Source organism: Canis lupus, chromosome 17 (genome assembly GCF_003254725.2).
Source record: "Canis lupus dingo isolate Sandy chromosome 17, ASM325472v2, whole genome shotgun sequence".
NCBI classification, from domain to species: Eukaryota; Metazoa; Chordata; class Mammalia; order Carnivora; family Canidae; genus Canis; species Canis lupus.
In genome coordinates this window covers 15,415,262-15,485,991 of record NC_064259.1, presented here as the reverse complement: position 1 = coordinate 15,485,991, position 70,730 = coordinate 15,415,262, and the positions used below count along the sequence as shown (strand labels likewise).

Here is a 70,730-nt window from a genome sequence, read left to right as displayed (position 1 = left end):
GCTGGGATCTAGACAGAGCATTTGCTACCAAGAAGGGTCCCCAGATTGTGGGAGGATCCTCACTCTGTCTAAGGCAGAGGCGGAGTTCAGAAGGGCTTTTCTTCCTCACACAGACCCAGGGCTGCACAGAGCTGGGCTCTACGACTTTCCCTGAGAGCAACTCCATAGATCAACATCTACAGAGTGAATCTCCCTCCCTACTTGAGGAAAACCCCCAGCCATCTCCCTGAGCAGACACAAAGTGGTCTGCTGCAGTTTCTTCTCCAGTTAGGTCATTTGGGAGAAACCACAATCCTTGGCAGTTTGCTCTGCAGCCTGAATTATTTAGTATAGTTCCAGCCCAATACATTGTTGGCCTGACGGGATCGTGTGAGTCGGGCTGTTCATCAGCAGAGTAACCATGTGGCACGTGGGCTCTGGGGCACAACATTTGGGTCTTTTCTAGGTCTCCCCACCAGTGTAAGGGGCAGACAGCCTCCTCATTCTCTCAGTTCACCAGATAGGTAATGATGAGCACGTTCTCTCTCTCTCTCTCTCTCTCTCTATCTCTCTCCCTCACACCCCAAGCACATCCCCCCAAGCACAAACATTAATTCTCAGTCATTGTAGAATTGTGTGTAGAAGGGAAGTGTAAACAGCGTTTTCCTAAGTGTACTCGGCCTGCCCGGGCCTCCCCAGCCGATCAGGGAGGGGGCGGGGGGAGAAGGGGATCCCTCTTGTTCTTCCTGCTTTAAGACATTAAGACAAGGCCTCTATCAGTGCATAAGAAACAGGACCCATTACAGACTCTTCCACGCACCCCTAATGCTCACCACTTAATCCCCAAGGACCTTGAAGATGCTTTCCTTTATTTTCCCCTGAGCTCACTAGGTCAGGTCACATTCCTGAGATCCTTTATACGCTTGTCCAAATAACCCCCAGGGGGGTTTGCTGGTCCAGTTATGCAGGCAGTGAAAGAATGGTTCTCGCCAGGATTACTCTGCTGAATATAAATGTTCCCGAAGAGCCGAAAGGGAAGGCCAAGTGCCTGGGAGAGCTCATTAAGGAACCCGCCGCAGGGTCACCCTGGAGCGTCAGGGTCACACTCGGCCCCAAAGCTCCCCCAGCTGCCCTGCAGCCCAGCCCAGCTCGGCCTGGGCATCTTATCCAGACATAAGCCAGGGAGGCCCCCCATGGTTAACGGTGGAGCCTGACAGCACAGACCCGGGGAGGCTACCCCGCCCACGGATCTGGGCCTACTCCTGCCACTCCCGCCTGCAGGCCTGGTGTGTGCGGACACGTGGGCCCAGGCCCCGCGCAGAGCGAGCCCCGCGGCTGGAGCTGGTGTGTGCTTGGCGATCTCCAAAATGCTGAGAAAATTCTGTGCCTCCGGCTGGAATTTCGGACTCCAAGAGGAACACAGCCCAGCTTTTGGGCTGCTAACTAAACCCTGGAGGAAGAAGCCATAGAATCCGCCCTCCCCCCCTCCGTGCAGAGAGGAGGGAGGGCTTTGCAGCCAGGTCTGGAAGGAAGGGCCGAGAGCTGCCCTGCGGAGGACTGGCCTGGAGCACAGTCACTCAACAGGGACCTCCAACCTCAGACACCACACTCAAACCTCCACGGGGCAGCAGATGCTCCGGGAGGTCGGCTTGTAGGGAATACAAGAGGGCTGCCCTGGGATCCCTGGGTGGCGCAGCGGTTTGGCGCCTGCCTTTGGCCCAGGGCGCGATCCTGGAGATCCGGGATCGAATCCCACGTCGGGCTCCTGGTGCATGGAGCCTGCTTCTCCCTCTGCCTGTGTCTCTGCCTCTCTCTCTCTCTCTCTCTCTCTCTCTCTCTCTGTGACTATCATAAATAAATAAAAAAATTAAAAAAAAAAAAAAAAAAAGAGGGCTGCCCTGTCCGAGGCTGGAAATGTGCTTTTGTAAAGGAGCACATGTCCTGTGTCTGGAGGAGGGCAAACGGGGGCAGAGTATTCTGGAAAAAGAAAAAAAAACATCCATGGGAAGTTGGGACTGTCACCTTGAGGTCTCTCCCACTCCAGAAGCCCTTGGTTCCGAGGCTGTGGATGGGCCGAGCTACTTATAGAGGGAGGGAGGGTCCTGGCCTTCCTGCAGCATCAAAGCCTCCTGCCCCTGCAGGGCATTCCTGAGCAGCTTTTATCACTGGGCTTTGAAGGGAGAACAATAATCCCATGCTTAAACCAAAAACATTTTGTGGTAGAGCCACAGGCTTTGAACCCATCCTTGATCCTGCCCACCACCCCGCAAGCTCCCAGGGACATCTTGGGCTAGAAGGTGTGGGGAGGCGGGGTGGCTCCCCCAACACCTGCCCCAGCTCCAGCTGGGCTGTCTCAAGCCTTTGTCAGAGGGAGCAATTGGCATCTGGAACAGTCTGATTTGACTTCTAGTCACTTCAAATCCCCCATAATATCCGTGACTTCCTGGGATTCTATTGAAGGAACAATAGGAGACCACACCACCTTGATGCCCCTCCACGATGTCATCTTAGAAGCAGTGACGTTTCAGATGAAGCTATTTTAAAGGAAACCCCTTCCCATGTTTCGGCTCCTGGATAAACTAAATATTTAAGGAATTCGCTAACTCTCTGGATGAATTGATTAGCTAGTTAGCCAAGTGGTTAATCTACTCTGAGTCTCCATTTTCTCATCTGATACTGCAAGGGGTGTGTGTGTATGTGTGTGTGTGTGTGTGTGTGTGTCCGATTTTATATATGTTCATGCCTAGTCATTTGCATAGATGCCTCCATCAGCCAATTGGACAGCATGCTCTGGCCCAGGAATCCACCTCCTACTTTGGCTTAAAATAAAGCTGAGAAAGACACCTCCACCTGATAGGTCTCTGGGACTGTCATCTCTGACTTCCAAAGTCTCTAAACCAGATCTCTTAAAGCAGGTTTCCTAACTGGAAGTGTTGATATTAAGGCAAAGTGATCTCTTATAAAGGATACTACAGAGGAAGCATCTCGCTAGAGGCGCCTGCACACAGACTCCTAGTACAAGTTGCTTCCGAGGACACGAACCATGTTTGGTCCTATTTGGTATTCCTAGTCCTGAGCACAGGGCCTGACACAAGGCAGTTGCTCAGTGAAGAGCTGGTGATGAACAGATCATGGAATGAAAGAACAAACAGCCATAAAACCTACTGAAGCTAGTGCCAATGTTCTGGAAACATATGCCCTTCCAGTTACTTCTCAGATCTTTAACTGTGAATGTTTAGTTAAGAACTAAAGTATTTTAAGAACTTTATGTTAGAGAGAGAGAGAGCAGTGCCGGGAGCAGCCTGGGTTCCTACTTCTGCTCCAAATGAGCTGCATGACCTTGGACAGCCCTCCAACCTCCACGGACTCCAGTTTTCCATCTTTAAAATGATAGGGTTATGTCGAATGACCTCTGGTCTCCCTCCCACATCCAGTAGTATATGGAAATTAAAAACAATACTATTTGACAGAAAACAATAGTAATTCTAATGATATCAACTTTGTGGTTGTAAATATCTACCTTCACAATCTTCTTTTTTCTATGCTTTCACTTGAATTCCCATTTTTTTGGTTTCCAAGAAGTGGTAGAAAAGGCCAAGAACTACTCTGGGCCACCTTGAAAAGCCTGATATGCATTTCTCCTGTTTGTGAGACCTACCTGAGCCAGAAGAGTTCCAGGGAGAACAATGCCTAGGACTCGCTAAGGCCTGCTCACTGGACACCCTGAAGTAAGCCTGGAAACTCGGAGAAAGCACCTTTCAAGGAGATCATGAGCCCTGCTGGGTCCATCCTGGGCTCCATCCCAGAATAGCAAGAAACAGTGAGCAACAGAAACTAGGCAGTATGGATATGGCTTTTGCAAAGCCCTGCCATTACCTATCTTGTGTTCCAGGGGAGGGAGGTGGCTTTTCTCAGGATCAAATGTCACTCTACCAGTGACTGATCCATGCTGCCAGGCACAGCGTGGGTTCCGATCCCTGGGATGGAGAAGTGCTCTCCCTGTGAGACTTTGACACTCACTAGCTTATAGACATGAAACTTGGTGGTCTCCCTAAGAGAAATGAACTGGCTTTGGGCTCCAGGAGGAGCAAGAGGGCCCCAGCTGGCCAAGGTCAAAGTCCTTGAACCTCTGAGGGAGAGAAAAATCACCCCACCCTGAGATGGTGCTCCAGTTTTCTTAAACTCATTCTTAGCTAGAAGATTCCTTGAATTCAGCCCTAAAGAACTAAAAAGTCATTGGCATCAGCAAAGGGTACTCTCAGGGTACCACTTAACGTCCTCCAGCCAAGCGAGCAAAATGCCCTAAATTCTTTGAAAGAGTTGGGGTGGGGGGTGCTGGTTTCCATGTAAGAACCATACTGATGAAGCCACTATTTATAAAATATGCCACACACATGTCTAGCTGGTAGGGAGAGAGCCCTTCCCAAGCCAGTGACAGCATGCTGGCAGCAACAAGAAGTGTGAGGTCACTGACTATGGCTGCCCTGCCACTTCTTGAAGTCACTTCAGGGCAGATTGAACTAAGGAGGAGAAAAAAAAAAAAAAGGGAACTAAGCAGGAGAAACAGCTACAGATTCAGATCAAGCAGGAAACGGGAGACAGCACCTGAATGGCTGCCCAGGAGCCTCCATGACCAGCCCAGAGGCCACAAGGCGGGTCAGTTTGCCAGGTGGGTTTCCAGAGCCACCCCCAACTTCTACTGGTCCCTGCTGTGGATTAACGTCTACTTCTGTGGGCACAATCAGCTACATATCTTGTGGATCCAGCATAAAAAAAGCATGGGCTCCCTCTTCAAAAATTGGCAATTTCAAGATTGCAGTGGTGATGCGTGCCCATGAAGCTGGCTCTGGCTCTGGGGATCTTCTGATTCTGTGCAAATTCTTCCCACTGAAGTTCATCTTCACAGTTTGAGGACAAGTTAATCAACACCATTTCTATCTGCTTTAAGAAAACGAACTTGAGCAACTGAAATGCTTCCATTCTGCAGATATTTACCAAGCCCTGAGCTAGGGCCCAGCAGTGATCAAAGGCTGAGCCTTCGTGGCGCTTCCATTCAGGCAGGGGAAGAAGCACATGGCTTCAGTTCTTCCTAAACCCGTCAGAGATGGCTTGCCAGCCAGCAAACTGCCCAGTGGTTCCTTCATCAAACAGCTGTCTCTGAAAGTCTTACAGGTCAATACAAAATTGTTCCTTGGAGTTTTTTCACCTATGCTGATTGTTAATTCCGCGAGCTCTTGGTCTCACATGGAAGGTCTTCACTTGGTCCATGGCTCGATGAAAGTTTATTCGGTGCTTGAGCCAGGCCCGGGTCTAGATGCCTGGGGTACAAATAATTATAAGACATGTTCTTGGACTCCAAGAGATCACATTTTAGATGGGAACCATATCATTAAAGACTCCACCAAAGAGGGATGAGGATGGTAAGAAAGGCAGCAACAATGTGTCTTGAACAGAAGAGGGAGACTGAAGATGTCCAGGAACGCAGATGACATTTGAGCTCTGCTTTGAAGGCTTGTGCCTTCAGAGGGACCTCTCCAAGGAGCAGCCCCAGCTCACTCCAGATCCCCTTCCTTCCTCCTCTTCCTCCCTAGCGCCAGGGACCACTTTCAGCAGATCTCACTTCTTGAAAGCTCTACCCATCTGGTACTTAAAACCCCCCACGAAAAATCAGAGAGGGTGACAAAACATGAGAGACTCCTACTTCTGGAAAAACAAACAAGGGGTAGTAGAAGGGGAGGTGGGCAGGGGGATGGGGTGACTGGGTGACGGGCACTGAGGTGGGCATTGACGGGATGAACGCGGGTGTTATACTATATGTTGGCAAATCAAACTCCAATAAAAATATACATATAAAATATAAATAAATAAAATTTGAAAATAAAATAAAATCGCCCACAACATTCTAGATTAGATGCATCCAGCTGTGGCATGAACATGTGCAATGACAGGGAGCTCATGATCTTTTGACTCATGACACTTTAGGCTGCTCTGACCCCTATAGCATTCCTTCTTCTTTTGAGCCATAATCTGCCCATTGAACTTCTGTTGGTTCTGCCCTCGAGGCACCACACAGACCTGACCAATAACTATTCACTCACCAGAGGCACACTGCATCCCAGCCAGCATGCTGGCATAGTCTCAGTCCCCAGGAATTCACAGGCTGTCAGTGGTTTGGGGAATAGGATAGATAAGTGTTGAGATCAACATAAGGCAAGGTGCTGGAGAACACATAGAAGGGCTATCTCATCCAGTCTTGAAAGGTCAAGAGGAAGCTTCCCATAGGAAGTGATATTTTCTCCAAGGCCTGCAGAACAACACCCAGGTAGGCCCCAAAGGCCCAGAGAAGCAGCCACTACTCACAAGGAATGGGAAGACTATTGCCTTTCAAATACTTCGTTTATTCTCAAAAAACAAACACTGGAGGATGCCAATGGTGGCAGCCCTGCCTCCTTGTCTGTTTAGTGAAATACCCAGATGTTGAAAGGAGCGTTACCACAGAGAGTTCCCCAGGGATGGGGAGTGTAGCTGGGTGCTCTCTCGCCCCTGCCAACACCTGCTCACACTGACCTGACACACAGTAGGTGTACAACCCACATGTGTGGAATGGACCCAGCAGCCTTTGGGTGATTTCCCAAGCATGGTCCTGATGCTTTCCAGCCAGCTTCGCTGTGAATGGTGGGTGAAGCCAGGGTAAGGTGAGAGACAAGGGGGAGATGGAGGGGGCATAAGAACTTCATTTTAGGAAGCAACTGAAAGACGGGTATGCCTTCACACCTTCCTCCTCCCATCAGATCTGGGCTCCTGAGCAGCACAGGCTTAGGAGGATAAGCTGAATCGAGGTGGGCTTTATCTCTTAAAGTCACATCACTGTGTGTATGAAAAGGCAGGAGGTCTCCCCAGAAGAGGAAGCCCTGGCCATTCCTTGAGGAAGAGCTCTCAGACCCACTTGTCTCTGAGCCCTGAGCCCATCCTCTTGTGCTCACCCCAAACCTGCCACCTCATCCAACCTAGCACCCTCCACAAGACACTTACAGGGGCAGGTTGCAGGGCTGCCAAGGATGGGGAACCAGACTAATTTCCAGGCCCAGGGGCCCAGCTGGGAGCTGGATCAAATCCCACGCATAGATCTTAACCTGTCTGTCTTTGAGAAGGAACCCAGAAAGTTTTCCCTTGGGGCCTGAACCCCATTCCTGGTTGCCCTGCCCAGTTGATCCTCTAGCTCTCCAGTTCCTGGACCACCAGGACCTGATAACCTGGTCCACTCCCTCCAAGAGGCAAATTCAGATCTCTTGGGCAGACCCGGTGGCTCAGCTGTTTAGCGCCGCCTTCAGCCCAAGGCTGATCCAGGGCGTGATCCTGGAGTCCCGGGATCGAGTCCCATGTTGGGCTCCCTTCATGGAGCCTGCTTCTCCCTCTGCCTGGGTCTCTGTCTCTGTCTCTCTCTCTGTCTCTGTGTGTGTGTATGTGTGTGTGTGTGTCTCATGAATAAATAAATAAAATCTTTAAAAAAAAATTCAGATCTCTTGGAACTCAAATGACATTTTAACTCATGGCCTAGTCACTAAGGAGGGGCCTGACAAATCTTTGTGTGATTTGAAGAGGATACATCCCCAACCTCCTCAGGGATCCATCGCAGATGCCTGTTTCCAGCCCAAACTCTGAAATCAGACTTTCTGTTTCCAGATAAGGTAAGCCAGGTGACTGTACCTGACCTCGCCTTCCACAATGGACCACCACAGCACAGTCTCCCCAAGCCTGGAAGCCACCAGGCCACAGACCTCCGAGTGTGGCCTGGACTCTTCAGAACTTTGTATTTGGCACAACCGAGTCAATACAGAAATCTATTTCCAAGTCCCTTGGAGAAAACCTGCCAAAGCAAGCCGGCCAAGTCTCCATTCAGCAGCCAACCCTCCCCAGGATCCTGCCCCAGGTCCCATCAAAGTCAAGCATCATCAGAAACTCAAGTTTGGGGTCAGCTTTCTGAAAAATCTGAAATGTGGAGAGTTTACCTCTCAATGAGAATTTCCATACCACACCCCTGCCCTGTGCTTCCACCTAGACAATGCAATTTTTGTTCTTATTTAACAAGGAAGTAAAAACAAAATAAAACAAAAACAAAAACAAAAACTGGAGCCAACCCCAAACAAAGGCCTCTCCCCCGGTCAAATCCTGCAGTCTAATTAAGCTCGGCTCCCACCTCTTGCCAGGAGAACCAGTTTGCCCAGACTTAAAGCGATTACCAGCTCACTTGCGGTGCATTTGGTACATTCCTGCAGAAACAGAGCTCTGGGCTCTTGCTCTCAGAGGCACTGTGGTCAGATGATCGAGGCTCATTTCTTTGTTTTCCCTTCCCATGGTGGGGTCTGTTGGTTTTGCTGAGCTCATAAAAGGCAAGGACTCACTTTCTCAGGTTACAAACACAGCAGCCCTGTCCTGGTCTTGTACTCACGGTGCTAATGGCTGGACCTTTCCAGCATACATTTCTTGATCACATAGGAGTTGTCAGCATTTTTCCCGGCATTTGCTTCACCTGTAGAAGTTACCAATTCTCTTTCCATCTCTTTCCATCCATGTCGACAAGGCGAGGCTGGGCAGGCTCTCCCTAGCTCTGTGCCCTGGACCCCTCTGCTCCCCATTCTGTGTCAATGGGTCAACAGACTGATATAGTGCCAATCCAGCCCCTGCTGAGGACTCATGAACACTGTGCTCCTAGGAAGAAAGCCTGCTGCTTCCCAGACCTCCTCAGCACTCAGGGATCTCAGTTCCCAGTCCCCTGGGCCCCACGTGGTGGGTACTTCCTTCGTGAGTGCCAATCCATCCTGTGCAATCCTGAGAATCCCCAGTTTATCAACGACCCTCTGAGCTCAAGCTATTATTTAGTAACCTCTCCAAGCATCTACTATGTACCAGATCCTACACCAGGTGCTGGGGTTGCAAAAATGGGTACAATGTGATACCTCGAGGAGCTTACAGTTGAAAGAGTCCCTGACAAACAAAAGAGTTATTATTATACATCCATTTATGCAGCAACATTTATTCCAATTCTGCTTGGCGCTTACAGTGCTAAGATGAACCCACAAGAGGGAACGTAACCAAGATTTATTGAGGACTTAGGATGAGCTGGGCTCTGTGCCGAGTACTTGGGTTGATCTTATTTAATCTTCAAAATTATTTCCATCCTACAAATAGAAAACCTGAGGTGGGAGAGAATAAAAGTAATTGGCCCAAAAATGCACAGATGGTATAGACAGAGCTGGAGTTTCTGCCTGCAATCCTTGATTTTCCCACTAAACACACTCCTTGTCCTGCTGCTGGGGTGGTGGGGAGATGAGCAATAGAGCGGGGCAGGTGCTCTGACACACCTTGAACCACTTCCCCCCACCCCGTCCCCTCTTTGTTGAGGTTCTCGGCCAGCTCCATGAGCCCCAAGCTCCTCCAACACCCAGCTGAGGACGAGAAGGTGACACATGCCCAGGAGGGTCCATGGCCCTCACTGAGGCTACTTCTGAGGCCTCCTCTGCATTCCGCTTATGACGGTGCTGAGCCTTCTGACTTTTCCTGGCTCACTGGGAGGCTCCTTGCTAGTTGGCCACCGCGTCCTGGGAGGAGGCTGGACCACACTAGCCTGCTAGAAAACTCAGGGCTTTCTAAGTCTGATTAGCAACCCTTTTCCCTTTGAGTTGTTTCTGCCTTCCTTGCAGTTCATCTTGATTTGTTCTTTCCAACTTGGCAGGCCACCAACTATACAGTCTGTGCTTCCTACCATTACCCATGAAGTAAAAACTTTGAACAATTCTCCCTTGGCACAGCGAAACGCACCTTCCGAGAAACCAGGCTGGCTAATTTATGTTGGTGTTATCTTGTGCTTGGAGTCTGGCTCTCCATGTGGCCTACAATTCTAGACTTCCTCAGAGGAAGTTTGTAGCCACAAGATGGCTCAGCCTAGAGACGGGGGATGGATGGTTAGATGGACCCTACCGTGGACAGAGTCAGCTCGGTTATGTGACCAGATATTACCCTTTCCCTTATTTGGCCATTGCTGAAGAATGTGTATTTTACAAGTGACTTTTTGTTAGCACTCATATAAATAATACTTTTTATTCTGTCAGAGTCTCATTTATAATCTTTCTACCATTAAATAGCAAATGCATTCCTGCATTCCTTTTAGGTGCCTCCAGAAGGTTCCAATTGTTTATCCAAAGGTCAAACAAGTTCTGGAATGAAATGACATCAATCATTAACAAAGTGATGAGAAACTTGCTTCTGGTAACATTTGTTTCTTCCCTTTTCAGCATTCAAGAGAGAAGGAAAATAGCTCTAAATGACGACCAGGGGACAGAAGTCAGAGAGTTCTAGAAGCCCAAGGTTTGGTTCTATAACCTTTAGAATGGTACTTTCAGGTCACGATTTCTAAATTGAAAAACCTGGGCCAGTCGTGCCAAGCTCCCAACCCAGAGTCCAAAATGACCCAGCTTCCTCCAACGCTCCAAGCTCAGCCTACAGTGACTGTGGTTGAGCACATCCAGCCACCCAGGCGGTCCTGGAGAGGGTGGCCCACAGCCTTGGAAATGTGCTCCAGCTACTGCCAGCTCATCCCAGGATCCCTGGGAGTACTTCCCCAAGAGCTTGTTGGGCCAAGCACCCTGTGGGATCCAGAGAAGGCCTTCTCTCAGTTGGTATTGTCAGCACCCAAAGCCCTGCCTTATGGGAGCACTTTCTTAACCTCCCTGGACTCAGCCCCTGTGAAAAAATAGTAGGTCACTCATCACTGCTGCGTCACATGAATTCATGTCAAAACAGCAATTTCCCTGCTTCCTTCTTTTCCTGGCACCTGAGGACCGCTGGAACCTCCATGCACCCCAGCCACTCTTTAACAATCCTTCCCCTAGATCCCCACAGCAGCTGTTTCCAATCTCTGTCACTTCCTTGGCTCTCTTAAAAGTTGGTGCTCCCTAGGGAGCAAGGCCTGACTAGCACACACTGAGGTGGTTCAGTCAGTTAAGCATTCAACTCTTGATTTCGGCTCAAATCATGATCTCATGGCCATGGGATGGAGCTCCACTCTGGGCTCTGTGCTCAAAGGGAAGCCTGCTTGAGATTCTCTGCCCTGCCTCTAAAATCAATCAATCAATCAATCAATCAATCTTAAAAAAAAAAGTTAGTAATCCCTAAATTTCTGTCATTTCCTTCCTTCCTTCCTTCCTTCCTTCCTTCCTTCCTTCCGCTGCTTATTGGGGTACCAGTATGTGCTAAACATCATACTGGGTGTTAGGGACACAGCAGGGACACAGCAGACATGGGCTCTAGTCTCACTATGGAGATTCTGATCTCGTTTACAGAATCTTCCTCTACATACTCTTCCCAGGGCATCTTATCCCTTCTCCAAGACTTCTGCTGCCACTTGTGCTCTGGTGGCTCTCTCTTTGCTCAGCTGACCCATAAACCCATTCAACTATGTGCCAGACAGTGCCACCTAGGCATCCTGACTTGTGGCTGGCCATGAGGAAACCACTCTCCATGTAGAGAAGGACAGTTGACCATCACGACCACAAATCTTATCCCAGAATTCTTTTATCCTGAGGAGACCTGTTCTGATTCCAGATGAAAGCACCATGATGGGAGCCCCCAGATGTGCTGCCTCTCTTTTCCACCTGCCCAGACATGAATGACGTTCTTCACAGCAGAGCTAAAGCCAGGCTAGAACATTTGGCCAGACTTTGTTGAAGGTTCTAAAAGAATAGAAGGGAATTTGAGGCACTAGTGGTTGAGCGCCTAACTCTTGGTTTTAGCTCAGGCCATGATCTCAGGGTCATGAAATCAAGCCCCATGTCAGGCTCATCACTCAGAGTCGAATCTTCTTGAGATACTTTCTCCCTTTCTCTCTGCCCCTCCCCCCACTCACGCACACTCTCTCTCCCTCTCAAATAAATAAGTAAATAAAATCTTTTTAAAACAATAAAAGAACAGGGACGCCTGGGTGGCTCAGTGGTTGAGCGTTTGCCTTTGGCTCAGGGCGTGATCCCAGGATCTGGGATGGAGTCCCACATCGGGCTCCTTGCATGGAGCCTGCTTCTCCCTCTGCCTATGTCTCTGCCTCTCTCTCCCTTTCTCTCTCTCTCTGTCATGAATAAATAAGTAAAGTCTTCAAAAAAAAAAAAAAAGATAAAAGAACAGAGGGAACTTTATAATCTACCAGTTTTAAGTTGCAGTTGGCTGTTGGCTAAAATTTCTCCTGAAGCCTACTGACCTGGATGGCCCATAGGATCTCTGTCTATCTTGGCCACCCGCTTAGAGCAGAAGCCTCCTTCTCTCCCCACATCCCATCGTCACACAGCAAGACCTTAAAATTACCTAAAGCAACTCCTCAGGGAGACAAAGGAGCTCCCTTTCCTCATGACCTAAATTCCACTTTCTAAAACCTATCTTCCTTCCACAGAAGTTTGATCTGATGAATGTCTCTTCCCTTCGGGGGAGACTTTTCTCATCCATGTCGATGGCAGCCTTTCCTCATGGCCTGAACAGCACACACTAGTCTAACTGTACAGAAAGTACATGGATTGTGGTCTGAGAAGGAAGGTGAGAATGAGAAGGATAGTGTTCATCCAAAGGTACCCCATACTCTGTGCATATAAGACCATACTCAACACAGCCATCTGGTGCCCTGCCTCCAAATCTGCCCATTCTCTGTTTATTTTTGCCTTAACTAATAGCATCAGCATCCTCAATGGCACCCAAGCCAGAACGCTGGTGGTCAGCATAGCACCTCCCACTCCTATTCCCATACCTTCTACCTCCTGGATGCTTTTCCGATCTACCCTCTCCTCCTGTTGGTGCCTTGGTTCAGGCCTTCTCATCTCTATCTGAAACAGGAAAAAGTCTTCCTCATTGACCTACTTGCCTCCGGCTTTCCCTGCTCTAATCCATCCTCCACACGGCAGTCAGGGCGATTTTTCTCGAATCGTTATTCCACCATATATGTGAGGTTGTCGTCCTGGACCCAGACAGCCTGGATTCAAATATGTATGAGTTCTATGACCATGAGCAAGTTGTCTAACCTCTTATGGCTCAGTTATCCCACCAGGAAGTGAGGAAAACAGTACCTACCTGAGCACGGTCATAGAGATTGTGGTATACTGCTTCTAAAATGGCTCCCAAGGATCCCACCTTCTTGTGTGCATGCCCTTGGGTGATGTCTTCCCACCGAGTGTGCTTTAGACCCAGTTACTTGCTTCTAATAAATAGAATACAGCAAAAGTAATGGGATGTCACTTCCAAGATTAGATTATAGAAGATTTGGATGCCTGTCTTGCCCCTACTCTCCCTTCCTCTGGCTCTTCTCTCTCACTTGCTCTGATAGAGCGAACCTCCATGTTGTGATTGCCCTACGGAGAGGCCTACATGACAAGGAGCCGAGTGTGGCCTCAGTCAGTGAGAAACTGAATCCTGCCAGCAACCAAGTGAGTGTGCTGGAGAGCAGATGCTTCCCCAGGGGAGTCTTGAGATAAATCTAGCCCCAGCCAATACCTTGGTTACAGTTTTAGGAGGAACCCTGAGCCAGAGCACCCAGCTAAGTAAGCCGTGTCAGGATTCCTGACTCATAAAAACCGTGAGTAGTAAATGTTCTGAGCCACTAAGTTTTGAGATGATCCGTGATGCAACAACAGATAACTAATACTGAGATTACATAAACCGATACAAATTAAGGGCTTGGAATAGGACCTGATGCAGAGCTAAGAAATATTAGCTCTCACCATCATCATTATTATTGCTTGTTCAGACCTCTTGCTAGACAGAAAGCTCTAGAAGGGGATGGAGGATGCCTGCCTATTTGTCTACTGAGTCCTAAGCTCCTGGCATAATGCTAAGCACAGAGAGAGACTTTTCGTCAACAGGAAATATTTATTTTTTTTAAAGATTTATTTATTTACGAGAGAGAGAGAGAGTGAGAGAGGCAGAGACACAGGCAGAGGGAGAAGCAGGCTCCACGCCGGAAGCCTGACCCAGGACTCGATCCGGGGACTCCAGGATCGTACCCAGGCCAAAGGCAGGCACTAAACCGCTGAGCCACCCAGGGATCCCCTCAACAGGAAATAGTTATAAGTAAAGAATAGGCAGGAAGGAAATGAACTGGGTGCTCCAGATGCTTGCTTACCTCTCAGGCCAGGAAAGGGGATTCTGAGAGTTGGGGGCGGGGGGACGGGCAGCCTGAGTGCCCAGGTGCTCCCTCCGAAAACGGACCAAGGAAAGTAGGGAGGAACTGTCCCCCTACAGGCTGGAATACAAGGTCCCTTTGTGGCTGGAGCCCAGGCTGCATGTTTCCCGGGAGCAGTTACCACAAAGCTCGCCCTTGTTTCAGCCCCACATCCCTGGAAGGCACAGAGAAAACAATGAAACGATCATCACCAAACTTCTCTCCTGGCCTGTGTGTGGACAGCGAGGGCAGGGGAGTGGCTCTGTGTGACTTGGCTGGGTCACATCATTTTTCTTCGCTGAAGAAATATACGCCAGAGGGCCTAAAAGTAAAAGGTAGTTCTCACCCAAAAGAGCTTTATCCCCCAGAGGTTAGGCCCCTTAGTAATACAAAGAAGCTGCATCTCCTACCTGGTACACATTACTGGGTCCTGCTTTAAGACTCAGATCCAATGCTCCCTCCTCCATGAAGTCCTCCCTAACTTCCCAGGCTTCTGTTGGATCCTGGGCCTAATGCCATTTGAGCAGGCTGTGTTCAAGGTACTAGCAAATGCATTCCCTGGAACTGCCAAGCCCACCAGGCCCAGGGCCTTACCCTATTTGCCTTTGTGCTCTCATCTCGGCAACACTGACGAAGTAGGTGCCAACGTTGAATGAATTATAGAGAGCAGTTGCATTTTGAATTCAGGAGTGGCAGAAATAAATCTCTAGGAGGGTGTGAAAGCCCCTTTGCACAAGAATGTAAAGAAGATAAGGGGTGTGTGTGTGTGTGTGTGTGTGTGTGTTCGGTTTGTCCTAGAAAGAAATCACTGGGAAAGTGCTGCACTCTCTGGGGTAAGGAAGTCTGGACTGCAGGGAGAGCACCCCAAATCTGAGGAATTCCAGCTACTTTCCTACTAGATGACTTCCCTCCTCTGCGGGTGGACAAGGACTCTCCCTTATGTCATGCCAGTAGTTCTCAAAGTGTGGCCCCCAGACCAGCAGTGTCAGCATCACTTAGGACCTTGCTAGAAATTCAAATTTTTTGACCCCACCTTAGACCTACTGGATCAGAAACTCTGGGGGCTAGGCCTAGCCATCTGGGTTTTCACCAGCCCTCCTCCACGTCATTCTGGTGCATGCTGAAGTTTGAAAACTGCTATTCTAAGTACACTATTAAAGAAGTACTCACGTGTGAAAAAAAAATTTAGAAATACAATCCAGATTTATTTAGAATTAAGATTAAACGAAAACCTGCACCAGTGCCCCTTGCTATGAAATGCCCAGGATCAATGAAACACCCTACTATTCTCTATGAAACAGCTCAACAGGCAATTAGATGAACTCAGCACATTTATTTTAAATGTGCAAAATGAATTTTCATATCCTAAGAGTAACACCAGATGTTTTACCTCTTTTTCCTAATTGATTTTCCAGCCTACAGCAATTCGTCTTTATATTTTCCAGTTGGATCCTAATGCAGCAAGAAGAGTGTGTTCCGGCAGGATTATTAAATCCCATGCATTTTAAAACAAGCATAACTCAGGCCGCCATGCGTCATCTGGGTGGTTGTCTCCCCAAAATATTCAAAAAATAAAAAAACCAGATTATAGGTACCAGGCAGATTTGAGCAGCCAGAAAACCCAGAAAAGGCCCTTTCAGAGGGCTGGGTCTCCAGGCTCTTGGCTGGATACAAAGCTGAGTCCTGGGCATTGAGCCCAAGCCTGAGCTCTTCACAGAGTCCTGCACTCCCTGGTACAGAGGATTTGCTAGCTGTAAAACCCGCAAATCAACATTTTGTTTTTCAGTGGGAAGTTCTGTCTTTAAAATGAAGAAGGAAAAGAAGGCTCTGGGGATGGAGGTTGAGTGGGGCTAAGGGGCCAAGGAAGGGGGCAAGCCGTAGCCCAGGGAAGAAGCCAGCCTGGGGACCATCTCCCACTCTGCACTTGGGAGAAGCCCAGACAATTCCTGTCTGTTGGCTGATGGGCCTGGCTGCGCAGGAGGCCCTGTTCTGGCCAGGTTTAAGTGGGTGAAAGGCCACCGGCAACCAGGTTTGCCTCACACAACAAAAGCCCTTGGGAGTCTGGGGAGAAACAGGGAATAGAAGCCCCAAGCTTTAAAGCAAATGACTTCAGGGACGCTTGGGTGGCTCAGTGATGAGCACCTGCCTTCGGCTCAGGGCATGATCCCAGGGTCCTGGGATCAAGCCCCACCCACATCAGGCTCCCTGCAGAGAGCCTGTGTCTCTGCTTTTCTCTGTGTCTCTCATGAATTAAAAAAAGAAAGAAGAAAAGAAGAAAAAAGAAGAAGAAGGAGGAGGAGGAGGAGGAGGAGGAGGAGGAGGAGGAGGAGGAGGAAGGAGAAAATGACTTCAAAAAGAAACTTCTGGGTCTCTGCCCTGAGTGGAGAGGGAAATAGGGAGAAGTAGCAGCTAAGTGCAAGAAAGCCAGAAAGTGCTGATTTCAAAAACAAAACCACACCTCTTAGGTAGGTGGGGAGGGGAGCCACTTTCCCTGGCAGCTGCTGAGAGTTGGCAGGTTTGAGCCATCACACCCAGAGCAGGATTCTCATGTGGCCTCCAAATATAACTGCCCTGCCCCACTGGTTCTGAGACCCCCTGCAGCTGGCTAGGTGTCTGAAATTGGAGCTCATCTTGATCAAATCTCTAAATGTGGCTGCCCTAACCTTAAATAACAGCCACCCCAAACATCCAGTGTTCCGTCCATGATATGGCCATTCTCTGAACTTAGAGTACAGCATTCTAGGTTCTGTATAGACATACACGCGGATCAAAGTTCAACGATTGAAGAATCCGGTCACGATTGCGGCTCTCCCCCAACTTCCACCCCAGAGCTCCAGTCCCAAAAGCAACCACCTATAATCTTGTATGAGGTGCTGTGGAACCCTCCCTTTGAGGATGTGAAGGGAACCCCATAACCAGCCTCCTAGACAGGCCCCACACCTGTGATTAAGAAAAAAATGTGAATTAAATTTAAAGTGCAAAATTTTAAAAATTTTCAAGTTTCAAGAAGTAGGAGGCAAAGGCCCCACAGATTTAGACGCGGTGTTTTAAAGACATACAGACAGTGCACATTAAGTCAAAGGCTTGGGCACTGGGTGGCTGGGCGCCCCAGTCAGTCACCTACCCCTGGGATGGGGACGGGAGTAACTAGTCTCCCCTGGCCACCCAACCCTCACTCATCCCCCAAAGGGATTTTGGCCTCATTTACCACAAATGCTATCAGGGAAATGGGAGTGGTAGCCAGAGAGTATCTTGTCTGGCAATAGTCACCCCTTGCCCCAAATTCAAGAGGATAAATTCTTACACACTATTAAATCACAGGAGCCATTTTATAAATGTCATCATCATAGTCTTTTAATATTTTACATAAAAAACTGTATACACAGCTTATAGAACTTTTATGTAAACATCATAAGCTCACCACTTTGTCATTTGTCAGTTTATTTAAAAAATAAAAAAACAAGACAACAATTTAGTAGAAGTACCACTGGGTGGGGAAGGGAGGGTAAGAAAGGAGAGGCTAGGGGCAGGTTCATTCTCTGTACAGAGATGCAGAGAAAATTTCACATAGCTTTTGAGACTGCCTTGTGAAGAAAAAAAAAAAAAAAAAAAGGAAGGGGGAGTTAAATAGGTCCCAATACTTGTTACTGCCCTTTATCAAAATAGTGCGCATACCTGCACAAATAAAATCGCAAAACAGTGTTGCCACTTTTTCTAGAAAACAAAAATTAGTGGTTTCTTTTTTCTCTTTGTTTTTTTAAAAGTCATCATCTTTAAAAAAAAACAAAACAAACAAAACACCAGAAGTAGATGAGGTTACAGCGTACAGGGGTGGTCAGAATGCTACTTTCTTATGCAAATGACAAGTGCATTAAGTGTCAAACAATAAAACAATTGTGCAAAGAATTCTTTCCAAAAAAAAAAAAAAAAACCCGAACAAGTTTTAGCTTTTAAATAAATCAAATAACATCAGTTTCTTGGACTGAACGATTTCCACTTGTATGACAGGCACAAAGTTCGCTTATGGCAAAAGAAAGACCCAAAGCACTCTCTCCCTCCTCCGGCCCAGGGCTGGTGAGGGGTGCGCCCGGGGCTGGCCCGCAGGAGACCGGAGTCTGGAAGCTGTGTCCTCGCAGCCCCACGGCAGTCGCAAAGGTTTTCCCAGGGGTTGGAAAGCTGGCCAAGTCCTGTTCACGCTTGGATGGGCGCCCGCCCCAGGGTGGGCCGGAGCTGTTCTAGCGCCCTGTCACTCCACCCACCGCCACCATTAAATAACACCATCCTACCTTCGAAAATAAAATTATATCTATATTTATAGAACACCCCGTCCTCCCCAGCCCCCCGCCCCCCCGCAGTTCCCGCGGTCTATGTTACACACAAGGGACAGCGGCCGCTCGCCGCTTCTGGGCGAGCATCTGCTGGGGCGCGGCCGCACCCCGGCGCCAAGCTCTCCTCCGGGGACCAGAGGCGGGGGCGGGGGGACGTGGGGCGGGGAAATCGCACACACACACGGCCGCACGCTCCGAAGCGGCTTGGCTCTTCGGGAAAGGGCGCTCAGGGGCCCTCGGCACTCAGCAGGCGCCCGGGCCGGTGCAGCACAGCCGGGCGCGCAGAGACGCTGGAGAGGGGGCGCCCGCGGCCGGGGCCCGAGCCGCCGTCGGGCGGTCCGCTGGGGGCCTCGGGGAGGGCGCGGGTCTCCCCGTCTTCGGGCTCGAGGCTGGAGGGCGGGCGGCGGGGGGGGGCGGCGGGGGCGGGCCCGGGAGGGGGCGCCGCGCCGGCGGGGGCAGGGGCAGGCGGGGCGGGCGCGGCCCTCATAGCACCTTGCAGCAGTTGATGCAGCCGTTCTGGGAGCCGTAGCGCTTCTGCAGCGCGGCGCGCGTGGCCGTCTCGAAGACCTCGCGCACGCCCTCCTTGGTCTTGGCCGAGCACTCGAGGTAGTCGTAGGCTTGGATGCGCACGGCCATGGCGCGGCCGTCATCCGTGCGCACCGGTTCCTGCTTCATGCGCGCCAGCTCCGTGCGGACGTGCTCGTCGCTGCGCAGGTCTTTCTTGTTGGCCACCAGGATGATGGGCACGTTGGGGCAGAAGTGCTTCACCTCGGGCACCCACTTCTCGGGGATGTTCTCCAGCGAGTCGGGGCTGTCCACGGAGAAGCACATGAGGATCACGTCGGTGTCCGGGTAGGAGAGTGGCCGCAGGCGGTCGTAGTCCTCCTGGCCCGCCGTGTCCCAGAGCGCCAGCTCCACCTGCTTGCCGTCCACCTCGATGTCGGCCACATAGTTCTCGAAGACGGTGGGCACGTACACCTCGGGGAACTCGTCCTTACTGAACACGATCAGCAGGCACGTCTTGCCGCACGCGCCGTCGCCCACCACCACCAGCTTCTTGCGGATGGCCGCCATGAGCGGGCCGGGCCGGGCAGCAGGAGGGGGCCCGCGGACGCCGCGCCGCCGTCCCGCTCGCCGCTCGCCGCTCGCCGCTCGCCGCTCGCCGCTCGCCGCTCACCTCGGGCTGCGCGCTGCGGGCGGGCGTCGGCGGCTGCACCCGGGCCCCGCGGCGGCGCGACCTCTCGCTGCGCTCGGGCTGCCGCGGCGGGGGCGCGGGGGCATAGGGCGCGCCGTGCGTCTCCGAGCCGCGCCGCGCCGCGCCGCGCCGGGCGGTGGCCGCTCTCCCCGCCCCGGGCCCGGGGTCCGCGCCTTTGTGCGCCAACGGCGGCGGAGCGGCGGAGCGGCGGAGCCGGCCGAGTCCCTCCCCGGCCTCCTCTGGGTCTCGGCCCGGGCCCCGGCAGCGGCACCCGAGAGCCTCGCCTACGGCCGGACTGCGGTGGCAGATGCGGGCTGCGGCCCTAGCGCCCGCTATTTAAAGAGTTCGGCCACTTTCTTAATATAGCCGGCCAATGGGAAGCGAGCCGGCTGAGCTCATCGCTGCGGAGCTCGGCTCTGATTGGCCGCCCGCTGCAGCCCAGGGGCGGGGCCTCCGAGCTTGATTGACGGCCCAGGCCGCGGGGCTGGGAGAGGCGGCGACTGGGGAGTCTGCGCCTGGGCGGGCGCTGCGGGGCTGTGGCCGCAGCGGCCGCGTTCGCCCCTTTTTGCCGCGTTTTCTGCGCGCGCGGCCGGGGCCCCGGGCTGGGGGGCGGGGTGCTGGAGCCCGCGGGGCCTGGGCGAGCGGTTCCGAGACAGGCAGCACTCTGGGGGGCGTTGGCGACTCCCTCCCACGCGGAATTGTCCCGCTTCCGTGCAAACTCCCAGCGGCGGCCGGACCCGTGGGGGAGGGAGCGGCCCCTTTAAGCGGGTTTGTTTTTAAATAAACACACACACACACGCATACACACTACACGCTTGTTTCCAAGGAAGGTTTTGTTCTCTGCTTTCAGAAGCGGCCCCTTCCCTCGTCTAGGCCACCTCTCCCAACTCCTCCCCCCACTCCCCCCACTCCTCCCCGCCCCCCCCACCCCCACTGCCGCGGTACCCTTCCAGGTTTGGACCCCGGAGGCCAGAGTGGGCCTGGGCCCGGCCTCCAGCTCTTCCCAAGTCCTATCAGTCCCCCTTCCTCCTCCACCTCCCACCCCCCCATCTCCAGGTGAACATCTGGGAAGGGGGGGACCATGAAAAAGGGAGGTTGGGGCTGCTTGCAGGACTTGATGTCCACTTGGAGGAAGTTACCAGGCAGAGAAAGGCAGCTTCGGCCCTGGTTTGCATGATGAATTCGGATCCTGGTAGTCAGGCTGAGAACTGTGCTGAAGTAAATAGCACAATAAAATCAACGGCCTCCCAGCCCACTGGGCAAGAAGAGGATGAGGCCAGAGGCCGGGGAGAGAGGGGCAGACAGGGAACTTGCAGGCGAGGACACAGCAAATCAGTGTCCGGTGGGGTGCTAGTTCTTCTGCTAGTTCTTCTTCTGGGCTTGACTCATCTAGCCCAGAGTCTAGTATAGAAGGACCTAAGGCAAAGGATTTCACAGGACAGAAGAAGGAGGCAGGGGGACAGGGAGAGGGCTTGGTGCCAAGAAGGAAGAGCTTGAAAAAAAAACAGAACTGTGGGAAACAATAAGACAAACTCTAAAAACAGAGACTAGGTTGATGTGACTGCACTTGATGGAAAGAGAGAGAGAATTGAAATTCAGGTTGAGGCCAATCATGGAGGGCTAAAATGCCAACTGCACAGATTGGGCCATGTCCATCAAGACACAGTGGGATGTTTTATTGGTTTTTTAGCAAAGGAGAACCCCACACATCATGTTGAAATTAAGGCTTCGTATTTCTGCCTCTGTCTCTTAAGACTGGAAGCTGGTAGAGAGCCAAGATTTTGTCTTAACCTCAGCATCCTGAAGACCTACATGGCTGCGCCTATGAAAGAATCCAGTAAATGACTGTAGAGAAGAATTCCACTTAAATGCTCAGGAACTCAGAACTTTCTGGCATCTCCTACCTCAGGTTCCAGGCTCTCTGTTAATAACCATCCAACCAAGCCCATGGAGCCAGCTGTAACTAAGCTGTGGTGTGTTTTCCCGTATGATTTACATGTTGAGTTCTGGGTCTCTACGTGAACACCAAAGATATATCAAATTAAGTAAGACAGTAGTGCCCTAATCCCTAGAGCCTGTCCTGTGGGGAACAAATTGAAATGCCCAAAAGGGCTTCCCTCACACTAGATATAAGCTCCACTGTTTTCCTTTTTCAGATCTAAGGAACTAAATTATCAGCAAGTAAATGATTTTTCGACAATGGGTTTCCATGGAAGAAAAGAAGGGGTTTTTGATCATTGGTTTAGGGTTCCTGTCCGGAAACTTTTTTTTTTTTTTAGCCTATTAAAAAAATCTTATCTAAATTTTTCTTCTTTTAGTCAAAACCTTTTATAGGTGTATTGTTAACACGGCTTTCCTTTATCTTAATATAGCTTGGGAATCTTGGTGGTGTCCTTAAGCTTCAAATATTAAACTATCAAACAAAACTTTGTACCATGTCTTTTTTGAAAAACCAAAATACAAAGAATCAGGAAGAGGGATTCGATTCACTCATTTCCTGATTCTCAGACATAATATATGAGTGTTCCAAGCCTGAACTTGAGTATGGCAATAATTTCTAAAAATACTCAGTTGGTAAATATGCCAAAGTAAACAAATAGAAAAATCCGTGTTCTGCAGCAAGTTCTCTTCATGGTGTTCATTTTTATGTCCGGGATACGTTGACAGGCTCTTTGGCAACGGACTACTCCGAAGACTGCACCACTCAGAGGATAAACTTTTCCAAACTAGGTGATGTGCCAGGCAGGCTCCTCCCTGCCTCCCCCCTCCCCGCACAGGACACGCCTACTGAAAGGCCAGGGCAAGGATTGGTCCATGAGAAGAATTGTTAAAAATTACCTTTATTAACATACAGACTCACTGTATGACAGATACCTGCACCAGTGAGAGAGAGAAATTACCTCCCAGACAAAAGGGAGATGTTAATCTATCTCCAATCTTCAGTTCAATTTATTTGGGGTTTTGTTTTGTTTTGTTTTTGTCCAGTGTTTCCTACAGATCCTGCAAATCACCCCTCAACTGCTCTCAGACAAGATCAGAGACTGGAATGTTCATTAGATTTTAGTGCCACCTTGTGGCAATCTTAATAGGTTCCCCCCCCCCTTCCCCGCTTCAAAAAAAAAAGAAAAAAAATATATATAGTATATGTATATAGATAATGCATCTATGATTATAAAAAATTTTATCTAGTTAAAAAGCATGCAGTTTATGATTATTTTTATTTTAAGATTTTTTTCACAGGATGTCAAACTCTAGAGTTTTACAGATTCTTTAGAAATTCTTCACATATATATTTTTATATATGTATATAATCATATCTATTTATACACACCTACAACTATTTTCATATACACTTAAGAAATTAGTTCCTTCCTAAATAGTAACTTCTTTTTTTTTTTCCATGTAGGCTCCACACAGTGGAGCCCAAACTGGAGCTTGAACTCATGACCCTGAGATCAAGACCTGAGCTGAGATCAAGAGTCCAATCCCTAACGAGTGAGCCACCCAGGCACCCCTAAATAGTAACTTCTAAAAGAGATTTGAGGAAAGAGATTAAAAGCTGTGGAATCTCACTAATTTACGTAACGATGGACTTCATTTGCCCTAAATACAATATACAGAAATGTAAAACAACTTTAACTTCAAAAATCATTTTTCCCCAGTTCAGAAAGCAATTATTGGATATTCTGTTATTATTAGAAGTAATAATGATTTCTTTACCAATATGCATTTACTAGGAAGCAGCAATGCCATAGACAATCCTGACAGCATTTGATTTTTAAATTTTTTCCCACTTTAAGGAGTAGCTTAAAGTCTCTAGGACTATTGTCAACCTTCCATCTCAGTGCAATGAGTTTTGAAAAGGAAAAGGCTCTTCTAAGACTACCCATGCAATTGCAATGTAGGAAAACCAAGATGGTCCCATCTGGTCCATCTGGTTCCATTCAGCCATGAATTACATAGCTGAGTCTTCCAGCTACTTTCTGAGGTCTCCAGCTATGAGCCACAGCAGGTAAAATATCTCTCTCCTACCCTGGGCTTGTGGTTCAATGTGACCCAGGCCTAAGGGAAGGCTGGGCTCCTAGGAGTTTAGCTGTAGCTAAACTGTTAAACTACAGAATGTGTGCAGTGAACTTGGATCAGACACACCTGTCGGTCCAGCCCAGGGCCAACTCAAGGGGAGTAGAAGGTGGGCAGTGGGACAGCTCCTAATCACTCTAAAATTGGGCTGTGTCACAGTCCAGGAGCTGTTAGCTCTATGTGGCTGTTGAGCACTTGAAATGCTGCTCATGCCACCAAAGAGCTAAGTTTTTAATGTTATCTGATTTTAATTAATGGAAATTGAAATTGAAAGACTGATATGCAGGGTGGAGGAAATGGGGGAGATGTTGATCAAAGAGTACAAACTTCCAGTTACAAGATGAATTAGTCGTAGGGATCTGATGGGCAGCATGGTGATTGTAGTTAATAATACTGTATTAACACTTGAAAGTTGCTAAGGAGAGTAGATCATAAATGTTCTCACCACAAAAAAAGAGATGGTAATTATGTGACATTTCGTGGAGGGGTTAGCTAACACTGTGGCTATGGTGATAATCATTTTGTAATATGCAAGTGTATCATATCAACACTTAATATGTGTACACTTAGAACTTACCCAATGTTTGATGTCAATTACATCTCCATAATGATGGAAAAAGAAAGATTTGAATGAATACTGGCATAGGCCACAGAAAACTAAAAAAAAAACAAACAAACTGATATTTAATTCAGTTATTGAGAAACTTTTACAAATGTTTGAAACAACTTAGGTATGTGAATCTACATTTTCCTACTGGAAATTTTATGAAGTCTAAATACAGATTGGGTATTTTCAATGAAAATTTAGCACCCAAATTAAGATGTAAACATGTAAAAAAAACATGTAAAATAGTCCATTAATAATTTTTATATTAATTACATATTGAAATGATAATATTTTAGATATAGTGAATATGATTTGTAAGTGTATTAGATTTAATATGTTGATATGCTTGGATATATAATTCAAACTAACTTACTTCTTTATGATTTTTAATGTAACAACTAGAAAATTTTAAATCACACACATGTTTCACATTACACATCTATTGGATGACACTGCTCTAAAATGTCTACAAGTCCATGGAGCTCTGTGGCTACTCCTTCATGCATCATCTCTGGGAGTCACTTTTGTATGAGCCCCCTGAAGCCTGTTAATTTTCCTGTGGGTATGATGTCCTTTTATTTGTGCCAAACTCACTGCTGGATTTCATTTCAGAGAGCCCAGACACTTAGCTGCACACTGTGGTTGGGACCATCTGGAGCCTCCCTACCCGCCCTTCCCTCAAGGCTCTGCAGGCCAGGCACCAGCCCCCCCCATGCCTTTCATCTGCGCCCTGCCCCCAAAGCAGCTACCCTTCCCTAGAATGTTCAACTCTCATCCCAACCCCAACACCGGGAAGTGTTGTCTTGAACGGTAGAGGCTGTTTGGCGTTTCTCTATGGTGACATATTTTCCTTTCCAAAAAAGAGAATAAAAATCTAGTCCTTTTCCAATTTTGGTAGTACAGTAGGGGCTGTTGGTTGTTCTCTGGAACTCTCACATCAAACCTCAGTCCTCTCAGTGTAATGCAGCAAACACGGATAGAGGAGGGAATGGGGGAGGGGAAGTGAGGGCACAAAAGATGAGTAAAGCATTTGGACCATCCTGTAAAGACACACACACACACACACACACACACACACACACACACGCACAGAACCCCCACTGTGGGTTAAAATATCACTAATATGTAAATAAAGGGTGGAGAGGACTTCGGACTTCACACAGGAGGTCACATTTGAGCATGGCCTTGACAAACAAGTAAGGTTTTTCCAGAATAAAGAGATGCCCATTGGCACCATCTAAAGCACTGACTGTGTAGCTATTATGTGCACAAAGCTTCCCATCAGAGCCATTTGATGAGAAGGGAGAAGCAGCAACGGACAGAAGGAGAAAAATATTCCTCCTTCTACACATAAGACTTGCCTATGACAGCAGCCCTGTGAGGCCTGCCTTGCCCTGAGGACAGGAGGGCAGAAAGGAAAGAGAAAGGTCACAAGAACCTCCCATTATCTACCAAGGTCATTACAGAAACCGCCCCAGCAAATGCTTGCCAGTTCTGTGGCATATGCTGAGATTGCATGTACATTTGTTACTTCAGCAAAAGCTCTGGGAAAGTAGTGTGGGGATGCAGTAAGCTGAAGGGAGGGGAGCCTCACACTGGGAGGCTGGAGACCTGCCTTCCAGACCTTCTACTTTCTAGCTACCCAGCCTTGGGCTCACCCTCTCTTCTGGGACTCAATCTCCCCATGAGGCATTGAACTCCAAGGCTAGAAACTCAGGTGTCCACAAGGGTCCTGCAGGTCGTATAACTGTGTAAGACACTGGGGAGTGGTGGAAACTGGGAGGAACTGGAGACCAGGCTGTATCTAAGTTATCAAAGTCCAGGGCACCTGGGTGGCTCAGTGGTTGAGCGTCTGCCTTGGGCTCAGGACATGATTCTGGAGTTGTGGGATCGGTCCCATATTGGGCTATCAATAGGGAGCCTCCTTCTCCCTCTGCCTATGTCTCTGCCTCTCTCTGACTCTCATGAATAAATAAACAAAATCTTTGAAAAAAACAAAGTAAGTTATCAAAGTCCAGAATTGAAAAGCAAACTATTGCATTGCCCGAAAAAGACAAGTAGTGCAGGCTAGATTTGGCCAGCAGAACCCATTTATGAACCCTGACTAGATAGATTTCATTATTAATGACTCAAAGGGGGCTTACCCACAGAAAAGAATATCATCAATCCTTTCGTAAAGTGAAAAAAACTTTATAAAGCAAAAAAAAAAAAAAAAAAAGTTTTGTATTTAATTTTGTTATCCAAGAACTTATTTCTCTGAATTGCTTAAACAGAAGTCCAAAAGATGAAATATTCCAAAGTATGCAATCTAGGGAAATGTGGTCCGACATAAGAATAAGTTATTCTCACAGCCGAGAAGGGGGTAGCATTCAGTTGAGGGGGGAGGAGGTGTTACCCCCTTATAACAAACCAGAGAGCTAAAACACCAAGGTTTTTTTTCTCTTCCTTGTTTCCAGTCTTGAAAGCAAATGATCTAATAAAAGTATTCATACAGAGATGATTCACTTCTTGTTATCTTATGATGTCAGAATTTTGCAATAGGGAGGAGTTGAATTCACAATGGATTTCCACACTCCAATGTGGTTCCAGTGAAGATGTGCCTGTGGCTATTTATAGCATGAGACAGAGCCTGTATTAGGAGCCCCTGCTCAGAACCGGAATGTGGGGAGCAGACAACACAATCGTGAGGAGGCAGTGATGGATATGCTTCATCCAGCCCTCCCTGGGCCTCTGCTTCCACTCCAGCCATGCAGTGGGTGGAACATGGCTCAATAAAAGAAATCATTTCTTCTTGAGGGCCTCCCATCAGAAAGAAGCGAGTGGGAAATCTCTCTCTTTGACAGCTCTGTTGAAACTGCTCCATCTTTGAAATGTGGAGTTGTGTGATTGCTACTCATCTTGGTCACAGCTTGGTATGCTAAAGAAAGGAGTAGATACATTTATAGTTTGGAAATCTCAGTGATATGCCTACAAAGTGAATGAATTTCATTCAGTCCACTACTATGTGTTAGCTGCCTCCCACATGCCAGGACCTAGGGTATGGACCTGGCTGCCAGGCTTTAAGGAGCTCAGGGACTTAGCATATGTGGCATCTCACAGCTGTTGAACTTCCAGTGTCTCAATGAGGTAGAGGCAGGGCTTGAACCTAGCAGATATGATGACATCCACTTCTGTCATTCAATCATTTGTTCTGCAAACATACTCAGTGCCACCAGTGGGACACAGGAGGAATCTGTGCAGGAGCTCCAGTCCATAAATATGAGTGGCAACACTCAACAATAGTTATAACAACTAAGCTGAATACTTCAGTCTAGTGTGGTAAGTGCTACAATGTGTGGGCACGGGGGAGGCGCCTGAGGAGGTCAGAGAAGGCTTGAATTAACTGGTACCTTGACACTTTGGTGGCCTTCAATGAACCACATCCCCTAGTATTCATCGCTTTGTGTGGTCCCCTCCCATGATGAGCCTGAGTTTGGCCATGTGACTAGATTAGGCCAAGGGGACATCAGCAAGAATGATGTAAGTTGCAGCTTGATAAGTACTCACACATTCCTTTTGGAACCTGGCTGCCATGTTTTTAAGGAAACTCAATCCACCAAGTGGACAGGACTATATAGAGGAGAACTGGACCCCTGACCAACAATCTCAGCTAAGCTCCAGCTAGTGGTCAGCACCAACTGCCAGCTATGTGGGTGGGGCCATTTGAACCTTCCTTCCTGACACCTCAGCCAACACCATGGGAAGTAGAACTGCCGGAGTCGACCCACAGAATCCTGAGACATAAATTGTTGCTATCTTAAGCCACTGTGTTTTGGGGTGGTTTATTCCACAGCAATGGATAACCTAAACAAGCTGAGTCTTGATGGTGGCACAGAAGTTAGCCAGGCCAAGGCAGGAAAAGAAGGGCATTCTAGAGTATGAAGGCATGAGATAATATAACATATTCAGGTACTGGGCAGATCAATATGGCAGGCATATGGGGCATAGAGTAGAGAGAAGCAATTGCTGGAACTGAGGAGACTGGCTGAGCTCAGACCAGAGCATCTGCAGATGAGTGAGGAATTCCAAAACCACCCCTGGGTTCAATGATTCGCTCAGGGGACTCACAGGACTCAGCGGATGGCTGTACTCACAGCTGTGATTTATTAAAACAACAGGATGCCAAGCAAGATTAGCAAAAGGAAAGATATATGGGGCAAAGTCTGGGGGGAAACCAGGTGCAAGGGAAATTGTCTTTCTTGAGGGTGCTGTGTCCTCTCCCAGGGAGTCACACAGGACACACTCACTTCCCCCAGCAGTGAGTTGTGACAACACATGTAAAACACTGCCAACCAAGGAAGGTTGTTAAATAATCAGTGCCTGGGACTTTTGCTGGGGGCCATGATGCTTAATTTTTTATGTCAACCTGGAGAAGACATGGTGCCCATTGTTTGGTCAAACACCAATCTAGAGGTTGCAGTGAAGGTACTTTTCAGATGTGATTAATATATAAATCAAAAGATTTTAAGTAAAGCTGATTACTCTCCACAATGTGGATGGGTCTTATCCAACCAGCTGGGAGACCTTATGGAACAAGCCCGAGGTTTCCCGAAGAACAGAGAATTCTCCTGGAGACTGCAGCAGAGACGCCCAGCCTGTGTTTCCAACCTACTGCCCTGCAGAATTTGGGCTCCACTCTGAATTTCCAGGCTGCCAGTCTGCCCTACAGATCTCAAAGTTGCCAGCCCTCACAACTGCATGAGCCAATTCCTTAAAATGAATCACTCACTCTCTCTTTATATGTATGTGTATCCCGTTGGTTATTTTTCTCTGAAGAACTGTGCTAAGTATCCTCTGCCCGGCATGTGCTCAAATTCCAGACTCCCAGAAGAAACCAGGTATTTAGCATAAACTACAGTGTTTGCACAAACAGTCTAGGCAGCATGTGGGGGATGGCCCAAAGAAGGGGCAAGTAGGGAAGTAGGCTTCCAGGTCTCAGGCCTGTCTGGTCAACCAGGCAGGGCAAGGATGGAGAGAATGGGGTATATTTAAGAAAACAACAGGATATGTTGAAGGTATGTTCCCACTTCCAGGCTGTTACTTCCCCTCCTAGTCAGTGAGAGCCTCAGAGAGGGTGAGGGTGTGTGTGTGTGTGTGTGTGTGTGTGTCCGTGTGTGTCCATGTGTGTCTGTGTGTCTGAGTCTGTGTCTGTATCTGTGTGTTGGAGCCTTCTCACCTCCCATACCAGCCCTCCTGGGACAGATCTGTGTCCATTGAGGTTCCTCTCTGGAACCCTGAGCCCCCCAACCCCCCAAGGGCCTTGCCCTGTCTCTCTCCTCCCACCACAACCCACATGGAGCTCGAGGAGCCCTAAATGCCAGGAGGGCCCAAAGACACATAGGGAATCTCAAAGCTGAGAGGGATTCTAAGAATACAGTCCTAGGCTTGTACTACTCCAAGTGTGGTTCATGGACCAGCAACATTAGCATTTCTTGGAAGCTTGTTGGAGATAGAGAGTCTCAGGCCCCAGCCCACCCCGGGCCTCTACAGAATCAGAACCTAGAGCTCTACAAAGTATCCAGGGGATTCATAAAAACAGTCAAGTCTGAGAAGCACTGGCCTCGGCCTGTCCTCCGCCTACAGAGCTAGAGGAAGCATGGTGGTGGTGGTGGTTCAGGTGAGCACATGCTGTGCGGCGGGCCTGCAGCTTCACCTGGGTCTGCAGCTTACTATCTGGGTAGTCCTGAGCATCATCTCCTTCTGCGTCAGTTTCTCAGCTATGAATCGGGGCGTTAATAGTGCCTCCCTCACTGGGCTCTTGTGTGTTAAATGAGTTATTGCATGTAAAGCATTTAGAACAGTGCCTGGGGATCCCTGGGTGGCTCGGTGATCTAGCACCTGCCTTCGGCCCAGGGTCTGATCCTGGAGACCCGGGATCAAGTCCCACATTGGGCTCCCTGCCTGGAGGCTGCTTCCCCCTCTGCCTGTGTCTCTGCCTCCCTCTCTGTGTCTCTCATGAATAAATAAATAAAATATTAAAAAAAAAAAGAACAGTGCCTGGCACATGCTAAGTACCTGGAAACTGTTAGCTGTCATTCCTGAGGGGTCATCCAGCTTCTGCTTGTCCTGCCCCCACCCATCAATACATGCACACGTACTCCCCCACTGACAGGCCAGGGGAACAGCCATTCCTCACTTAGACTGTGTGATGGGAGAAGACCCGTCCTGTAGCTCCTGGAAGCTGTGTCCAAGGTGACACAGAGGAATCTACAACCTCGTCATAGGACAGCCCTTCAATTTTTGGAAAATGACTCATTCTCCAAGTCTGCTCATATCCAGGCAGTTCTGGTCCATATAACCCCTCTCTGCAGGCTCTGGCTGCCTTCCTAGGAGCCTGCCTCTGTGAACACACAGTGTTTTGCCTATACCCTTCTTAAGGGACACTCCTGAGGTCAGGTCACTACTCCAAGGATAGTCTCAACTCTGCCCCTTCAGACTGGATAGTTGTGCAGGACAGGCCACAGAATGGGACTCAGCCAGCAGAGGTGGTGTCACCACAGTATCATGGGTGGAATGGATTCTGAGCTGCCCAGGAGAGTCCATACGGAGCAGAGAGAATGTAGAACACTCCAACATCCAGGCCAGCACCCAAGGGAAGACCTGGGGAAAGGCAAGGCCCTTCGGTGGGCTCCCAGAATCATGAGAGGCTGCCCAACAGTCCCTCCAATCTCTGTGAATCAACTTCCGCCACGTTCCTACTCATGGTTAGAGGAGAGCAGAGGGCAGCACATCTCAAATGGGGAATGCTCTGCAATCTCTTGATCACAGTTGAATTTAGAACTTCCTTTTAAACTTTTGGCTGATGTTCTTGAAATGCAAACAAAGTAAGTCCCTAGAAATAATAATGCCAAGGATGATTATAACAGTAGGTTTCATAACTAAGTTTGGGGACATAGTGTTAGCTACTGTTAAGTTCTTGACATGTGTTATTTCATCTTATCGTCACAACAAGCCTGAGCAACGTGTCAATATTGACAAAAGGTGTTAATATTGACAGCCTATTCAGTAGCCTCCTCCTTCTCACTCCTTTTGAGGGGATTCTGGGTTTGCTTGCTGGACCACAGGCTCTTCCTCTGATCATTAGTGGGGAGTAAATTGAAAGGAGCTGAAAGGCTGAATTGACTTACATTTTTGATGGTCCTGGAGCTTCTTCCAGAAAAAAACAACTTGTCCAGAGGTCAGAAAAGTGGTCAAGAGAGAAGTGGGGATAAGAGAAGAGAATTTGGTGACAGGCAGCCTTGAAGACAGAACTCTGGGGAATTTGCTAGGTTAGGAGGACGTTTGGGGGGGTGGGGGGGCGCCTGGGTGTCTCAGTGGTTGAGCATCTGCCTAAGGTTCAGGTCGTGATCCCAGGGTCCTGGGATCAAATCTCACATCGGGCTCCCTACAGGGAGCCTGCCTTCTCCCTCTGCCTGTGTCTCTGCCTCTTTCTCTGTGTGTCTCATGAATAAATAAATAAATAAAATCTTTAAAAAGAAAAAAAAAGAGGATGTTTAGGGAATTTCTATTATGTGTTTTATACTATAGCTCCCCTTTGGCACTTCTTTGGGAGATATATTTATATTTATATTTATATTTATCTTCAAAAATCTTTTTCAGCTGGAGTTATGTATCCTCTAGAAGCGACAGAGCTGAGCTAGAACTGAGCCAGCCAGTTTTATTTGTACTAAACTATTATTATCCTACCAGTTAGAGATAAAGAAGCAGAGATTAGAGAGTTTAAACCACTTGCCTAAGGATGCACTGCCAGTAAATGTCAAAACCAAATTCCATTGAGCAATCTGTGCTGGTGGACAGCTACCACCTACTACGGTGGTTGGAGGACCATGAAAACGCATTGCTATTTCTAGGCTCGTCTGGGTCAAGGGTTTTCTAGTTGCCCATCACACACAGGAGTGACTCCAGAACTCTTGGGTTGTGAATACCATTTCGTTTACTCCCTTCCTGAAGCATGTTTCCTAAATCGTCCCCCATCCTCCTTTCCCTCCCCACTTCCAGAAGCAGGCCTCTAGATGTGCTTCTCCAGTCAGGCAGTGTGTCTGCACAAGTAAACACTCCCTGATGTCTTCATCAAGCTTTGACCTTGCACCTTACAGCCAGTGGCTGCCATGGCTAATGAGAGCCTGGCAGGCCTCTCAGGGCACAGCCAGTACAGGAAGTCCTGCCAGAATCATTCACTCCCTCTGTAATCATTTCTTGAGCTCACACTGGGAAAACAGCACTCCCTGGAGGCAATTCTCTTTCCTTTCTCTCTGAAACCCTCCCTTGACTTAAAGCTCTATTGTCATAAAATAAAATTAGGCATACCATGGACCTCTTATGTTGTATTACTTCACCCCACGTGGTGGCAGAGGGCTGCCAGGAAGCCAGTATTGAAGTGATTAGACTGTAGGAAAGATAGAACTGACCGATAGGAATAGGGAAGGGGGGGCTTTTATATTTTTTATCACATAATGGTTCAAGCATAAGAAAAATATAAAGAATAAATCTGCTACCCAGCTTTCGGCAAAAAGAAAAAAATCTGCTGTGAATTTCTCTAAAATATACCAAATCATTTTGGTACAGATGACACTACGGGGTACCCCTCCTCAATCCTGCTCCTCACCCTCCTTCTCTCAAATATGTTGTTTAATATCCCCACGCATATATTTATTCATTTAGTAGACACAAATGTGTCTTAAAGATACATGGTAGTGTTTTGCATGTTTTAAATCTTTATACAAATGATGTTGTGCTTTATAGAACTTCTGCAATTTTCTGTTTTTATTCAGTGCTTTTTTTTGAGATTTGGTTATGTTAATACATGAAGTTCTTATTCATTCATTTTGCCTACATGGTATTCCACTTTGTAAATATTTATGCATTCCCTGTTGTTGGGCATTTGGGCTATTTCCAAGTTTTTTCTGCTACAATTGTTTTTAAAAAGAGACAACAGCTCCAAATGGAGTTACTTGTGCTTAAGCCTCATGTCAGCAAACCAAGACTTAACATCTAACCTAAATGTAGTTTCAGCCTCTCCAAGGAATGTAACCTTCAGGTTGATCTGAAATTACCCTAGTAATTACCCTAGCACTAGTGAGGTAATCTGCTCAATAGACCCCTTCCAAGCCCCGTAGGGAAGTGACCTTGCCTGAAACAATCCACTCTTTGCTAGAAACGTCCTTTTCCTGCCACCTTCTGCCTGTAAAAGCCTTTCATTTTGTACAGCCCTTCAGAGCTTTCTTTGATCTGCTAGATGGGATGCTGCCTGATTCATGAATTGTTAATTGAAACCAATTAGATCTTTAAATTTACTCAGTTGAATTTTTTTTTTTAATTGCTGCACTGACCAATTGGATAGGCCAATATGTACATACAGAAGAGTCTCTAGGAAATAGGCCTTTGTCACAGGAAGGAGCTTTTCTTTCTTTTTTTTTTTTTTAATTTTTATTTATTTATGATAGGCACACAGTGAGAGAGAGAGAGGCAGAGACACAGGCAGAGGGAGAAGCAGGCTCCATGCACCGGGAGCCCGACGTGGGATTCGATCCCGGATCTCCAGGATCGCGCCCTGGGCCAAAGGCAGGCGCCAAACCGCTGCGCCACCCAGGGATCCCGGAAGGAGCTTTTCATAGGACAAGAATCTTAGGTTACATTTCAAATTTAGAAATTGCAGCCAAGGGCATATGAAATGAGCACAACGACCCTGCCTCCCACTTCCACCCTGGGAGCTCCACATCCCTGTTGAGTGAATATAGCCATCATTCCAAGAATATGGTTCCTGACAACACCCTTCCATCCAGACTCAGTGAAAGGCACACATATAGATGCTACTGTGAATCATTTATCTTGTCTGTTTTCTCTTTGGATTTATAATTGGAAATAGTGAAATTCTGGAATGTTCTGATGATTCAGACTGAGTGTGACAGTGAGAGAGTCAGGATGGAGGGCATGACTGTTTAGGGAAAAGGAAATGGATTAATATGCAGAAATTAGCAGGACTAATGTTCCACTCAGCCATTTCTGTGCAATAAGGCACCCAGCAAAGATTTATTATTCTCCCAATTACATGGGTTCCTCTGCTGGTCTTCCTGGCCTTGCTCAGGCAGTTAGTTTCATCAGCTGAGCAGGAAGGCTCAAGAGGGTCCTACTCACATGTCTGGAAATTGGTGCTGTTAGCTGGGTCCCCTTGATTCCTCTCCATTTGGTCCCTCACCCTCTAATAGGATAACCCAGCTCCCTTACACAGTGGTTTGGGACAGCTTTCCAAGAGAGTCAAAGTGGACATGGTAAGGACTCTTGCAGGCAAGGCCTACAACTTACATAGCCTCACTTCTGCCCAATTCTATTTGGCCAAAGAAAGCCACGAGTCCAGTCCCCATTTAAGAAGAGGGCAAGTTGACACCCCTCTTGTTAGGAGGAACAGCAAGGTCCTGGAACATTGAAAAGGACCATGGATTGAATTGCTTCAGCCATATTTGAAAACAATCTCCCACAACTGAGCAATTCAGGCAGAGATGGAAATTTAACACTCACCACTGAGATTTTAGCTAGAGTCTTCTGTGCAACTTCCAAAATAGGTCAGTATGATACCATTCCCATCAGCCTGGCTTTCCTGGCTAGAAGGAGGTGCACAGAGGAATAGAGTTTTAAATTTTTTGATATTGCTGGTTCTTCTCCTCACCTGAAAATCCAATAAGGAACCTACCTTTCACTTTTGTGAATTAGTTCTTTAAATAACTATTTTTAAAAAGATTTTATTTATTTATTTGATAGAGAGAGAGAGAGAAAGAGCACACAAACAGGGGGAACAGGAAAGGGAGAAGCAGACTTCCCACGGAGCCGGAAGCCTCATGCAGGGCTTGATCCCAGAATCCTAGGATCATGACCTGAGCCGAAGACAGATGCTTAGCCAACTGAGCCACCCAGGTGTTCCTAAATAACTATTTTTAAAGCACCTGGCATGTATAGTACATTATACTAGCTGCAGGGTATACAGCAGTGAACAGGACAGGTATGGTCCCTAGGATCTCAGAGCATTATTCTATGGGAGAGGAAAAAAGGCATTAAACAATGATTTACACAGTCAGAGTTTTTTTTTTTTTTTCACAGTCAGAGTTTTAATTAGAATGCTATTAAGCACCACAGGAGGAGGACTAAGGCACGCAGAGAGAAAATATAAGTGGGGGCCTTCAGCGTTAGCATGTCGAGGTCATGGCAAACTCCGAAAGGAAGACACATGAGTGTTTGAGAAATAAGGAGGCATTACACAGGCTAAGGCTGTGGGAGCGTAATAAAAGGATATTTCAAGCAGAAGAAACAGTATGTACTGAGGTCCTAGGGAGGGAAGAAGCCTATGTGTTTGAGGAACTGAGAAATACACAGAGAAAGTGGGAGAGTTGAACAGATGAGACTGGCCAGACCAGGCAGGATCTAGCACACCACGAAAAGGACCTTGGTAAACCCTGGACTGTACCTTTTCCCCTGCAAATTTGTACGTTGAAGCTTTAACCCCACAAAGTGACTGTAATTGGAGACAGGGCCTAAGGAGATAATTAAAGTTAAATGAGGCCATACAGGTCATACAAAATGGGTGTTCTTTTTTTTTTTTTTTTAAGATTTTTAAATTTATGGGACCCCTAGGTGGCTCAGTGGTTGAGCATCTGCCTTTGGCTCAAGGCGTAATCCCAGAATCCCGGCATTGAGTCCCATATCAGGCTGTCTGCATGGAGCCTGCATCTCCTCCTTCTGCCTATGTCTCTGCCTCTCTCTGTGTCGCTTGTGAATAAATAAATAAAATCTTTTTAAAAATTTAAAAAAAAATTTAGATTTAATTAATTTATTTGAGAGAGAGAGAGAAAGCACGAGCATGGTGGAGGGGTAGAGGGAGAAGCAGACACTCCACTGAGCAAGGAGCCTGATGTGGGGCTCCATCTCAGCACCCTGAGATCATGACCTGAGCCAAAGGCAGACACTCAACCAACCAAGCCATGCAGGTGCCCATGGGTTTTCTTTTAAGAGGAGGAAGCAGCACCATAGAGCACATGCACAGAGGAGAGGCCACATAAGGGCACATGGCAAGAAGGCAAGCCAAGGAGAAAATCCTCACCAGAAACCAGACCTGCCAACACCTTGATCCAGGGCTACAAAAACAATATGTTTCTGTGTCAGGCACCCAATCTGTGGTGTTTTGTTACTGTAGCCCTCGCAGACCAGCGCAGCATGTGAAATACTGATGTTTATGCTCTTAGAAGAACATTCTGGTTGCTATGTGGGGATGGACCCAAGGAACAAAAACCGTCACTCGAAAAGAAGTTAGGAGGCTATCCGAGAGCTGATGCAGGAGGCGAGGGGGGCCTGTGGCAGGCTGTGGCAGTGGGGATAGAGAGTAGGCTTGTGACAGAGGTAAGGAACATTTAGAGCCAGTGACAGCAGTGGAGGCCTGGCTGGAGGAGATGGGTTGAGGGGTACCAAGGAGGTGAGAAACAGAGAGCAGGGGTCGATTCTTTTAAGAAGTCCATCTGTAAGGAAGGGAAGAGAGACAGGCAACAGATGAAGGGAGGAGGGGAGTTAGGTTTTTTCTTTTCTCTTGTTTTATTCATTTTTCTTCTGAAAAAGTTTAAGTTTTGTTTTCTTACAAGATGAAAGAGACTTAAACATTTTAAAATGCGGATGGGAGGGGCCGGTTGTAAAGGGAAGTGCTGGAGAAGCTTTAGAAAGAAGAGAAGTAAACGTGTCAGGTCCTGCTGGAAGAGGCAGAAGGATCAGGGCCAAACCACAGGTGCTGTAGGGAGAGAGGATGGATGGATGGATGAAATTCATGCACAGATGAGAAAGTGAGGGAATGAAAAGCTGCCCCCTTTATGCTTTCAACTATCTGGTTGGTTAGAGGTTGTCATGCAGCTGCCACCCATTTTCACCTCACACCCACGTAACCAAGGGAACCTGTCTATGCAGTGAGCTTGGGCCTCTTCCTCTTCCCTCAACGGTTGAGTGTCACTTGGGAGCCTCCGCACAGCCTGGGCAAGGGAGGGAGGGAGGGCACTGGTGCATGGTGGTGGGGGCCCTGAAGTTTCTGGGCTCCCCGCTTGCTGTGCCCTCTGGTCCTGCTCACACTTGGAGCCGCACCTCTGTCAGCCACCTCTTCCATCCCGCCGGGGGTTGTCGCTCGGCCTCTTCTACCTTATGATGTGGTGGCTCGGACAGGACTCAGTTCATGATGGGTAGTTTTGGCTGCATGGTCACTTGGTGTTCCATCTGTTCCAGGGCCCAGAAGCATGCCAGAAATTGTTTTTCAAAAGGCATTTGTTCTTAACCCCGGAGGGCATGGCCTTGCTCCAGAGCCCCAAAGATCTGCACTGTGATTCTCCCAAGTGAACCTGGCCACAGACTCCACAAGGCATCTTTTCCCACCACGGACACCTTCACCTCCTGTAGGGTCTCCTGGACCCTACAGCCCACAAGGCAGAGGTGTCTGTGACTACAGCCAGGCTGTCCGGTGTATGGGCCTGCAGCCCCGCCAGCCCTTCCCACCCCTCTGGTGACACATGGTGCCCTGAGGGAAGTAGCCAGGAGAATGGAATGTACGTGAACTTTATTTATTTAATTTTTAAGATTTTTTTTAAAGATTATTTACTTATTCATAGAGACAGAGAGAGAGAGAGAGGCAGAGACACAGGCAGAGGGAGAAGCAGGCTCCATGCAGGGAGCCAGACATGGGACTTGATCCAGGGTCTCCAGGATCACGCCCTAGGCTGCAGGCAGCACTAAACCGCTGCGCCACCGGGGCTGCCCTATTTTTTAAGATTTATTTATTCATGAGAGACAGAGAGAGACAGAGACACAGGCAGAGGGAGAATCTGGATCCCCACAGGGAGCCGGATGCAGACTAGATCCCAGGACCCCAGGATCACGACCTGAACTGAAGGTGTATGCTCAACCACTGAGCCACCCAGGTGCCCTGAATGTGAACTTTTTTTAAAAAAAGATTTATTTATTTATGATAGACAGAGAGAGAGAGAGAGAGGGAGGCAGAGACACAGGCAGAGGAATAAGCAGACTCTATGCTGGGAGCCTGACGCGGAACTCGATCCCAGGACTCCAGGATCACGCCCTGGACCAAAGGCAGGCGCTAAACCGCTGAGCCACCCAGGGATCCCCCCTGAATGTGAACTTTTAACAGCACCCACCATGGGCTCAGTTCTCAGCAGCTTCCTAACACTTACTTATTCCACCTTTATAATTTCCCTGTGGAGCAAGACTTAGCCTCCTTGTCTTACAGATGAGGAAACTGAGTCACAGAGAGGCGAAAAACTTGTTCAAAAATGTTCCACCATGTGAGGTAGAACCAACAGGAATCTGAGGTGCCTGCCAGGAGGCTGTGAAACCTTCCAGAAACAGGGTAAGTGGAATAGACAGGAGCAATGGCAGACCCATGGCAGTGGGTGCTGGTAATTAATTTTACGTATCAGCTTGACTAGGCTAAGGGACATCCAGAAGCTGGCAAAACATTACTTCTGGGTGTAGCTGTGAAGATGTTTCTGGAAAAGATTAGCATTGGAATCAGTGACTGAGTGAAGGACATCCTCGTGGCCAATGTGGTAGCATCCAATCTGTCGAGGGTTTGAATGGAACCAAAGGGTAGAGGAGAGGCAAATTGCTCTGTCCTGGAGCTGGACGTGCATCTTCTCCTGCCCACAGATACCAGCGCTCCTGGTTGTCAGGGCTTCAGACTCCAACTAGGACTTCTTGGTGCTCAGACCTTCAGGTTTGGACTAGAACTTCACCACCAGCTTTCCTAGGCCTGCAGATTGCTGTCAGCTGACCATGGGCCTTTCTCTGCCTCCATAATCTCATGAGCCAGCCCCTCAGAACAAATCTCTCCCTATGTATCTGTGTATCTATATTGACAGATATATCCGTGTCTTTCTGTATATCCTGTTGGTTCTGGGGTTTTTTTGTTTTTTGTTTTTTGTTGTTGGTGGTTCAGTTTTGCTGGAGAACCCTGGCTAATCCAATGGCCTCATAAATAAAAAAGCCAGTCCCAACCCAAATTACTGGAGAGAAGTGTAGCCTCAAAATGTGCCCTGATTAAACTAAGGCTAGTCCTTAGCACACAGAAGTAGATGGCACCTCCCTCTGCATACCCCACCCACCTACACCCCAATCTGAGATATTTAGAAGCCCAAATGTCCAGGACCCACTTATAGGGTAATCAAACCAAGCCTAATGACCAGTAAAACCCACGGGTAGCAGATTGAAGAACTCGGTCAAGGACTTGGAGCACTCTCTTCTACCCCAATATTTGTTTTGAAAAAGTAATTCTCAACTTTCAATGAGCAGCTGAACTTCCTGGAGGGTTTGTTTAAAAATTCAGACTGGGGCAGCCCCGGTGGCTCAGCGGTTTAGCACTGCCTTCAGCCTGGGGCGGGATCCTGGAGACCCAGGATCGAGTCCCACGTTGGGCTACCCTGCATGGAGCCTGCTTCTCCCTCTGCCTGTGTCTCTGCCTCTTTCTCTCTCTGTCTCCCATGAATAAATAAATAAAATCTTTAAAAAAAAATTTTCAGACTGATGAGCCCCACACCAAGAGCTTATGATCCAAAAGATTTCATTAGGGCCCAAGAAAATGCACATTTCTCACAAGGTCCAAGGTGATGCTGTATTAGGGTTCTCCAGAGAAGAGTAGATAGGAGATGTAGATCTGTAACAAATATATATATATACATATATATATATATAACAAATAAGACATATAGATCTCATGTTTGTTCTAAGAAGTCTCTCCCTCTCTCTCATATATATATGAATATATATGAGTAATATGAATATAATATGAATATTATATATATAATTAGGGTATGTGCTATATATATATAATTACTCATGAGTATATGAATAATTATATATGAATAATAATAAGAAATATATATGCTGAGAAATTCCATGATCTGCAGTCAGCAAGCCAGTCTGAAGGCCAACAGACTTGATACCCAGGACAAGCCAACATTTCAATTTTAGTCTCAAGGCAGGAAAAACCAACATCCAAGCCCAAAAGCACTCAGGCGGGAAGATTCTCTTATTTGTGGTAGGGTCAGCCTTTTGGTTCTATCCAGGCCTTCAGCTGATGAATGAAGCCCACCCACGCTAGGGAAAGCAATCTGCTCCATCTTAGTTAGGGCCACCAACTCAAGTGCTGGCCGCATCCAGAAACACCCTCACAGACACACCCAGGATAGTGTGTGACCAGATGTCCGGGCGCCCCACGGCCCAGTCAGGCTGACACAGAAAACTCACCATCACAGATGCCATTTACTGCTGGTTCAGGACAGGTTGTGGAGTCACCGCTGCGGAGCATGTGCCCCTTGCTGCAGCAGGGTTGGATGGTTACCCCTCTTCCACTGGCATCCTCTGCCCTAGAGGGCAGCAGGTCACAGTGGTGACCACGCTCAACCCACGTGCAGACTTCAGGATGAAGAGAGCCCTTGGCTGAGTGGCCAAAGCCCCATCCTGAGTGGTCCATCCCCAGGACCCACGCAGGCCATGTCACTCCCGGGGCTTGAGCACTTTTGGAGTTCGCATATAAAACACAGCACATATGTACCCTAAAAGTATTTGTTTTTAGATTTTATCCATTTATTCATGAGAGACACAGAGAGACAGAGACACAGGCAGAGGGAGAAGCAGGGAGTCCGATGTGGGACTTGATCCCGGGACCCCATGATCACAACCTAAGCCAAAGGCACTGAGCCATAAAACTATTTGTTTATCTGAAATTCAAAATCCATGAGGCATCTTTTTTATTTCTCTTTGCTAACTTTAGCAACTTCATTTCTTTCTCTGTGAAATGGGGAGCCCCCGAAGGCATGGGGATGTGAGCAGGCCATCGGGCAGGCTGCACAGACGGTGGTGGCTGCTGCTTTTGTCAGGCCTCAAGGGAGGGGGAAAGGAGCAAATGGTGCCTGACTCAACCTGCCAGGCTGTAGGGAGCACAGGCCTCGAAGCCCTGGACCAGGTGGGGTGGGGGAGGGGAGGGACGCCAGCCTGAGGGGGGGTGGGAGAGGGCAGGGCCCAAGTTAACCAGAGAGGAGCATGTCCCTCTCAAACCCTCCCTGACACCAGTAAACAGGAAGTTCCGTGCTCTTCTGGGAGGCGTCGGGGATTGGGGGGGTGCGTCCTGAACTAGGACTCCCAGTAGTAGTCAGTGGTCGGTGCTGGCATTTAGCAGAGGTGCCCCTGGTTTTCCAGCCCCGAGGCCAGAGGAGGCCCCTACACCCATTCCCCTCCCCATGCTGGGGCCCAGACCAGAGAGAGAACCTCAAGTTTGGTTGGCAAGAGGAGGAGCTCCCCCCCAGGCCAAAGAAGAACTTCCCAGCTCACAGCATCAAGACCCAGGGCAGAGAATGGAGCCACAGTCCTTTTCCCCAACCTGGCATCTCTCTGGGAATTGGCTTCTTTCTCTGGCCAACTAGCTTCTCCCCTAAGCCCCCAGCATCTCCCAGCTTCACCTCCCAAGAGGCTCCTCCCTCATCTATGAGTACCAACCTGAAAAATCCCAGAGAGAGTTCTCATTGATCCCACTGGGGTCCCACGTCCACTTGTGCAATGTTCCACAGCCTCTTCTAGAGCTATATATTTGGAGAGCTGAGAGGCTCAGTTTACCAAAAGAAAAGAGCTTATTATTCCCTAGAGGGAAACAATGTGATGGAATGCTATCTACTATGGAAGTAATATTGTATCAAGGGTATGATTGTTGGGGTCCCCTGGGTGGCTCAGTCAGTTAAGCACCTGCCTTCAGCTCGGGTCGTGATCCCAGAGTCCTGGGATAGAGCCCTGTGTCAGGCTCCCTGCTTAGTGGGGAGCCAGCTTCTCCTTCTCCCTCCACCCTGCCCCTCCACATGCTCATGCTCACTCTCTTTCTCTCTCTTTCACTCTCACTCTCTAAAATAAATAAATAAAATCTTTTTTTTTAAGAGTATGATTGTTGTCATTGTCATCAGGATAAGTTGGCCACGTTTTTCCAATTCCCATTATCCTTGGGCTCTATTATCATAAATAGTGCCTAAGGCCCCGGGCTCTGGAACTCAGACTGTCTGTAATTCAAATTCTGGTTCTAGCACTTTTTAGGTGTGTGACCTTAGGCAAGCTGCTTAACGTCTCTGTGCCTCCATTTAATGTTTGTGAAAGACTAAATGAGTTGATGCATGTGGAACGTGAAGAAGAGCTCCAGGTACCCGCCAGGTACTCAATAAATATTAATCATTATTACTGTTGGAGAAAAAAAAAGGCAGTGCCAACTGTTTGAGGGGGAATTGGGCATAAAACCAACACTCCCCACTTAGTCTCCAGCTTTCTTCCAGGGAGCACTCACAACCTTGGGAACACGGTTCAGCTGAGACTTCCTGGGAAGTTCACAAGTTCCCAAAGTCTCTCTCCTCCAGAAGCTCGCAGCCACGTCAGGGTGGCACACAACTAAGGACAGTCTTCCCTGCAAGTCGGCTTGTGCTGGATAGAAGAGGGCACAGGGCTCCATGAGAAACCAAGAGGGCACTGGGTCCAGAGGAAGCTGGCTTGAGTAAACCACACCTGAGCTGTGACCTGAGGATGGGCAAGAGTTTGCCAAGCAGAGGAAGGTGGCAGGGCACAGCGCTAGTAGTCCCAAGCTCTAGAGTCTCAGCTCCAGACCCACGCTTCCCTGCTTCGTGCAGCTGTGGCTGGAGCTCTGCAAGTTCTGTCCTTCTCATCAGCTGGTTCCTGTTGGGTCCTGCCAACAGGGGGCTCTAGAAGCAGACTGGCAGGCAGGAGGACAGAAGGGACTTGCTCCTTCTTGTCTGTTCGGTGTCCTGCCAGCCTCTCCCTGGCAAGAGCCAGGCAGCCCAGAAGCATCAGGTGAGGCCTCCAGCTCTCTGTGGCCTCAGAGCAGGTGTTGAGAGGCTGTGTGCAGGAAGCAGCCAAGTAAGCCAGTGAGCAGGAAGCATCAGGAAGTTTCCCAGGGAACAACAAGGCAGGTGTGCAAATGGCCCTCGTGTCCACCATGTACCAGAGAGGAGCAGCTGGGGACGAGGACCAGAACTGGGGTGGTTCAGAAACAAGACCCCAGGCTCTGGGACGTGCAGCCCAACACGCAGGGCCTGAGCCAGGGGAGCTCTGGTGCAATGTAGGGAACCAAACCACCCCCACACTCCAACACCCCCTCTGCCTTCCAAGCCCTGGTGGTTTGTTCAGATGTCACCAAAGCCAGACCCAGGGCTAGGACTCTGAACATGGGAGATAAGGGGATGGGGTGGCAACCACATGCCCAGACAATGAGGGAGCTGGCTATTGTCTGAGTGACTTGGAGGTAGCACAGACCAAGTCCCCACCCCTGGATTAAGAGGAAATTCTCTAAGAATTCCTCTGAGTGATGCACTCTCGATTCTTCAGCATGGGGCATGAGCGTTGTGACTCATATGTGAGAAGTACAGGTATGTGTATATGGGGTGGAGGGTGGGGTGCTATTCAGACAGGCCTGGTAGATTTCCAGGAGCTCGGTCAGTCAATAGCTTATTTGTGGCATCGAGAGCTTGTCTTCAACCCTCTTCTTCACTGCCATGGCTTCAATTTCCACCTTTGCTTTCTAGCCAGGGCTTTTGAGCTCCAAATATGCAAACTCACCCTACTAAGTCCACAGGAAGATTCCATGACGTTCCAAAATGAACAAAACTGAAGACTTCCTTTCCTCCAAATCTGTCCCTCTTCCCTATTTCCATGGACCATAACACATTCACCAAGTTCCCCAGGCTCAAAGCTTGAGAGTCATGGTGACATCCCCTTCCCACAACCCAGACCAGGCCCATCTCCCTCTGCTGTGCGTCTCAGACCCACCCGTGCCCCTCACACCTCCTGCTGCCTCCCCAGCTTCCCTGCAAAGCCACCTGCATCCTCAAACCCTTTCAGCACCAGGAGGCAGGGGCATCTCCCGAGGGCCACTGTCCTCTCCAAAGCTGCAGCTGAACTCAAGCCCGAATGTTTCCCTTGGACCCCTTTACCTGAGCCAGAGGTCCCGCCACCCTTCCCTCCCTGGGTCCTGCATGTGCTCCCTGGGCCACCTGTCAGGCCCTGTCATACTCCCAGAGCAGACTGGCCCCAGGACCATCCCTTGTCGGAGCTTGAGGCCAGGGACCCAGACTTCTCCGTTTCCCCAAGAGATGGTTGGAATCTCCCCACCTGGGGCTACACTCAGGGCCACTCCCTGGGCTGCGACAATGAACAGTCGTGAGCAGTACCAGCATCAATGAATCCCAGGCAGAGATGGCCCCTGGAGCTGGTCTCAGGATCACCCAGCCTCGTGTGTCCCCCTCACAGCCCCCAGGGCCCGAGGGAGGGCTCAGGACATGCCTGGGAGGCCCAGTGACAAATAGCTATCTTTTTTTTTTTTTAAAGATTTTATTTATTTATTCATGAGAGACACACAGAGAGAGGCAGAGACACAGGCAGAGGGAGAAGCAGGCCATGCAGGGAGCGCAATGTGGGACTCAATCCCGGGTCTCCAGGATCATGCTCTGGGCCGAAGGCAGGTGCAAAACCGCTGAGCCACCCAGGGATTCCCAAGCGGCTATCTTTCTATTCAGCTCCAGTCTCACCATCTGTTTCTCTGCCTTTTCATCTGACCAGATCACCAGGAATTGCTGATAGACTGATCTGACCGCCCTGAATGGGAAACACTCTAAAGATGCCATTTACTTTTACACTCAGATATATGTCTGCGTGGGACACCTTGGTGGCTCAGTGGTTGAGCATCTGCTTTTGGCTCAGGTCATGATCCCTGGGTCCTGGGATCAAGTCCCGCATGGAGCTCCCTGCAGAGAGGCCTATGTCTCTGCCTCTCTCTGCATCTCTCATGAATAAATAAATAAAATCTTAAAAAAAAATAAATCTATCTTTTCTGTTCTACTTTTGCATTATGTTTTAAAGATAGCTTTGTTTCTGGCCTTCTTTCTGAGGGGCTTGAAAAGGCCTTTGGATCAAAACAATAAGATTCTAACTTTTCTTTTATGTGTATAATATCACATAATTTTCCACCTCTAAAAATTGTATAGCATTTCTGGATCTAAAATGAAAAGCATAGATATACAAATCCAAACCTTATCCCAAGAAAAGATGTTTCCTAAGGGGACATAGAGATGGCTTGCAAAATGTTTTTTTTTAATTTATTTAGCAATTTTAATAGCTCCCAAATGCTTTATACTGACTCCCAAGAGTGTGACAATGAACAGTCGTGAGCAGCACCAGGATCAATGAATCCTGATTATATAACAGACCCTGGCCAGGTGGCGGAGAGACAGTGTAAAAGATATTTTAAAGAAATTTCTGAGATTCTTCATTTTACAAAAAGTTTCAATCCAGAGCATGTATAAATGAAGCAAATCAAAAGTGATGATGTCAGAGCATCTATATTCCATAGACATTCTGTAGTTCACAAAGGTCACAGTCCATGTCACAATAGCTTTATGGTTTAGATGTATCTTCCTACACCTAAAACATAGATTTCATTTATAGCAAAAAATAATGGCAAACAGTAATTCAGGAGGAGGACTATAGCATAGAACAAACAAAGATGATTCGGGAAGAAAGAAGGTGCCTGCTTTTGGATCATCACTTTTCTATACAACCAAGTGGTCCCTCTAGCTTTGCTTGTATTGTAATAAGACCAGAGAATATCCATGGACAATAGGCCAATAATACCAGGCATCCATTAAAAAGAGATGATATAAAAGAGAGATATAAAAATACTTTTTTATACAAAAAGTCTTAAAAAGTTCTCCCACATTAAGCATTAAGGAATTTTTAGAAAACTCTAGAGTATAGCCCATTGCTATCTTAAAAGGAATAAGGGATGCCTGGGTGGCTTAGCAGTTGAGTGCCTTCGGCTCAGGGCATGATCCTGGGGTCCAGGATCGAGTCCTGCATTGGGATCCTTGCAGGGAGCCTACTTCTCCCTCTGCCTATGTCTCTGCCTCTCTCTCTCTCTCTCTCTCTCTGAGTCTCTCATGAATAAATAAATAAAATATTTTTTTAAAAAGGGGGGATGTGTCAGTTTATGCTTATCTGTGTGCATTGGAGTTATGTCTCAAAGTAATGATCTGCTGGCTTTTGTAATGTATGTTTACCTCCTTCTGTCTTCCTCACTGGTACTCAAGGGCAGGGCTGGACAGTTTTTCTTTCTTCAGTGCACACCTAGGCAGGAACAAAGATTCAAAAGCCCTCACTAGCAAAACTTCTTTTGGGCATATTTGCAGAACCAGTTTTTCTTCCCTCAGAGGCAAAATAAGACTGTGTGACTGTGGAAAGTAAGGAAAGAAAATGAGGGCAGGGGCAGGGGGAAGGTGGCCAGGAGCAAAAGGACAGGGAACACAAACGCAACCAAGGAATCACTGATGTGAGAGGGATGAGGAGAGACAGCCCGGAGACCAGGGAGAGGATGACCTCACATCACATGTGGTCTCCTTGGCAACTCTCAAAGTGAGGCCCATCTCAATTGGTCAGCAGTCCTGGGCACTTGTAAGCCTCATGAATAGAGGAGGGATGCACAGTCAGGACGGGCCAGATTATGCTGCAGTAACAAACATCCCCCAATCTCAGTGGTTTAAATAACAAAAGTTAATTTTGCTCACACTCCATGCCCAGGTAGGGTTGGCTGTGGGCTGGCCCTGCAGCATCCCATCATTGTATCAGGACCCAGGCTAACAGAGCAGCCATGAGAACACTGCCAGCCACCAAAGCAGAGGGAAATGGAAAATGCAGGAAATTGTGCACTGGCTCTTGAAGCTTCACCCTAGCAGTAACGTTTGTCATTTCAACTCACATTTTATAGACCAAATCAAGTGCTGGGGTTACATCTAAACTCCAAGGGGACAGGGAACTCTACAATCCTATCATGTGGTCAGAAGGAGAGCTAGAGGATAGTGAACAGTATGAATGATCACCACAGGGCACGCTTGGGTGGCTCGGTGGCTGAGTGTCTGCCTTTGGCTCAGGGTGTGATCTTGGGGTCCTGGGATCAAGTCCTGCATTGGGCTCCCTGCATGGAGCCTGCTTCTCCCTCTGCCTGTGTCTCTGCCTCTCTCTCTGTGTGTGTCCCTCATGAATACATAAATAAAATATTAAAAAAAAAAAGAATGACCACCACAGTAGAGGACTCAGACTTCTGGTCTGGGGACAGAGATATGAAAAGAGAACTGCTTCCCCTCAACAGGTAGAATTGAACAGGTTGTGATTACTCTAACAAGCAAAGAAAGCAGCAGTGGACTCTACCATGGTTTATGTGCACGTGCAGAAGCTTTCTGGAAGTAAGCAAGGAAACTTTTTGCACTGGAAATGGGGAGTGTGGAGTAAGAAATGTTGCCTTTTTACTTATATCCTTTGTAGTGTGAAAATTTAACCATGACATTCATTTGTATGGATTGATTTATGAAACTCAGTTTCCACTATTCTAAGTATTCAGCACAAGACAGTGTAATTGGTCAAAAGGAAGTCCAAAGAATTGAGTGCTTATAACTGGGAATAGCCAGGCTCTGACCCAAACAGAAACATCCAGATGTTGTTGGGTGGACCTAGGGTTAAAGAACACTGCCCTTCCCCCAGGAACCCAGCCAGCACCTGCCCCACACATTTCCTGGAATTTATTGCTTCTCTAGAAGAAACAGTGAGGACTCTGACCTGGTCCCCAAGACTCAGAACAGTTTTTTTCCAATCCAAAGGCCAGCATCATGACATTTACTATGTCATCTCTGATTATAGAAGATAAGTAACAATGGAAATCATGGTCTTGACTTGGAGCAAGGAAGTCCAATATACTAATTTCTTAAGAAATCTCAGATTTCCATCAAGGATCACTTCCCACTACTATTCCGGGACCCAGGAGGGGGGGTCTGGGGCAAAACAGGAGCTCAAGGAGGATGTCCTGGGAAATTGCAAAGAGCAGGAAGCTGTCCTCTCAGAGCCTGGCCTTGGGGACCCTTTGCACCATCACAAAAGGACTGTGAGCCCAAAGGCAGTTGGTTATGGGAAGGATGAGAAGACTGAGTCACAAACTGAGACACAGCCTAACTGGAGGGCAAGACCCAAGGCCAAGCCTGTGATGGTTCAGCTCCCCTCTCTGTTTCCCACCCCTAGGCATGCATCCACTGCCAGCTGGACGCGATTGCTCAAGGCTTGGGAGATGTCCCCGTTCCTTAGAGAACCTTCTCAGGATATGGTCTGGGAGCCCAGGGCAGACCAGGCATGATGGGGAAAAAAGCCATGCATGCAAATCCTAAAAAATATAACTGTGATGCATTCCCCCATTGTTCAGTGTGTACTGGGGGACAGCACAGATAAAGAGTTCACAGTTCAGAAGGGAGGTATAACAAAAAAGAAATATTAGGTCTTTGTCCCCAGTTCCTAGCACACAGCTCCCAAAGCATTAGAATCTCTGGAGTGATGGTTGTCTTTTGTATGCTATTGAAGAGGACTAATGGATAGGGGCCCCAGACAGCTTCCGGATGGGGGCTGGTTTCCAGAAAGTCCAAGACAGATGAACGGTTGAAACTTTCTGCCCTACCCCCACCTCTGACCTCTGGGGAGGGCCAAGGGGCTGGAGATTGAATTCAATCACCATGGCCAACGATTAATCCACCTACATAAATGGAACTTCCATAAAAACTTCTAATGGACAGATTTCAGAGAGTTTCCAGGTTGAGTGGACACATCAAGGCGCCAGGAGGGTGACACAGCCAAAGGGAGCATAGCATGGAAGCTCCACACCCCTTCCCCTGTGCCTTCCCCCGTGCATCTCTTCCACTGGGCTGCTCCCCAGTTGTATCTTTCATAATGAACTGGCAATAGCAAGTAAGGAAAGTGTTTTTCCAGAGTCCTGAGTCATTCTAGCAAGTGACTGACCATGGAGGGAGGGGCTGTCACCAAGCTGGGCAGAAGCACGGGTGATCGAGGGACCCGATGTTAAGACCGGTGTCTGCACCTGGTGCCTGAGTCCTTTAGCTTTGGGGGTCTGTATTACCTCAGATAGTGCAGAACTGAACGGAATCACTGGACACCCGTTTGGTGTTGGGGAAAATGGAGAAGTGGTTGATGTGAGAAGAAAACTTAACAGAAAGAGCTTGTGGGAGCCTTTTCCATATCCGGGCGGTAAAATGAAAGCCATACATAGGTCTCTTGGCCCAGCTGCGGGGGGGGGGGGGGGGGGGGGCGGGGGGGGCTGAGCAGAGTCCCTGCCCCTCCTCTTTTGGATGCCCTCCCTTCCCTGAAGGACTCAGAAGCTGCACCCCCAGCCTTTCCAAGCGCTGCCGTCATCCTTCCTGTCCCGTATTTTCACCTGGGCAGCAAGATATCTCTGCCCTCTTGCCTCTCTCTAGTCCTACAACCACATTGGCCTGCTGAGGTCAGTTCTAACTTTACATCCTTTCTTCTAGAATTTTGACTGTCCTCCCTTTCACCCAAAGCCAATAGAATCCCTCCCTCCCAGGGATCCGGCTCTTGCCTCTTTCTCTGTTCAAGCTGGTTGGCAGCTTTAAATAGGAACTAAAGTAGCACGTCTTCCTGAGGAAGTTTTTTCAGACTCAGAGCTTTTCCATTTGCAAGAAACAAGAACTCACTCCAACTCACCTGAGCCAAAATTGGAAATTTATTACAAGGTATCAAGTTGTCCTAGACAATCAAAAAGCAGGAAGGGCAGTCAGATGGCAGCTGGGCCCTGGAAGGACAGAGGCCAGAACTGGAAAGCAGCCAAGGATGGAGGCTGTCGCCTGCTCAGATCGTTCCCCCAGCTCGTGGGGATCATATAATTTCTCAACACTATTTCGCGATGTATCTCCATTCCTCTCTCCACAGGCGCTTTCTCTACTCTGCCCAGATTATGGAAGATGGTCCCACACAGATCCCAGAATTTACCATTGTCAGGTCAGGCAACCATCAGAATTCTAACTCCAAAATCTCCAAGGAAGGGAACGTATTTCATGCTGCCCACCTGGAATATCAAATAGCTATACCCGGAAAGGCAGCCCTGCGATACCAATGTGGCTATGAGATCCCCTTGCATTGGAGGAGCAGTTCTTAGAGAAAGGGGGATGCTGTCCTGGTTGGATACCCCCAAAACTTCGCGATAGCTGTATTTAGCATCCCAGTCGCTTATTGGAATTATGCATAGTCAACCTACAGAAAAGCTGGCAAGACCACTTGTGTGGGGGTAGAGGTGTTGCAGCAAGGAGGGCAGTGCACACCTGTCCAGTCCTTTAGTCAACGTTTTTAATGGCTGGAGCAACTTCCAGGAGCAGCTGGAGGTACATGGTGGCCATCTGCAACCACTTGGGCTGGCACTGGAAGTGGACAAGCAGAAAATAGACCGGGATGCCACTGAGCAGGAACAGGAAGATGTATAGGAACTCAATCTGGGGGTGGTCGATGATGGGTGCCAGCACCAGGTAGAGAGAAGCAAGGAGCATGATGACAGGGATGACGGTGGGGACCTGCCAAGGACACAGAGACCTGAATGATGGAGAGGTACTGGACATGGTGTATGGCACCTGGGCTCTGTCCCTCCTGCCTGCCTGCCTGTTGTTTCCACCTGCCACCAGTTCCCTTCTTCCAGTCCCTGCCATCATAGCTTGGCTAGCCAGAAAAGCCACCTGCCAGCTTACAGGGGGCCATCCAAGGAGCAGGAGCTTTGGGACCCAGCTTGACCTCCTCTCTGAGAGGAGATTCTTGTGAATCCTACTGTGTGTGAGCATCCTCTCGGCATGTGTCTCCTGCTATTCTCCCTCAGGGTCCTCCAGAGAAGTGAATCCCCAATAAGCAGAATCGATGCCTTGTGATCCAGCTGTCCCTCACCCGCCAGGAAATACAGAAATTTTCTAGCAAATATGACAGTGGCCACCTCTTACATTCTTTCTCTAGGCCCCATAGGAGGCTGTGATCCAATAATCTGCTTCATGCAACAGCCTAGGGTTGAAAAAAGCCCAATGTTTATTCCAAAGTCTACCTTGTAAGGTCGAGGAAGGTTCTTCTTCTTCATCCGCAAGTACAAGAGACAGCTAATGGTAGTTCCATAGGTGATCCAGCCAAGAAAGCTGAAAGGCAAACAGAAGCTGCTCACTACTGGGCCCTGCCCGGGGTGGGCCTAGCAGATGCAAACGTGGGGCAGAAGTACAAGCCCATCAGGGGCCTTTCAGCCACCTGCAGGTGCCCTTGTCCATGCAGACTAAGGAAAGAAGATGGCAAGGCTGGAGTTCCAAGGACAAGAATGCCCTGGAGGGTATTCCTGCCTCCTTCATCTTCAGTCACAAAGTGACACGTACACAAGCCCAGACACCCACTTAGCTTCAGATCAGGCCTTCTTTGTCCCTGGCTGAACAGAAGAGGACAGTTTTCAAAGGAAGGGAGGAGCACCTGCTTGTCCAGAAAAAAGAGTGATGGAATCTCAAGAAAGTCTGTGCTCTCCTCAAGGACCAGCGCATTCACAGCAGGTCCTCCTACCTTAGAGTTGGTGATAGGGTAGGCTGTTGAGCACCCAGACAATCCCCTGGCCTCTGCCTTCTCCAGGGTAGGTAGTGGAGTGACTGATGTAGGTCTGATGAAAGCTTCATCGACCTTGGAGTCAGGGTCCAGACCAGGCCATCTCTTGAGGTGGTCAAGACCGGGAGACTTTGTGTTCTTATGGGGATGGATCATCCCAACATTCTCACTCATTCTCAGTCACATTCCCCAATCTCAGCCTAAAGAAACCCTGGGCTCATCGTGGGTTTGATTTTATTCTCACCATGTAATGATTTTATCCTTTCTCATGGGAAAAAGACAACAAGAAAAACCAGGTCTATTACTTAATGTTCTGAAGAAAGTCACATCAGGCACCACGTATCCTGTTCCAGAAGATTAGTTTTACTTATGACAACAAGGAAGAGAGCACACGATGCGTGAACAATTACTCTGAGAACTCCCTCTGCACCCCGACACTCGCTTGCCTGTTAGTATGAGGACATGCCCGCTGAACCTGCTTCAGATGAGGTCATAAAATTATGGCTGGATGGCACAATAGCCTATCATTTCTACCCCAGGGAAGGTAATAAAGGGGATCAGAACATCTCCCCACTTCAAGGCAATCACTGATTATACCTTCCCAACTTGCTTGTGGGTCTGCCTTGAGTTTGCTAGAGATATGCTGGGTCAGGGTCCTGAGCACAGATCACACTACAAAGGGAAGATCACAGCACAGCCGAGGGCTACAAGTAGTAGTGAGTAAAGCCCAAAGATAGCTTTAACACGACCCCAGCGACAGAATAATGGAACAAGGTGGAATAAAACATGACAAAGATAACACAAGCCTTTTACTTGTCTGCCTCTTGGTCAAACATTTGTCTCATTGAATTTTTGGAAACAGGGCAAGAGAGGAGGGAGCTACATTTAATTTTGGAAATATAACTGGGAGGGAATGGCTGAAATGTGTGTGCATGTGCTGGAACCCTGAGCTCAGGCTTCTAGAAGAGTGCATGCACATATGCATGTATATATATAGGCATATATGTCATAATTACATGTAGGGGCTTCCAGAAGTGTGCACGCGCGTGTTTACATACATACATGATTGTGCATGAATGTGCACACAGAAGGGACTTCTATATACATGTATGAGTGTATGTGAGTATGCACACAAAGGGGCCCTGAGATACCCACCATGGGAGGACAGTCTCACTTGCCTCAAGAAGTTCACGATGGTGCTGAAGTTTCCTGGGATGACCAGGACCAGAGCCACTGCGGCGGTAAACATCAGTGCCGGAGTTGGTGTGAGGCGATGCACATGAACCATAGACAGAAGTTGGGGCTGGGAGCAAAGCCGGGTGTCAGGCAGCCCCCCAAGGCAGCCACAGCAGGTATCGGCTCTGGAAAGCTCCCAGTCCTCCTCCCCCACCAAACTCTCTCTGGACACCAGCAGGCCCAACCTCATGGTCCCCAGTCTACACAGCTTCCTGATGTAGGCCCCACTTGGAGTGACACCAGGCCCGGGGTGCAGTGTGGGGGGCTTGTCTCTCCAAGGCAGCCAAGACCCAAATAGCTTAGGATGTGGGCTGGAGTGTAGAGAGCTGAAGCAGGGGCCTGGCCAGGTGGTTCATCTTCTTATTGGTCATCCCCAAGACAGGAAGAGGGACCAAGGGTGGGAAGACAGAAGAGTAGGGAGGAGAGGGGAGGACAGTTAGGGACGGAGCATGGAGTGGGATTGCGGGTTATTGTGGTAGATTGTATTATTACTCAGCAAATAGGCTCCATCTCCCACCTCTGTAGGGGAAAGATGTTCTAACTCCTCATCCATTGATGCTGGGCTTGGCCAATGAAAGGTGAGCAGGAGTAACACAGCAGAGGCTCAAAATACGCTTTGGCTTGGTCTCTTGAACCCCTGCCACCTGCTCCAGGCAAAAATATGCTTTGGCCTGGGTCCCTGGGACAAGAACAGCCTCACAGTGCCAAACGAGAAAATCTGAACAACAACCCCAGCCTGGAGCAGAGCCACAGTGGCCCCAGGGACTGATGAGCACCATGAAATGTTTGCTGTCGTAAGCCCCTGAGATCTGGGCGTTATCTTTTATTGAGCATCATTGCTGCAAAAGCTACAAGAGGGACAGAGTCCCTGGGGGAATGGCCTGAGTGTACACATTGACTCTGCTCCTGTGGCTCTGCCCTGCTGGCCCCACCCCCCTGGAGTGCACCAACATCTTCGTCACCTACAGGCTCCACAGTGTGACCCAGTATGGTGATCTCCCAAAACCTGAAGTCAAAAGACTGGAATTGAGATCGAAGATGCGTGGGATGCTTTAATCCCATTCTTAGAGAGAAGAGGGCTATGTCCTGTAGGGGAAGTCCTGGGGGCGGGAGGGGGGGGGAGCGGTGCGGGCTAAAGAACTAAGCTCAGGCAGGAGAAAGCTTAGCCTTTGCAGCCCTTCCAATGCCCTCCTGCAGCCCCACCACCTTGCCCGGCCCGGACCCCATCTCTCACCATGTGGCCTTCTCTTGCAGCCACATAGCACACACGGCTTCCACCGAAGAATGTCCCATTGGTAGAGCCAAGTGTCGAGAGGGTGACAGCCAAGGGTACCAGCCAGGCCCAGTCCCCCAGCACCTGGTTCCTAGGACAGTAGAGGAATCAAGGGAAGAAACTCCAGCAGCAAACTGGAAGGCAACCACAAGGAAACAGAGCAAGCAAAACCACTAGTGGCACGTTGAAATCCACACAGGGCACTGTCCTTCCCCAACCTGGATTGTCTGCCCGGGGCCAGGGAACGCGTCACTTGACTCACTCACCCCCAGCTCACGGCCATAGCATCAGAGGAAAGGAGTTCATTGGGTGACAACACTAGCAGGTAACTGATGTTGACCAGGAGGTACAGGCTGGTGACCAGAGGGATGGCGATCATCAGCGCCCACACCAGGTTTTGCTGCAGAGAGCCGGGAGAAAGGCCACATGTTAGCAGATGAGTTCCTTCTCAGGCCCCCAGAACGAGCTGGTCAGTGCAGTGCTGAGCTCATCCTGGCTACAGGGAACATGCCAGGCCCTGGGGACCACTCGGGCTGTGTGCTCACAGTCCCATGCCATGGACTCACAAACAGCGGGTGTGCTAGTAGGCCATGAGGGACACTAGGCAGTCACAGCAGTGCAGGGACCCAGGAGCTGTGCTCAAAACTTCCAGAATCAGTAGGGCCTTATACTGGGCTCTCCTTGAAGAATGAAAGAGATTCAGGCAGGTGGGAATGGGAGGCATTCCCAGGAGGGGCAACCATGAGAGCAGAGGCAAGAAAGCTAAAGGTCTTCATTCCTGGCTGTTTATTGAACTTTGCAACTGGAATATTCCAAGACCACCATGCCAACCCTGCCTAGTCTCTGGGTCTCCAGGACTCAGACCCGGACTGAGGGCCACGACTCCCAGGGGTTCCACCCTGTGCCCCCAGTCTCCTCACCAGGAAATTGGGGGTCACTGGGGATCTGTAAAGTGGGACTTCTCACTGCTCTGCCCCTCTGCAAGGGGTGAGGGTCAGCAACGAGGAGGGGAAAGGAAGGGCCTGGACACAGTGGCTGTGGGCACTCGGAAAGCCTATACTATTGGAGCCTCAGTGCCAGTCTGACCCATGGGCTCCCAATGAAGGTACTGAGGGGCGCCTGAGTGGCTCAGTAAGTTAAGTGTCCGACTTTTGGTTTCAGCTCAGGTCATGATCTCAGGGTCATGAGATCGAGCCCTGTGTTGGGCTCTGCGCTCAGTGCAGAATCTGTTTGAGATTCTCTCCCGTTACTCTGCCCCTCCTGCTTGTGTTCATTCTCTAACTCTCTCTCTCAAATAAACAAATAAATACTTTTTTTAAAAAAAGGTACTGAGCAACCATTCAATAAGAATGGAATAATCCATGAAAACTGGGTAAATCAGAGTGTATTCCCTCCTGCTTCACACCCTCAGCCCTAGACGTCATTCCGGAGCCAGAGGCAAATAGAAAGAAGGGGTCTCCCCAGGACCCAGAGATTCCCCAGGCGTGGGCCACCCTGGATAGACATCTTTAGACTCCAAGGTAGAGCCCACTTCAAAGTAGGAAAAGCATGTCTACAACACCCCCAGCCTCATCTTTCTCTAGATGTCCTTTAGCTTACCTTGTGAGGGGCAGGCAAGCACTGATGAGCCCAGAGCCTCTCCCCTCTGTACCCAAAGGGACACCAGAACCTGGCATTTCTGTTACTGACACAGTGTAACACGAAACGAAACAGAGATGAGGTCATTCTGCACCAAGAGGCAGGGAGGTCCAGCACAGAGCTGCCCCAGGAGGCCTGTACCACAGTCCCACTCAGACCTCCCTGCCCACCACGAGGTAGGGCCCTCTCCCATTTAAGCACCTGCCCCTGGTTAGCGTATCTTCTACCCTCAACATTATATAAAAACCAATTTCCAGGGCACCTGGAGGCTCAGTCGATCAAGTGTCTGCCCGGAGTCCTGGATCATGCCCCACATCAGGCTCCCTGTTCCTCTGCCCCTCCCCACCCCTGCTCATTCTCTCTCTCTGTCTCAAAAAAGTAAATAAAATCTTTTAAAAAATAAAAAAATTGGGATGCCTGGGTGGCTCAGTGGTTGAGCGTCTGCCTGTGGCTCAGGTAATGATTCTCGGGTCCTGGGATCGAGCCCCGCATCGGGCTCCCCATAGGGAGCCTTCTTCTCCCTCTGCCTTTGTCTCTGCCTCTCTCTTTCTCTGTGTCTCTCATGAATAAATAAATAAAATCTTTTTAAAAAATAATTAATTAAAATTAAAAAATTTTAAAATAAAAAGCAATTTCCAGATCTCTCTGCCAGGACTAAGATCTCCCCACAGAAAACTCTGGAGGTGGGCATGGGGGCATGGAGGATAGAGTAGTGATCTCAGGGCCCATCCTCCATAAACACACCCTGCATTTGAGACTTTCCAGGTCTCCTGCTTCCTGTCCACACTGCTTCCACATGGCTGTTTGGCCACAAACCTCAACAGCCCTCAAGGCTCAGCTCTAGCTCTGCACTTGCAGGAGGCCTGCTTGACTGCCCTGCCTCACGGGGATCTCTTCTTTCTGAGTTCTAGCAGCAAGTGGAGGCAGCGCCCCAGCAAGCCTTATGATATCCAAGCCTCTGTCCCACCCTATCCTGTCCTCTAAGGGCAGGAGCCAGGTACGGTGACCAATTCAACCCAGTTTGCCTAAGACTTTCCTGCTTTTAGCACCGAAGTCTGGGATCCTTGAGAACTCCTCAGTCCCAGGGAACCAGGATGGTTGGTCAGCAGGCCTAGCAGGTCACGTGACAAACATGTGCAAGTGAAGCCAATAGGACAGCAATGGCTTCTCACATAAAATGGGTCCTTCCGGGGTGCATGGGTGGTTCAGTGGTTGAGTGTCTGCCTTTGGCCCAGGTCGTGATCCTGGGGTCCTGGGATCGAGTCCCACATCGGGCTCACCACAGGGAGTCTGTTTCTCCCTCTGCCTATGTCTCTGCCTCTCTCTGTGTGTCTCTCTTGCATAAGTAAATAAAATCTTTTTTTTTTTTTTTCAATGACTCCTTTCAGGTCCCCTCCAGCTCTCAAATCTGGGGACCTGGAAGCAAAAGAATTGCCTCCACCAAATGGTCATGGCCACAAATTTCTCATCTTCCCAGTCCTGAAAATGTGTCGTGCCTGGGTCCAGAAGAGGCCACTTATAGCAAAGATGGGCCAGTGAAGCAGAATCCTGGGTTGCCCCTCCTGAGGGCCCCATCATGGAAAGCCCTCAGCAGGCAAGCACCCACCATGCGTGACCCAGCCATCTGCCAAGTCACAGGGAAGGGGATCTCATATGCTTTTGAACTTGACATATCTTGGACAGCCCACCTGCCAGCTAAGCCCCAAGGTGCACCACAAGAACAGTGAGATTTTCTGGTTTCGTTCTTGAATACCTTAACTCTTTACTCAAATCCCAGGGCACATGGGCACAAACCTGGCCCAGGTTTGGCATAGGTTCAGCAGTTTCTTGAAAAAAAGTGTGAAACAGAGATATACTTAACATGTGCTTCAGAGAACAGAGAGCCAACATTTCAAATGCCCAGCATTCAGAGGCACGGCTTTGTTTTTGCTTTGAAACCCATATTCGTCAAAAATGCTCTACATACAGCTGAGTTCAGCAAATCACAACCTGTGGACCAAATCCAGCTGGCTGCTTGTTAATAAACGTTTACGGGAGCACAGCCACACTCATTTGTTTACCTATAACTTTTTCATGCTACAACAGAGTTGAGTAGTCTTGACAAAGACCTCAATGGCCCACAAAACCTAAAATATTAACTCTCTGGTCCTTTACAGAAAAAGTCGACTAATCCACGCTATGTGGTGTGGGAGCTTGTCTCACTCATCTTTGGGCCCCTTGCTCTTTCCTGGGATCAGCTTTGAGCCCAGGGCCTGGGTTCCGAAGGAGAGTAGTCTACACCTGTGAACTGAATGAGCCAGTTGGTGTCCCCACCCTGTAGCCCATACCCTGCCCCAGAGCCAACCTGAGCACACACTAACCATTCACCTGAACTGACAGCTGTTGATGGCACTCCATCCACAATGATTATGCCATTTGATACCTTAAAGCCTCATCAGGTAAATGGAGCAGCTAATTATGATCCCGTTTCACAGGTAAGGAACTGAAGCACAAGAATTTATATACCAGAATAAAAACTTGGTCCCAGGACTCTTGGCCCTCATTCATCTCTCTCTGCTCTTGGACTTCGGTCTCCAAGCTCCTTTTTTCCTCCCAAATTCTCCCAAACCTCACCCCCACTCCCCAGGGAGCCTTTATTGAGAGCTGAGACGTGTAATGACCCCTGAGCCAGCCCTGAGAATGTGGAGGAAAAGACTCAGTTCTCATTCTCTGAGAATTAAAGACTCTTGCAGGAAATAACAGAAAACAAGTAGCAAGCTAAGCAAATATATTTACAGCAAAGGGTTAATTACCATAGTAACTCAAAAGTCCACATGTTCAACTATCAGGACAGATAACAAGCTGAGTCACCAAGCATGGCCTCTCGCTGGTGGTATGACCTCAGAATCACTTCCCCCTTTCTACATCTCATGTGAAAAATAGAGGGGGACTGTACCTACCTCACAGGGCAAATGAGACCCTTGGTGTGATCCGATAAAATTCTGTGCCCACTTGAGAAGTTATGATTCATATAATTCCACAAACAAATTAAGCGAGACAGTGGGCTGGCATGCATGACTGCAAAAAGGGAGCCCCCACTTTCAGCTGATTTCTCATGGTTTTAGTCAGCTCAAATAACAATAATTGGAATTGCTGATGTTTGGAGATTTCACCCTCTGAAGAAGGATCACGGACTCACCTTTGGATTCTTGAGCTCCTCCAATACATAGTTGACATTATTCCAGCCATCAAAGGACCACAGGCCCTGGTAGAAGGCCATGCCGATGCGCCCGGCCTGCTGCGTGGTATTGTGGAAGGCAAACAGAAAGGCTTCCGTGTAGCCACGGCCCTGGCCCAGCACCACAGCCCCACCCCCCACGATGACCAGCAACGAGAATACTTTGGCAACCGTGCACACATTCATCAGCATGGTGGCCAGCCGCGAGCTCCAGCAGTTGACCAACGTCAGCAGCAGGATGCAGATGGCAGCCACAGCCTTGAGCACGGCTTGGGGCATCGAGGAGCAGCCCGGGTAAAAGGGAGCCACTGCATACTCAGCAAAGCTCAGAGAGACGGCGGCAATGGCAGCTGGCCTGACCAACAGCACAAATGTGTAGATAACCAGGAAGGCTGGCAAGGAACCAAAGATTTGCAAGATATAGGCATACTCCCCGCCAGATTTGGGAACCAGGGCCCCCAGCTCAGCATAGCACAGGGCACCCATCATGGCCAGGAGACCACAGACTGCCCAGACCACGAGACTGGCCCCAGGACTGCCCACATAGACCAAGACCCCCTGTGGGGACATGAAGATGCCAGAGCCGATCATACAGCCTGCAATCAGGGACACGGCACTCCACAAGCCAATCTCCCTCCTCAGCCTTAGCCCCGCACCGTCTGGCTCCCGTCCTGCCACCCCCTCACCACCATCTCTTTCCTGACTTCTCTCCATCTCAGGACTTCAATAGCTGTTGTGTCTAGTTGAGCAGAAGCAGATGCTCTGATAGGTAATTGTCTTGTGGGCTTCCTGCAGGAGTTAATGATTACACAATGCTTTGGGAAGGCTGAACCACAGACCAGACAATCAAGGCATGGCATTTAGAAGGGACTGAGCCTTCACTGATCTACCCGTCCCTGTCTGACTCACACTCCAGCACAGGCAATTTGCAGGAGCTATTTGCCAATGTAACCCAGGAAAGATCAAGAAAAGGAGAGAGGGATTTGGTAGAAATCCCTGCTGCTGCCCAATTCCACAACACTGTGTGTGGAATAAGAGTTGGATGAGTGCTCTGTGCCAACACTAAGAATGCTGAAAAACTGCACATCAGGAACCTAAAAAAAAAAAATCTCTGCAGTAGTTTATCAGCCAAGCAATACAACCCCTATTTTATGAAGATTCCAATTAAAATTTCATGAATCCTAAAAATAAAATAAAACAAAATTGCATGAATCCTGTTTTAAGAAAGAACTAAGATGATCAAAGAAGAGGATTCACATAGTGCAGAACAGAGCCTGTGCCCCTAGCAGGAAGGGAGCAGGTGGTTAAAAGTGAAGTACAAGGTCTGGAATGGGATCCTGCGTTCAAATCCCAGCTCTAGTCCCTCACAGTTGTGTGAACTCAGATGAGGTCTCTGAATCTCACCCTACTCATCTGTCAATTAATCACAGTATCCACCACACATGGTTACTCTAAGGATTAAATAGCATAGTCCATTCAAAGTAGCTCGAATAGTAGATGAAATATAGCAGCAGGCTTTCCTTAAATGTTACTCATTACTATGTGGCAAAGAGTATCATTAGTTCCCTAGTTTCAAATATATATATATAATATATATTATATATATGAATATTATATATGTATATATATTTAAATGCATATTTCATTGGTTTATAAATAATGTTCATTTTAGGATATAGTATATAACTTTTTTGTTAACTCTCCCTTATATTTTTAGAATCTTGAGTTCTAGAACCTTTACCAGTGTTGTGATAGAAAGGTCACTGAGGACCACCTGAGTGGCTTAGTCGGTTGAGTGTCTGCCTAAGGCTCGGGTCATGATCTCCAATTCTGGGGATTGGGCCCCATGTCCAGCTGCTCAGCGGAGAGTCTGCTGCTCCTTCTCCTTCTCCTTCTCCCTCTCCCTCTTGTTCTCTCTCTCTCTCTGTCACGTAAATAAATAAAATCAAAGAAAAGAAGAAGAAAGAAAGAAAGAAAGAAAGAAAGAAAGAAAGAAAGAAAGAAAGAAAGAAAGAAAGAAAGAAAATGTAGGGCCATTTTCTTCAGAAGATCCTGAAGAGAAGGCTGTCCAAGATTCAGAAGGAAGTCCTTCAAGATTCCTACCCAGTAAGAAGAGAGAGGACAAGGCAGGGAAGTAATTAAGAAGAAAAGGAACTGGGGACGCCTGGGTGGTTCAGCGGTTGAGCATCTGCCTTCAGCTCAGGGCGTGATCCTGGGGCCCCGGAATTGAGTCCCACATCAGGCTCCCCACAGGGAGCCTGCTTCTCCCTCTGCCTGTGTCTCTGCCTCTGTGTGTGTGTGTGTGTGTGTGTGTGTGTGTGTGTATGTCTCATGAATAAATAAATAAAATCTTAAAAAAAAAAAGAGAGCTAGAAGAATTAGGAAAAGAAGATAAGAAAGAACAGAGTCCTGGAAGCTCAGGAAAGAAAATCAGCTTCCTTCCTGGCGATAGCTTATGTAACAAATAACCCCTTTCTTCTCCAGGAGCTATTGACAGCAGATACCAACTGCAGAGTCAGAGGACAGTGCACAAGACCAGCCTCACATCTAACACCAATGGAAAGTTTGGAGGTTCCCAAGACATCCTTACGTTCAATAATTTGCTATGAAGCTTCACAGAACTCACAAAAAGCTTTTTATACTCAAGTTATGTTTTATTACACTTAAAGGATCCAGATTAATGTCAGCCAAGGGAGGAAACACAGAGCGGAATCCAAGAGAATACAAACATAGAACCTCTGGTTCTTTTCTCCCTGTGGAGTCAGGACAGCATTATTCTCCGGGCATTAACGTGTGACAATAAGCACATCACATTGCCAACCAGGGAAGCTCACCAGAACCTTGGTGCCCACTCTTTATTGGGCTTCTATCACACAGACAGAGTTGACTGCTCATGTGGCTGGCTTCAGTTTCTAGACCCTCAGGAGATCAAGCTGATATTTCATGGCCCAAAGCCCTCATCCAAAAATCACATCGTTACTATCTGGCTTGTCCAAGGCCCCCTGGCAAATAAAGACACTGCAATCAAGCATGGCATTCCAAAGGCTATTCAAGGATTACCTCCTTGAAGCTGAGGGCAAGGGCCAGACCTCTCTTTGGGCAAGGATAAATTCTTTACTACAGAGATGTAGAAGGACCTGAAGAACATTATGAGAACATAAAAATTGCTTTGAATAATTCATCTTATCAAGTAGTGTGTCTAAAGAGGAGGACCCTAAATGCCAGGCTAAGGAGCTTGAACCAGCCAGCAATGGAGGAAAGAGGACAATGAGTAGAAGCAGTGGGGAGGGCTCTCCTCTGGGCTCTTCCTAAATAGAAGGAACTAGAGACTCTGAAGTTGTGTGGGCTTCAATGAGCAATTCCTGCTGCTCTTCCAGAATCTGACAAGTATGGTCTCCAGCTCCAGAATCAAGCCTGCCTGTAAGAAAGGGACCTCTGAAGCAGAGCTGAGCCTTATTTGGCATCCCTCTGCTGCTACCATAGGTGACAGGGTAGCTGATGGACCCAGTCAGAGGCTCAGCCAAACACATATCTTAGGAATAAATCCAGCACCCAAGAGCTAGAGAACTAACTGTGTTTTACATCACTGTGCCTTCAATGAGATCTTTATTAGTTCCATTTCCCATTAGGAAAATGGGGCTAATGATCTCCCACAAAAGTGTTCATGAGAATAGACCAAAAGCCCTCATGTCCCATTATCCTGTGGAGAGGAAGAAGGTTATGTTAACTTCAAAGAAATAATGGCTGAAATTTTGCCAAATTTGATGAGTAAACATTAATTTGCATGTCCAAGAAGTGCAACTCCAAATAGAATAAACTCAAAGAAATACACAGACACTTCATAATGAAACTATCAAAAGTCAGACCATGCAGCAAGAAAGAAGCAATTCATCCTGTACAAGTATGTACAAGATTAACAGGTCATTTCTCATCAGAAATCATGGAGGCCAGAAGACAGTGAGATTGCATTTTCGAAGAGCTGCGGGGAGGCAGGGAGGTCAGCCAAGAATTCCATTTCCAGTAAAACTCTTCTTCAGGATAAAAAAGAAATGAAGAAATTCCCAGATAACCAAAAACTGAGACAGTTCATTTCTAGTAGACCTGCCCTCCAAGAAATGCTAAAGGGAGTCCTTCTGGCTGAAATGAAAGGCCACAAAACAGTAACTCAAATCCACACAAAGAAATAAAGAACATTGGTAAAAAGTATCGACATAGACAAATATAAAGATGGTACTTATGTATTTTTTGTCTTTACCTCCTCATTTTTCCTAATTAATTTATTTTTTAAAGATTTTATTTATTTGTGAGAGACAGAGAGCATATACAGCAGGAAGAAGCAGAGGGAGAGGGAGCCTCCAGCAGACTCAACACTGAACACAAGCCTGATTCGGGGCTCCATCTCACAACCCCAAGATCATGACCTCAGGTGCTTAACCAACTATGACACCCAGGTGCCCCTTTCCTATCTGATTTATTTTTTTTAATTTTTTAAATTTATTTATGATAGTCACACAGAGAGAGAGAGAGAGAGGCAGAGACACAGGCAGAGGGAGAAGCAGGCTCCATGCACCAGGAGCCCGACGTGGGACTCGATCCAGGGTCTCCCGGATTGCGCCCTGGGCCAAAGGCAGGCGCCAAACTGCTGCACCACCCAGGGATCCCTCCTATCTGATTTAAAGAAAACCACAGGGGCACCTGGGTGGCTCAGTGCTTCAGAGTCTGTCTTTGGCTCAAGGTCATGATCCCAGGGTCCCTGGAACAAGCCCTACATCAGGCTGCCTGCAGGATGATTTCTCTGTGTTTCTCATAATAAATAAATAAACTCTTAAAAATAAATAAATAAATAAATAAATAAATAAATAAATAATAAATAAGAACCACAAATACTGCTGGAGCACAGGATATCTCACATTACATATAAAAATTTATTCAGAATGGATCAAAGTCCTAAATGTAAGCTCTAAAACTATAAAATTTAACAGGAAACATAGTTGCAAATCTTCATGACCTTAGATTGAACAATAGTTTCTTAAATATGCCACCAAAAGCATAAGCTACAAAGTAAAAACATATAGGACTTCATCAAAGTTGAAAACTTTTGTGCATCAGATGGTGTCAAAAAAGTGAAAAAAAAATCCATAGAAAGGGGAAAAACATTTGCAAACCTGACAAGAGTCTAGTATTCAGAATATATAAAGAAGTCTTACAAATCAACAACAAAACCCAAACAATCCAATTTAAAAATGAGCTGTAGGGATGCCTGGGTGGCTCAGTGGTTAAGCATCTGCCTTGGCTCAGGGCGTGAGCCTGGCATCTCAAGATCGAGTCCCACATCAGGCTCCCTGCATGGAGCCTGCTTCTCCCTCTGCCTCTCTCTGTGTGTCTCTCATGAATAAATAAATAAAATCTTGGGCAGCCCAGGTGGCTCAGCAGTTTAGCGCCTGCCTTCAGCCCAGGGCCTGATCCTGGAGACCCAGGATGGAGTCCCACATCAGGCTCCCTGCATGGGGCCTGCTTCTCCCTCTGCCTGTGTCTCTGCGTCTCTCTCTCTCATGTCTCTCATGGATAAATAAATAAAATCTTTAAAAATAATTAATTAATTAAATATTTAAAAATAATAATAATAATTAAAATAAAAATGAGCAGCTGCCTGAGTGGCTCAATCAGTTAAACATGTGCCTTTGGCTCAGGTCATGATCCCAGTGTCGTGGGATCAAGCCCTGCAACGTGCTCCCTGCTCAGTGGGAAGTCTGCTTCTCTCTCCCTCCGCTCCTCCCCTCACTTGTGCTCTCTCTCTCACACACATTCACTCTCTCTCTCAAATAAACAAATTAAATTTAAAAAATAAAAATGGACAAAGGATTTTAATAGACATTTCTCCAAAGAAGACAGACAAATGGCCCCCAAGCACATGAAAAGATATCCAACATCATTTATTCATTAGGGAAATACAAATCAAAACCACAATAGAGGGGATCCCTGGGTGGCAGCGGTTTGGCGCCTGCCTTTGACCCAGGGCGCGATCCTGGAGACCCGGGATCGAATCCCACGTCGGGCTCCCGGTGCATGGAGCCTGCTTCTCCCTCTCCCTGTGTCTCTGCCTCTCTCTCTCTCTCTCTCTCTCTCTCTGTGACTATCATAAATAAATAAAAATTAAAAAAAAAAAAATGGGGGGCAGCCTGAGTGGCTCAGCAGTTTAGCGCCCCCTTCAGCCCAGGGCCTGATCCTGGAGACCGGGATTGAGTCCCACGTCGCTCCCTGCATGGAGCCTGCTTTTCCCTCTGCCTGTGTCTCTGCCTCTCTCTCTCTCTCTCTGTCTCTCTCTGTCTCTGCCTCTCTCTCTCTCGCTGTGTGTGTGTGTGTGTGTGTGTGTGTGTGTCTTATAAATCAATGAAGAAAATCTTAAAAAAAAAGAAATAAAAAATTATATATTTATGATATAAAAACAATTGTGGAAACACTGTGGAAACAATTTGCAGTTCCTCAAAAATTTAAACATAAACTTACCATATGACACAGCAATTCCATTTCCAGATATATACCCATAAGAACTCGAAATGTATTTGCATAAAAGCCTGTACACGAATTTTTATAGAAGCATTATTCTTAATAGCCAAAAGGTGAAAGCAAATCCAAATGTCCATCAGTTGATGAATGGATAAACAAAAGGTGGTATATCCATACAATGGAATATTATTCAACCATAAATAGAATAAAGTACTGATACACACTACTACATGGATGAACCTTGAAAGCATTACGCTAAGTGAAAGAAGTCAGACACAGAAGGCCATATATTATTATATAACTACATTTCTATAAAATGTCTGGAATAGGTCAATCCAAGGGACAGAAAGTGGGTTAGTGGTTGCCAGGGGCTGAGGGGATTCCCAGGGGCTGCTTCATGGGAATGGAATTTCTTTCAGGGCAATGAAAATATTCTGGAATTATACAGTACTAATTGCCCAGTATTATGGATACACTAAAAACCACCGAATTAAACCTTTAACATGGTTTAAATGGCAAATTTTAGGGATGCCTGGTTGGCTCAGTGGATGAGCATCTGCCTGTGGCTCAGGTTGTGATCCCGGGGTCCTGGGATCGAGTCCTGCATCAGGCTCCCCAAAGGAAGTCTGCTTCTCCCTCTGCCTATGTTTCTGTCTCTGTCTCTGTGTCTCTCATGAATAAATAAATTAAAACTTTTTTTAAATAAATGGCAAATTTTATGTTAATTTTTTCTCAATTTTTTAATGCGAAAAAACAATTAGCTACAGGACTTTGGAAGGAGTGAGTGCAAGGGAAGAGTCAGTCTCAAAGCCTGAGTTCTGTTGCCTGTAAGGGAAATCTACCTCTGTCCCCAATACCAAGGCAGCAAGAAGTCCAGTCTTTCCCCATGGTTCTCCTCCTCTAGTATCCCCAAGTCCAAGGCCCCTGGGGGTGCTTACTCTGTCTGTGAGCCAGTCTTCCTGTTAATCTGCTCCACCAGGAGAGCAGAAGTGCAGACATGCTACTTGAGGCCACACCCAACAGTTCCTAGCTTCTAGAGAGCCCCATCTGCTGGTCTTAGCTCCTTTCAGTACATGATGTACACCGAGTACCCAGAAAATACCATGCTGTGGGTACATGAGAGACTGTTTATAAATGCAAACTTTTTATCTAAAACTAGCTAAATATTAACCTACCCCCCATGAGGTACAAATGTACCCCCCACTAAGCCACTGAAGGGATAGGCCCTAGAGATGAACTGGTCCAATACCTTCCTGCTTACTGGTGAGGACATGGAAGGGCAAGGCAGGGCACTCCAGGGCCCAGGCCACAGGGTCAGCCAGTGATTCCAGCCATGCTAAGTGATGACCACAGCCTTCATGCACGTTAGGGAACCTCATTCCCAGTAGAGTTGGTCAAGACCAAAGGAGCCATGTCAATGGCCCTTCCAGAGATTTCGCTCTCTTCAGTTGCCTCGGTATCCTCTATGGCATTTGGCCCCTTTTCTTTCATTTCCTGATTATTTACTTGCCTTTTTAGCTTCCCCTCTCACCAGGTGAGCTCCTGGAAGTGAGAGACAGATCTCATTTGCATCTATACATTTTACAGTCAAGCCCAGCAAAAGTGATGCAGGAAATGTTTTCTGGAGGGATGAGAGAATAAGTAAATAAACGAATGAATGAATAAATATGAATAAGAGAATGTGTGAACGAACAAAATCTCACCAAGCTCTGAAGCCAGAGATCAGCCTGAGGACCAAGAGATTGGTGCCTATGGTCTGGCTGGGATTTCACAACAAGGGTCCCCTGGGCATGGTGGGATGTGGCTCAGAAAGAGCTTTTAGCACTACATAGGCCTGGAAAAGAGTCCATGAGAAGTTCAGAGTATAGAGAACCTCGAAGGATGCTGCCTAGAACAGTCTAGAAGAGGGTCAGCTGGTCATTCTAATATCACTGATTAAGCACTGGGATCTCATCAGATGTTCACCTGTGTTGTCCCTAGTCTATGTAGCATGGTTGATCTACTTTGCCCATCCACAAACTCCAAAAGTCCTCATGCTCAATAGAAGTTTAAGGAAGGCTCTTGCTGGGTCCTTGCACACAAGCACAGACTCTTCTTCCCTGTCAGGGGTCCTGATCTCTGCTTCTCTCAGCCTCCAGAGGGCCCCACCCCCTCTTCTCTTTCATCTCTGACCCCAAGTACACAGAACCTCTAGGTTGACCTGGTTGAGGGGACCAATCGGTCTTCACCTCTCTGCCTGCCCAGGCCCCCATTAATCCATTCCAGCCCCCACCTAACCCTTCTTTTTTTTTTTTTTTTTAAGATTTTATTTATTCCTGAGAAACACAGAGAGAGAGGCAGAGACATAGGCAGAGAGAGAAGCAGGCTCCTCGCAGGGAGCCTGATGTGGGACTTGATCCTGGACCCTGGGATCATGCCCTGAGCCAAGGCAGATGCTCAACCCTTGAGCCACCCAGGCGTCCCACCCAATCTAACCCTTCTGCCCGGCTCTGGCTAGTGCTTTGGACCTTCCCAGAAGGAGCATAAAAAAGAATAAGAAAGATGCTAAAGACATCCCACCTCTTCCATTGATTAGAGCCCCACTGCGGCTATGAAGCTGGCCTGTGTACTATATATAAGGGGGGCTGGGAGGAGGCAGGGGGTCATAGCTGAGGCCTGACTCTGGGCAAGCACTCTGGTCCTCAACCTGCTATTGTAGTGGGTTCCCTCCCAGGTCATTCTCTTTTTCTTCTCCTCAATTGGAAAAAGTTTTTCTTGGCCTAACCATGCCTTCAGAAATGCAGGCCCGAGCACAGTGCTCAGACACAGTCTCTCTGAGCTGTGGTCACAAGAGGCCTTTCAGAAATCCGTGGGACTCAGACCTGGGCAACCAGGTCCCTGCAGCAACCCAGGGACCAGCCCTGGGGTTTTTGACACCCTGGAGAGAATCTGAGCCTGTTATTTCCAGGAAAAATCCTTTCAACACCCTGGGATGCAAGCAGTAGGAGTAAGGTCTAGCCACAATTTCTTAAGGTTCATGACAGAGGAGGGGAATGTGATTGTCAAGTCAGAGATCTCGAGTAGGTCCTGGCCTTTCTCTGGGCCCGGGTGTCCCCGGGCGGGCCAAAGCAGGTACAGGGGCCACCGGGCCTCTATGCTTCAGCAAAGCAGGGCGAAGAAGCAGCAATTCCCGCCCTCCCTCCTGAACGCAGCACTTGCACCATGACAGCCCTGTGAGTGCAAGCCTGACCCGGGACAGGGGCCCCAGGCCGGGAGCACCCCCAGCGCCTGGGCCGTGAGCTGCTGCCCTCTAGTGGTCGGGGGCGGGAAGGCCAGAACCGGACCGCCGAGGAGCAGCAGAGAGAGGAGAGAGAAAAGCCCTGGAGCCCAGGACAGGTGGACGGAGCTGAAGGGGGGAGGGCATGGGACAGGGGTGTGCTGAAGGGGTGAGTGACCCCGGGGGAGCCTCCTGTCCCCCGGGCGGTCCCCATGCCATCACTACTGCCACCTGACTTGCACATCAGCATGGGGAGCTGTATGGGGTGAGTGGGACCAGGGCTCTCACTCAGCTCCAAGACCTCTGGCCGAGTGGGGAATTCCTGAACTTACTGGTTTTTTGCTGATCTTATCCAGATGTCTCCTCATGTGAGGCCCCTCTGAGGACCAGCTGCCAGACGGTGAGCTCAGGTTTCATCTCTCCTTGACTCCACCTGCCCCGATGGGTCCTCTGATTGCCACTCCATTTTCATGTTTCTGTCCTTGACCTTCTTCCAGGGCTTCAGACCCTATACATCCAGCTGTCCACTGGACACCCCCACCTGCCTATCCCTTAAACCCCGAAAGCACAACACGCCCAAAATGGAACTCCTGACCCTCCCTGGACCTGCTTTTCCTATGAGCCCTACCACATGTCCTCACTGTGGTAGACCCAGCGACAGCCCTTCCGGATCCCCCCTCAGGAGTGACAGGATTAGTTCTCCAACTGCTGGGAGTGCTGGTGCTGGAAGGCTCTCAGATATCATTCTCCAGCCACAGGGAGCCACCCCACGGAAGGCCACTCCTTTCCCAAGGAGGTCTTCATCCAAAGGCCCATGGGTGTGGGGACATAAAGCCCAGCCCTGTTGCCTAAATTGACACAGCTCTGCAGGGTCGTCTATGGAGAGTCAGCTGAGCTCTCCACTGAGGTTGCATTGCGTCTCAATGTTCCCATTTTCCAGATCGTTCCATCTTCCCTTCCTTGGGGGTTGATTCCACAAGAACAGCCTCGTCAATCTCTGGAATGAATCTGTGTCTCGGAGACTTCTGGCCCGGGGAATGCAGGCTGCAACACTGGTCACCAGGACTCAACCTTCTGAACCTTGGATGAATCCCCTTCCCACAACCCAGACCAGGCCCGTCTTCCCTGGCTATGCGTCTCAGACCTACCTGTGCCCCTCACACCTCCTGCTGCCTCCCCAGCTTCCCTGCAAAGCCACCTGCATCCTCAAACCCTTTCAGCACCAGGAGGCAGGGGCATCTCCCGAGGGCCACTGTCCTCTCCAAAGCTGCAGCTGAACTCAAGCCCGAATGTTTCCCTTGGACCCCTTTACCTGAGCCAGAGGTCCCGCCACCCTTCCCTCCCTGGGTCCTGCATGTGCTCCCTGGCCACCCGTCAGGCCCTGTCATACTCCTGGAGCAGGCTGGCCCGAGGGCCATCCCTTGTCGGAGCTTGAGGCCAGGGACCCAGACTTCTCCGTTTCCCTAAGAGATGGTTGGAATCTCCCCACCTGGGGCTACACTCAGGGCCACTCCCTGGGCTGCGACAATGAACAGTCAATGAACAATGAGCAGCACCAGCATCAATGAATCCCAGGCAGAGATGGGGCCCCTGGAGCTGGTCTCAGGGTCACCCAGCCTCATATGTCCCCCTCACAGTCCCCAGGGCCTGAGGGAGGGC

General features: G+C 48.4%; 2 protein-coding genes across 12 annotated transcripts; both read right to left on the bottom strand.

Moving 5' to 3' along the window:
* Nucleotides 1-17,497: 17,497 nt before the first annotated feature.
* On the bottom strand, nt 17,498-20,008 carry RHOB (ras homolog family member B). Its single transcript, XM_025454559.3, has one exon. It carries the CDS (start codon nt 19,570-19,572, stop codon nt 18,982-18,984), a length of 591 nt encoding a protein of 196 aa, XP_025310344.1. The 5' UTR covers nt 19,573-20,008; the 3' UTR covers nt 17,498-18,981.
* Nucleotides 20,009-44,851: 24,843 nt separating this feature from the next.
* LOC112664757 (b(0,+)-type amino acid transporter 1-like) lies at nt 44,852-60,110 on the bottom strand. 11 transcript variants are annotated; one of them, XR_007403097.1, is made up of 7 exons: nt 59,270-60,072; nt 54,720-54,853; nt 54,415-54,544; nt 53,100-53,247; nt 51,412-51,499; nt 46,547-46,613; nt 44,858-45,911 (listed from the first exon to the last, which is right to left on the bottom strand). XR_007403097.1 is itself a non-coding variant. In XM_025454563.3 (7 exons), the coding sequence occupies exons 1-6, from the start codon at nt 60,020-60,022 to the stop codon at nt 46,572-46,574; spliced, it is 1,272 nt and encodes a 423-aa protein (XP_025310348.1). In that variant the 5' UTR covers nt 60,023-60,071; the 3' UTR covers nt 44,861-45,911; nt 46,547-46,571. The 11 variants fall into 11 exon arrangements, 10 of the variants coding, with proteins under 10 accessions (XP_048951750.1, XP_025310347.1, XP_025310348.1 ...); XM_025454563.3 differs by having other exon boundaries at nt 44,861-45,911; nt 53,123-53,247; nt 59,270-60,071; XM_025454565.3 differs by lacking the exons at nt 44,858-45,911; nt 46,547-46,613 and adding an exon at nt 50,036-50,899 and having other exon boundaries at nt 53,123-53,247; nt 59,270-59,700; nt 59,995-60,110.
* Between the last annotated feature and the right edge of the window lie 10,620 nt (nt 60,111-70,730).

What these genes read in the sequence shown, in the direction of transcription:
- LOC112664757 (XM_025454560.3), bottom strand. Translation starts at nt 60,022, where the DNA reads ATGGAGAGAAGTCAGGAAAGAGATGGTGGTGAGGGGGTGGCAGGACGG. An exon ending in AGGAGCTCAAGAATCCAAAG is followed by an intron (nt 54,854 to 59,269) that starts GTGAGTCCGTGA and finishes GGCTCTCTGCAG; the next exon opens with CAAAACCTGGTGTGGGCGCT. An exon ending in ACCATCGTGAACTTCTTGAG is followed by an intron (nt 51,500 to 53,122) that starts GCAAGTGAGACT and finishes TTTGCCTTTCAG; the next exon opens with CTTTCTTGGCTGGATCACCT.
- RHOB (XM_025454559.3), bottom strand. Translation starts at nt 19,572, where the DNA reads ATGGCGGCCATCCGCAAGAAGCTGGTGGTGGTGGGCGACGGCGCGTGC.